The 72,089-nt window shown below is 35.9% G+C and overlaps 2 protein-coding genes and 1 pseudogene across 2 annotated transcripts in view; 1 reads left to right on the forward strand and 2 right to left on the reverse strand.

Annotated features, from left to right (window-relative positions):
* Positions 1 to 1,854: 1,854 nt before the first annotated feature.
* LOC149817158 (DEAD-box ATP-dependent RNA helicase 10-like) lies at positions 1,855 to 31,373 on the forward strand. Its single transcript, XM_089988020.1, has 14 exons — positions 1,855 to 2,040; positions 2,171 to 2,312; positions 2,760 to 2,892; positions 3,392 to 3,461; positions 10,121 to 10,183; positions 16,263 to 16,337; positions 20,076 to 20,195; positions 21,454 to 21,495; positions 21,589 to 21,663; positions 29,417 to 29,563; positions 29,648 to 29,785; positions 30,229 to 30,340; positions 30,438 to 30,526; positions 31,069 to 31,373. Exons 2-14 carry the CDS (start codon positions 2,180 to 2,182, stop codon positions 31,174 to 31,176), a joined length of 1,305 nt encoding a protein of 434 aa, XP_089844146.1. The 5' UTR covers positions 1,855 to 2,040; positions 2,171 to 2,179; the 3' UTR covers positions 31,177 to 31,373.
* Positions 31,374 to 31,748: 375 nt separating this feature from the next.
* Positions 31,749 to 46,522, reverse strand: LOC149817159 (beta-galactosidase 6-like; annotated as a pseudogene).
* Positions 46,523 to 51,970: 5,448 nt separating this feature from the next.
* Positions 51,971 to 72,089, reverse strand: part of LOC149817160 (3-phosphoinositide-dependent protein kinase 2-like) — a 22,647-nt gene continuing 2,528 nt past the window's right edge. The window contains exons 2-11 of the mRNA XM_089988022.1: positions 63,160 to 63,340; positions 62,833 to 62,885; positions 62,643 to 62,744; positions 62,462 to 62,570; positions 62,302 to 62,380; positions 62,047 to 62,212; positions 53,500 to 53,634; positions 52,897 to 53,066; positions 52,574 to 52,796; positions 51,971 to 52,472 (exon numbers count right to left, since the gene is read on the reverse strand). Of these exons, the coding sequence (XP_089844148.1) occupies positions 52,389 to 52,472; positions 52,574 to 52,796; positions 52,897 to 53,066; positions 53,500 to 53,634; positions 62,047 to 62,212; positions 62,302 to 62,380; positions 62,462 to 62,570; positions 62,643 to 62,744; positions 62,833 to 62,885; positions 63,160 to 63,340 (1,302 nt within the window). The 3' untranslated portion in view covers positions 51,971 to 52,388. The remainder of the gene's footprint in view (positions 52,473 to 52,573; positions 52,797 to 52,896; positions 53,067 to 53,499; positions 53,635 to 62,046; positions 62,213 to 62,301; positions 62,381 to 62,461; positions 62,571 to 62,642; positions 62,745 to 62,832; positions 62,886 to 63,159; positions 63,341 to 72,089) is intronic.

The raw sequence follows: 72,089 nt of genomic DNA on the forward strand, positions 1-72,089 counted from the left end.
TGTGAGGAAGTGTATTGTCCAAGACTGGGTATACCATCTAGGACGGTAATTCCTTGTGAGGTTATGCATTTTCCAGACCAGGTGATCCAACGTGAATCTTATTAATTATTAATTAATGAAGAGTTATGGTAAATTGGGAGAAATTGCTGAGATTGATTGATATAGCCTATTAGAGATCAATAGATTTGGCTTTAGTTATAGCAACACTGGATCGTTATTGATTTTAAATCTTGATATAAAGACATGTTTGTGTCTTTTGTGAATAGAAGAGACACTCTTTGAGAGATTCTAGACCTTGATTTGAGGATATGTTTGGGTCTTCTTGTGAAAAGATTATATCATTTTGAGAATAACATCTTGAGCGAGGTTACGACATGTGACAATTAGCCGCGCAAAACCTTGAGAAATAAGAATAAGTGGAGGTTATTCAGGATAAAAAGTCTGTTAGAAATAGCGAAGACAAAAACAACAACGTGATTATGATAAAATAAAGAAACTCCACCCAATAATGAAGAACAAGCTAAAGGAATAGCAGGTCGTGCCTATCATTCGGGACTAAACAAGTGAGAAGTAGTGAACATACACTCTAACTGTCTTAGGTTAAGACTTTTCCGTGATTTAGTATATTTTTTCCATCAAAGGAATCATGTATGAATTTTGTCGAGATCAAATTTTAGCTCCAAACTTCTCTTAGAAACTCATTGTGTGTTATTCTGATCCTGATATATATTGAGATATATGTTTGGAGCTCACAAAAATATGTGCATCCTTGTTACGGTCTCTACGAGAATCTTGCAATGAAATTTCAAGGACGAAATTCTTTTTAGGTGGAAAGGATGTAATACCCGTGAATTTTATCTGATAAATAAATTTGAAATTTATGTCCTTGAGCTGGTACAAAGATATTTTATTGTTTTAATTGTTTATTCGTAATTGGATATCAGATATTTTGTTTGGATCTTTAATATCGGATTCACAATATCATGTTTGGATTTTCAATGTTCCATTTGGATCTTAGATGTTGGATCACTAAATTTGATATTTAATAATGGATTTTGGTCAAATGGATTGGATCTCTGGTATTGGATCCTCATTATCAGGATCAAATTTGATATCGGATCCATAATGAATGAAGCGGATGAACGAAGTGTAAATCAAATTCTTAATAAGAAGAATTTCTATATCAGACCTATAACATTTTACAGGGATCTGAAGTAGCACAGGTGATGGTTGGATCCACATTTGGATCCTTGAGATTAAAGAGGTAAATAGGGTAGAATCCAATCAAAATTATGTGTGGATCCATACTAGCTTTGTCTGGATCCAAGTACCTTATTTCGAATCCATGGTGTGAATAAAACTCTGGATTTCATAAAGGGTTTCATGAGCAAGATGGATCTTGGATCCATAGTAGTTTATGGGAGATCCATAACAACGTCATTGCACCCAAATAAAATTTTAATTGGGGTTACATTCAAAAATTAAAAATATAATACTTTAACACTTAAGAAAGAAATCCGGATCCGGATAAGTCAAGTAAGGATCCACACACACACACACATATATATATATATATATATATATTATATAACTATAGAAAAAATATATATAATATAAAATAAATATAACGCGTGGATCCGTAGTTGGATCTATTTGGATCCGACCTTCGGATCCACTTTGCAAAGCTGTTACGGATCCATATAGTTTGAGAGACACCGATCCAACACGCGGTTGGATCCTGGGTTTCGGACCCGGTCCCAAGCTGCGCACCATGAGGCTGTGAAAAAAAAAAAAACCAACAACAACGATAAATCGCCCTAACACGTTAAGTGAAGGTTTTTGGGTGCGCATCCGCCGGGCGAAGGGAGGAAGGTAATCGCTTCCTTCCGTTTCGGGGCCACCCTCCTTATTTACTCCCCTCCCACACCTCTCTCTCTCTCTCGTTTTCTCGATCTCCCTCTCGACCCGTGCTCGACTGTGGCAAAATTGACGCCGGCGAAACCTCCCTCTCGCAGCATCAACCACCATCCTCGATTGAAGGTATCTCTCCCTCCTCGGCTGAAGGTGTGGCACCCATACCCGCACCCGCTCCTATGTGACTTAGCTTTCTAGCTATAAGATCTTATGTTTCCTTCACACTTGGTGAAATTAATCTGGAGTTTTGCTTTAGCATTTGGAAATGGAAGCTGAGAATGGGGAGTTGACATTTAAAGCATTAGGAGTGTGTGAAGAACTACTGGTTGCATGCGAAAATCTAGGGTGGAAAACCCCCACAAAGATTCAAGCACAGTCGATTCCTTATGCTCTTGAAGGTCTTTTTTCCTCTTTGCTTTTCTATTGCAAATGATAAAATATGAGATTGTTAATTCTATATGCATTTTCTTGATCTTTTCTGGTTTAAGTTTTAATCTATGCTTGTATGGGTTTTGTATCAGCTGGCTTAGAGGTATGAATATGTGCATAGGATGGTCTGAGTTACTAAATAGAAACAGTTTCCCATTGTAAAAGTTGTTTAGAACAATATGCTCTCACAATTCATTGGACATTGAAAATGGAATCTTTTATGTTTCCTATATGATTTTCTATTTAATTTTACTTTTTTACAAGCGGATATCATCCTTCTTGATTAAGATATCAAAGTAATGGAAATTATGGCCTCTTATCCAAATTAATAGTTAAAAATGCTATATACATGTGTTAACCATTCCTGATTAATGTATGATCTCTCCCTCTCTCTCACATTAATTTTATAACTGCAGGCAGAGACATTATTGGGCTTGCAGAAACAGGTTCTGGTAAAACGGGAGCTTTTGCTATTCCCATTCTGCAAGCACTTCTAGAACGCAAAGGGCAACCAGAAGCATTTTTTGCTTGCGTGCTTTCTCCGACAAGGTAATTTTTATAATGTCACTTGCTTTAAGTGTTGGGATTCACTTTGATTAGTTGATTCCATAGTTGCATGTGCAGGTTTGTCTATATATTGGCAAGGGATAATATGATAAATCTTGAAAAGAATTTCAGAAAAATATTAGTACCTAAAAACTTGAAAATATAGAAAAGAAAATGATAGGTTTTACTATTTTTAAGGCAAAGAAAGTGTATAAATATTCTTGATAAAAAAAGCTAAAAGAGAAATTATGTTTAAAAATATAAAAAAGAAATATGAATAAAAGTCTGAAAAAATCTCAATAATATTGGTCATGTAATCATGATAGCATTATGATATTGTGAAAATATTGTGATAATTTATCTATTTAATCTTTTATATTATTGATTTGTGACAATGTCACAATATTTTCAAAGAATCAGTGATATCTGTAACATTGGTTCTTTTATCACACAATTGGATTTTTTTTCATTTCTTTTAACATGTTATTTCTGCTTGTATTAGGGAATTGGCTATTCAAATTTCTGAACAATTTCAAGCTCTAGGATCTGGAATTGGACTAAGATGTATATCAGTAAGTTTCTTTAATCTCTAGTGGTTGCCTCACATGGATTTTAATAACGGGAGTCATATTTTGAATGCCATGTTTCTTAATGTATCTACACCTGTTAAAGTTGAGGCTGGGGTTACCTAGAGCAAATTCTAGTTGATTTATAAGAAATTAAAAACATGAAAATCTTTTCGATTATGATCTTTTTTTCTCTCTTTAGATTAGGAATATTTATGTGCATTTGGGAATGTGACACATGGGAATGTTGCACACATGTAGGTATTAAAGGTATTTTGTTCCCTTTTTCTAGTATAGACTGATTTCTTTAGTAAACTAAAAAAGTCAACTTCATAGTTCAGGTACAACTTCCCTAACATCCATATTGAAGTACTTGATCAATTTATCTTCTATTCATGAACATTTTTTTTTGCTCAGGCTTTTCCATTTCTGCATCCACGTGCGTTTCCACGTGGGTTCCACTAGTACCAACTAAAGGCGTATCAGTGGTTGGCAAATTTTTTTTGTGGAGGGTTGGGGGCATGTTGGCTAGGGCCCTATTTAGGTGTTCATAGTATAAAACTCCACGAATACTCTACCCCTGCTACTGGGGATAATTTTCCATTGACATCAACATTGCGGCAAAGGGTAATGTATAATAGAATGAAGTTAACTTTAGCTATGCATCATATATATATATATATATATATATATATATATAGATAGATAGATAGATAGATAGAGAGAGAGAGAGAGAGAGAGAGAGAGAGAGAGAGAGAGAGAGAGAGAGAGAGAGAGAGAGAGAGAGAGAGAGAGAGAGATGTTGAGAAACTCGGTTTTGATGTCACATAATATGATACACTGTCTCATTTGATTTTATATAATATGATAATATGTTATCTTGAAATAATGTTATATTATGACTGAATATGTTTTGCGTTAAATCTAACGAGTATTTGATGCAAGGATATCTCACCCAATAAGGATGGAGACTTTCTGTTCAAGTACAACTATGGTGCAATCATACTCCTTGAAGAAAAAGCTTGATGAGCCATGCTTTCCTAAAGTTCAAATGAAGAAATCGGCTACCTCAAGATGAAGATTTTTTTCTTCTTTAGAGTCATATGTAACAGAACCTTCAGGAACTTGCATATTGCATATTACATACTCATTCATAAAAACTATATCATAAAAGTATACGATAGTTTCAAAAAGCTCCTTTTTTGAAAACCAATAAGTGTACCTTCTTACAACCTTTTATGAAAGAGATATTTTGTCATATAATAATTGTACCTTCTTACAACCTTTATGAAAAAGACATTTTGTCATTGTACCTTACACTATATACAAGACAACATGAAAAAAAGGAATGTAGAAAAAAGACAAAAAACATAACATCGACTATATGGAGAAAACAAATAAAATAAGTTTTTGAAAAGACTCTAGTTTCCCTCTTTAAAGAAATATTGTTTAAGACAAAAACATAAAAACGACTACAAATAAAATATGTTTTTGAAAAGACTTTAGTTATCTTCTTTAAGGAAATGTTTCTTAATACAAGAAGAAGACAAAAAACATAAATCGGCTACACATAAGAAAAACAAATATTATATGTTTTAAAAGGACTCTAGTTACCTTTTTTCATAACCATAGAATGTCGACTTACTTGAAGTCATCATTCTCTCTACAAAGCATTAAATGCCTTCTGTAACAAATCCTTACTAAATATCCTTCCCAAAGAATGTCGACCTTCTTTTGGTCCTCATTCTCTCTGGAGACTTTGAAATACACAACATAAAGAAAACACTTGACATGACTATGTACAAATAAATATCTCAAAGCACTCATAGTACTTACACTCATTTAAAGTAAAGAAGTACTAATGTACCTCAAATCATTAATTAGAATAAAGACAAAACTACAACCCAACGTTCAATGTACTATTGTAAGAAATAGACTTTTTACATAAAATATGTATTACCTAAAAATAATACAACGACTAGTGTACCCTCTATTTCACCTTTATGGAAAAAGGCATTCTCGAACTTCTCTAAAAAATGTTTTTGAAATGACCTAACATTTCACATTTCAAAAAGTTACAATTCCAAAATGTAACGACTACTTTTTATAAGCTATATAAACACACACAAACAAACTATTCAAACCATGGAATGAAATAGACGTGTGAGCTTACAAAGAGAAAAATTTCTATTCGTGATTAGAAAAGAGAGCCTTGAAAAAGAAAGAGAAAAAGAAAAAGAAAGAAAAGAGAAAAAGTCAAGTCCAGCTCTTTGACAAAGAGTATCCTCTGAGTGACAAACAAAACATTCTTAGAATCCTTCATTCGTGCATTCATATCATTCTGAAGGTTCTATAGGAAGTATTGTAACTCTGTTGTTCACTGTATTCCTTCTTTGATTAAAGAAGTAGACCTCTGTGAAAGAGGGTGTTGTCCTTCTCTGTTTAGAGAAGAAGACCTTTTGGGAAGAGGGTGTGCCCCTTCTCTGTTGAGAGAAGAAGACCTCTTGGGAAGATGGTGTTGTGCTATTTATCCGGTGACTCGGATGTTATAGTGGAAATCTCAAGTGGTTTGCTTGGGGACTGGATGTAGGTCTGGATATTGACCGAACCAGTATAACTTCTGTGTTTTATGTGTTGTGCCTTATTGCTTAATTATTTTATTTTATCGATCATTACTATATTTCACTATTCACCCCCCCTCTAGTGGAATTTCAAGAGAGAGAGAGAGAGAGAGAGAGAGAGAGAGAGAGAGAGAGAGAGAGAGAGAGATGCCAGCAAGTTGGGTCACTAATGACCTGCAATTCAAAATTGTGTGATTTTTTTTGCAGTCAAGGCTGGCAAGGCCTGTGATCATGCTAGATAAATTTATAATTCTGAGCATCGTGGTATTCTTTCCCAGAAGCAGTCCTTTCCACTTAAGAAGAAAAGGATGGAAATTCTTGGGCATGTTTGCTATGCTGAAATTCTTGTCTTTCTTTTATGGTGATAGGAATGCATAGAATTGACTAATCTTATTTGTTAGCCCTACTTTGTATATGTTGATCTTTGAAAGAGGCTGATGGGCGAGTTCCGTGAAATTCAATCAAATGCTTGAGAGGGTTTTGTGCTATGTTGCGTTTACACTTCACTTACCTTGCATATCTCGTGTCAACATGACGACACTCGGATACACAGACACTTCTTAGACAGTCAAACCACTGGCAGATATAGCCAACATTATGTCACTAACTTTGTCTATTTTCTTTTATGATCTTGATTACTTGTTTTGTTTTCACTTGCCTTCTTTTTCTTTTAAAATATATGATCAATTAAGTTACATTTCAATTTCAATCAAGTTCTACTATTTTGATGTTCTCAATTATAGTGATTTAGAATTGTTATACACACATACACACACAAATCTGTGTGTCCTAAAGTTTGAGAACTGTCATATCATTCAAAACATATCTGTGTCGTCCGATTCCCGCATCCATATCCATGTTACAAATTTGTGTGGTGCTGCAACTGGATTGCCAACTTTATTAAATCTTTTACTTTTGGATAGGGGTCACACATGATGGAGAATCTCACTATTAATATGATTAGTTCCTCATTATATTTGCTTATTGGGCATGACAAAAGAGTGTGAAGGTTGTCCATAATTAGTAAGCACATTTTTATGTTCTGACTGCCAGTTAAATGTATTTGAAGGATTGCAATGGTTAATGCTAGAATCATCAGCCAAGGTCACGTTTTTTATACAAGCATTTTGGAGTATGACTGTTAATATGATCACTTTCCGAACTTTTTTCTTTCTTGTTACTGCAGAATGTTCAAAGATAAGAAAATCTAGGCATAATTATCACTGAATGCTCATGTTGAGGATTGCAAGATTTATGGTTGAACTTCTTTGGAACTTTGTCACATGGATACAGCTGTGGACATGGGGATACGACCCTTTTTAGGAAGTTTCAACTTGTATTAGGGGGATATGAAACGGGAGTCAAATTGGAGTATCCATGTGACATAGCTTTGGAGTTACTGACTTTATATATCTAACCTTTGAAGGAATATTTAAATGGGATTACTTTCCTTTGCTGAGGTGGATGTCATTTCTTCAAATGAATAGTCTTTTTTATAGGAACTATTTGTTCTAATTTATTTTGTATGTAATCAGTTGCTTTTTGCTCTCATGAAGTTTGATATTCCTGTAATTTGCTGAGAATGCTTTCATTATAGTTCACATGTACAAGTAGATGATTGGCTAAGTAATATTGGTTCAAGCCTTTGTAGTTAAATCCACACACTTTACGTGAAGTACTAGGACACTTGGTTGGGGACACAGACCTTTGTCCTGTAGGCTTTCGCCATCAAGTTAAATTCACACACTGCAGGTGAAGTACTAGATACTTGATTGGGGTTGTCATGTAGGCTTCACACCATCCTCTGGAACATCATCACTACTTTTTCTCCACATGTAGTTCTAAGGAAAAAATGATTACTTTTGAATATCATCGAAGAATTGCCTCTTTGAGAAATTGCTAGAACCAGTAGTGATTGTGGTACATATTTATAAAGTTAAGTTATTGTAGTATAATAGTATTAGTACAATGCCTTATTGTGCACAACTTATGTTTTCCTAATCCAGTCATTATAGTCTGGTTTTAACTAATTGAATATCAACTTGAGCTATTTGTCATGCGGTGAGTGAATAGATGGGTACAGGGTCATGGTAGCACAAATTGAACCAGTGTTTTTTTCTTTTTCATCTTAAAAATTCAGGCTGTTTGCATTATTGTGTTTTGACTGAACATATAGCTTATACACCCTCTTGAGCAATTTGAGGGGCTAGATCTTGCTTTCAACGATCAGCTTTACCCAAATCCGAGGCATGTGTGATACAATATCATGTACTATTAATGCTACAATAGATTAATCCTTGAGATAGATTAATTTTCTTGCTTTGTTAACTTCTGTTTGTAGTTTAATGATTTATCTTTACTTATGTTTCCCTTTTCCTGGAATGCTTGCTTGAAACGGTGTTTATGCTGTTAGTTGAATCTTTGCAAGTTTCCTGAACTTGATTAGTTAAGAGCACATTATCTTGTCATCAATAATTATGACATTCCAACATGAAATGTATTGTGCTAGAAATAAATGTGCATGTGCGTGCATGTATGCATGTGTGGGCATCTGTGCATGTGTGTCAACATGCAATATTTGTAGTGCAGATTGAACCCATATGGTGCAATTATCATGGTTCATTATTTCAATCTTGAGTGTTACATAGGTCCAATTTGGGTATGGTTGATTTTTGAAATTGCTATATATAAATATAAATATAAATATATATAATATATATATAGTTGAAATGAGGAAATATGAAACAAGTTGAAGTATTTCCTTCATTCCCCTACGGATACTGCTTTCACTATTCAGTTGTTTCTTACTGCTATATTTCCATTTCTTTTACTTTTATGTTCTGTATGGTACACCTTTTCTTCTTTGCACCTTTGCTCTTGCCCTTATTGAGGAATTAACCTCATATTAAACTGCATGAATGACTTACTTTCACATCATAGTTGTTTGAATTCTAAAGACATACTGGGGTAGTGCTATTTAAACTAACAAGGACTTTGGTGCACTGGGCATGGTGAAACTCAGTAACTACTGCGAGCTTAGTCCATTTTGATTAGTTGCCACTCAACAACCTCTCATGCATCTTGTCTAGCCTTCTACCTTGATAAACCCACAAAGTTTGTTATTCTTTTAAGGAAATGTTTGTAACATCTTATCCTTGCAAAGGTGATGAGTATGATTTCTTTCTGTTGTTCTTATGTTTTATACACTTGAATGGAAAATGGTGATGGTATGCTACTTAGCTGGCATATGTAGTTTAAATATATAATGTACACAGAGACATGTATTTGGGCCAACCTATCATTAGTTCCTTATCAAAAGTAATTTTGTTTATCTCGCTAACGTTACTAAACTGACATATATTGTATAAATATATAACTTATGCTTATTTATGTGTTTTGACTCAAATACGGTAGTAGTTTTGTTGTGGGGACAACACCTTCTATTAGCCTGAATTGGTATGAGAAAGTGATTGACACTTTCCTGGGGATCCTGCCAAAGTGACGTGTTTAGCTTAAGAGATTTCTTAGGTTGCAGAAAACCTTATAAATTCCTGGCATTTCCTGGTGTTGTCATGGATTTAGAAGGAGATCTATGGAGTACCACCTTAACAAGATTGTGGCCTTATAGGCATAAGAAACCATTGAATTGATTAGATGGACGTTGCTATGTTAGTCTAAAATGATTAATGCTACCTTAATCTTTTGTCTTTATGTAAGAAGTATTGCTATATGTAATACATCTGTATAACTGGATAGTTTTAATTGCATAGATTTATATAATTAATCATATGATTGCAATTTTCATGCTAACCTTGTGTGATTGCATAGGCCATGCCTTGTTTATTTGATAACGTTGCATAATTATGGCCGGAATACATATTATGGTTTGCCATGTAGAGTTTTTCTTTAGTCTCTAGACAGCAGTGGTCCCTCAAGGATTGATAGATTATGTCATTTCTCCATCACAATGGAATCAATTTCTTAACATTTTTAAGCTGACCTAGATTCCAATTCTTTCTGATTGTCAAATGCTTTTCTCTGCAGATTGTTGGAGGTATAGATATGAACGATCAAGCAATTTCACTTGGGAAAAGGCCTCATGTTTTGGTATTCTTTTTATCTATTTGATTATTGGGCATTTTTTATTGCTAAAATAATTGGGCCATGTAGATATCAGTTTGAAACATACCTGTGTTGCCACTCTTTGTGGAGTTTAATTTTATGAGCTAAAGTTGCTTGCATTTGCACATTGGATAGGTTGGTTGCATATACAACTTCCATTTAGTGTGCTTATAAATGCTTTGAGTGTAATGCCCCAAATTTTCAAACTTGCGAACCTTTTAGAAAACAGGCAAGAGACTAGAAGAAAATGTCTTTCCTTTCAGAGTTTATTTATGTAATCAGTGGAAGACTATTCTTTTGTTAAATTTAGAAAGACAAGTTGACAACTTTGGGCACGTTAGCTAAAAGAACAAAAAAGTACAACATTCAGATATCCAAAGGAAAACCCGTGACAAAACCAAAAAACGTCCAGGACACGAGCTAAGAGTAGAAAAAAGGAAATCTTGAAGCCATCTTGTCATCGCGCTATTGCCCGTGGTGTACCTAATCATCACCTGTACCCATAAAATGGGTTAGTTTTGCGAAAAACTAGTAGGTGCACAAGAGAGACTACAAGAAACTGGATTAAGAACATTTAATTCAGCATGCTACGCATTTTAAAGCAGATCAACAGTTAAACAATTTAGCAGTTCAAAGCAAGTAAGCAGTTCAAAGCAAGCAGCGCAACTGTCAAACGCAGCATGACGATTCATTTGATCGTAAGCTGTGAACTACCACACAACAAGCTTGTTCTCGTTCCTTGAGCGAGGGTCTCTGCACCATTATCAGGGCATCGTTTGTCGTTCTCACAATTTTTAACAAACTCTTTGTCCTGAGCAACCTTAATTTATTCTCATCTCTCAAGGCCTTACGCAGCCAACTGTCACCTGTTATGACTCACTTAAGACGTCATACTTTCTCAGAAAAGACCACCCTTCCATAAATGGTCCAAAATATGATCTAAAATCAATAAAGATCTGAGCATGTAATCATGCTAAAACAGAAAGCTAAAACTATAGATTCATAACTCGCTATCTTAATCAATCTCAGAAGATCATCACAGCTCACCATAACTTTTTATGGTAATCAGAATCACAAATTCTATGCCGGATCGCTAGGTCTGGGAAATGTACGACCTCACAAGGAATTACCGCCCTACATGATATACCTGGTCTTGGACCATACACTTCCTCACAAGAGTTCACTGTCTTTGCGGCTACCCGTTCGTGGACAATGCACATCCTCACAGAGAATCTACCACCATAGCTGGGTCACCTGATCTTGGAAATGTACAACCTCACAAGGAATTACCGCCCTAGATGGTATACCTCATCTTGGACCATACACTTCCTCTTGGAGTTCACCGTCTTTGTGGCTACCCAGTCGTGGATAATGTACATCCTCACAGAGATTCTACGGCTCTAGTTGGGTCACATGGTCTTGATCATACATACCCTCACAGAGAGTCCTTTGAGAACCCAATCCTCAACAAATGTCATATGCAATGAAAATTATTGCGATACACACATCAACACAAATGACTTAGGGTCGATAGCCAATATTATAATTAACAAGATCAAAGCCGGATCACCTCGTCTGGAAAATGTACAACCTCACACGAAATTACTGTCCTAGATGGTATACTTGGTCTTGGACCATAAACTTTCTCACAGGAGTTCACTGTCTTTGCGGTTACCCACTCTTGAACAGTGTACATCCTCACAAAGAATCTACCATCCTAGCCGGATCACCTGGTCTTGATCATACACACCCTCACAAATAATCCTTTGGAGATCAGGTCCTCAATAGATACCATACCCAGTGATACATGCATCAATACAATCGACTGCTCTGAACAATTGATCGCTCTTGGGGTCAGTAGCCACCAATATGGGCACACACATGAATACCAACAATATGCATCGTATCACTTCACATGGTAACACAAATCACAAGATCACACATATCTCCAATAAGGTTTCATGAACCATGAACATTTATAGCATGCTTTCAACATTTCTTATCACGTGACATTTTAATTACATCATATAGAAGCATATTACACCACACATCACATCATTGTCACAAGGAACATTGCATTCCTCAAATAGGACCTCAAAGCATGCAAAATCAAAGCATGAGTTCTATACATATGAGAACACACACATAATATATTATGAATCAACTAAACTTCAATATACGTAACTCCTACGTAGTTCAATAAATTCACATGGGATTTAAGTTATATATGCATGTAAGACAATTCAGATAATTGCATCATCATATGAATTTACAAATCTTATCTCAAAGCACATCGCATTCGACCTTTCTAGCGTGTAACTCATGCCCATATCTTCAAGACATTTCAATCAAATTCAAGATACTTAACAATCATGTTATAGAGGTATGTTATATTCACTTAGGCAATCACAACACAATTCTCTGCAATAAAACTATGTAGGCGTGATGTATTATTAACTTAAATAGCCTAAACTAATCATTTGTCGGTGCGATATGTCATCCACCTATATGCTAACATAAGCATCATAATCATAAGAATCTCGGGGACACACAAAGTCATACGTAATTTCATCGATAAGCTTTTACTTGACAAAAATACGTATCCAAAACACACGAAAGTCTTATGACTCATCAACCAGTGCGAACAGACTTATATTTCAATATTACTGGCCTGCGAGTACGCGCAAACAAAACGTAGAAACAACTGAGACTAATTCGAGCGTTTGTTATTCTATGTATTTTCAATAACCCGAATAGCCAGTTGAGTCCGCTCCTAAGGGGATGACTTTAGCCGAGAGATGATTCCCCAAAGGCAGGTAAGCAGTGTCACAGATGCATTCAGCTTCTACAGAATTGTTGAGCTAACTTTTGTAGCCCCTTTCCTCTAACTCCAATGATTGGGAAGGCTGGATCTTTGCTCGTGGGGTGGTTGTTAACAACCTGTCCATTGGAGTTTCGTACTGCTTTGTCCTCTCCCTTGACAGACAACAAGAAGCGAATGTGTGTGTTAGGTGTTGCTTAACTATCGACCCATTATATGGTGTGGTTTTTCAACCACTCGAGCATCTAGCCTGTGAAGGCGATCAATCACCATTTATGTGATTACAATATTATGCATTTAGCACTATTCGAGGTTGCACGACCGTCTCATCCGATCATCACAATACTACCGTGTAATGCACGACTACAAGTACTCTAAGATGAAAGGGGTGTAGTTCCTCAATAGGAACCTCAACAAAAGTGTTTCACAAAGATGTAATGTTTCTCAAACTTTGCTTTTGACATTCTTTATCTTTTGAAACAACCAACTGCTTGTGCCAACATTTCTCGAATCTCATCTGTTATCGTGGTATCTACATACCGCGCATGACTCAGTACTGGCCTCGATGAACGAGATACATGTTTCTCAACAGAACCCTCGCTAAGAAGTTCGCTCAAACTCCAATTCGGGGTTACTCAAGATATGCCGAATAGACAAACAGAACCACCTAAAACACATTCTTCCAAATACTTCGATTTGGACAGTCTTTGATGCTTTTGCGCAGCTCCCTAAAATCTCAAGTCTACTTTGCAGGACTGTATACTCGACAAGCCAAGATCCCTGATAAGGATCCCTCTCCTTAGACAATGATGTATCGCCAAGTTCTCGACTCAACTCTTGTTGCGAGAGAGAGAGAGAGAGAGAGAGAGAGAGAGAGAGAGAGAGAGAGAGAGAGGTAAATGCCTTCGCATTCCCCACGAGGATGCCCTTATAGCACATGCAATGAGCGAAAACCTAAGCGTCATCTGCAATAGCAAGACAGTAACAAAATATTTGCAAAAACAAGAGCTTGGGTGCAAAGCGCGACGACAAAGGACCGACATGACAAAAAGTAAAGTGCAAGGATCACGAAACAACGCCCTTGAGTTAAATGTGCACTCGTATAAATATATATGCATATATATTTATTTAATTGAACTCAATTCAATTGTCCAACTCCTCCGTGCAATCTTCCCTTACCTTGGGGAGTTGCAAGCTTGCTGGCGTCTGTAGGTGTAAACGATTGACGGTTCGCGTCGCGGAGCACGAGCGAGATCTATTGTACGAGCTGCAAAAGCGACAATCAACATGCTATCTTAGTCAGAAAGGTAGAGAGGACAGAGGCGTTGTCGCTGTACTGACGTGAAAGAAGCATAGGCAGGGGCAGCGTGCCCCTGGCGAACCTGCTTTACGAGCAAGAAACAGGGGTAGGAGCTGCGAGCCCCTGTTGACCTGCTGTCAACGAACTATGAGGCGGCAAGAGCCTCACTCATGTCGACAAAAAGCCACAGAGGCAGGGAGCATGAGATCCTTGCCGAACTTGCCTCAACAGGAAATAGGACAGGGGGCGCAACCCCCTGCTGGAAACGAGAAATGTCCCTGCCGGCAACAAGATCAAGGCAGGAGGGCGAAGCCCCCTGACAGAAAACAAATGAGATGCAGGGGGCTTCACCCCCTGCCCGGAATCAGGAAGAAGGCAGGGGAGGCTTCGCCCCCTGCTGGGAAACCAAAGGAGGCATGGGGAGTCTCACCTCCTGCTGGCAAAACATAGGAAAGCAGGGGGAGTTTCGCCCCCTATTGGGAAACACAAGGAGGAAGGAGCCTCGCCCTCTGTCGGAAAACACAAGGCAGAGGGGCGAAGCCCCCTACCAAAAAATACAAGGCAGAATGGGGGCATGGGGGGCAGAGCCCCCTGTCGAAAAATCACAGGAGGTAGGGGGCAAAACCCCCTGCCGAAAAAACAACAAAAGGCAGGGGTTTTGTCCCCTGTCGGAAAAACAAGAAAGAGGCAGGGGATCCGCCCCTTCTGGAAAATCCACAAGAGGCAGGGGGCGGAGCCCCTTGCCGGAAAGGCGAGCCGTCACAGGGAGCAACTCCCTGCCAGCCAAAGGAAAGAAAAAGGAGAAGGGGGGAGACAGAAGAGAAAGAAAAGAAAAGAAAAGGGGAAGAGAGGCGTACCGGTGTGTGTGTGTGTGTGTGTGTGTGTGTGTGTGTGTGTCTGTGTGTGTCGCCGGAGGAGCTCCAGGACTGTCGGCGGTCGGACGGGAGGTCGTAGATGGCGGTGGGTTGACCGGGGTCTCCGGACTGGCTTGCCGAAGAGGATCAGAACAAAAGGGAGGGGATGGCACTGGGGTTGCAGTTGCCCGCAAGGAGCCGTCGGTGTTCGGGGAAGGCCGGACGCGACAGCGACTCGGGCTTGCTCCGGCGAATCGAAGGAGAAGAGGGAGAGCGAGAGGGGAAGCGGCGATGGTCGACGCGTGGGGGAGGGGCTCATCGACTGTCCCTCCCCCTACGTGTTTTATCTTTAAAACACGCAGGCGGTAGGCAGTGAGGCGGTGCCCGACCGCCTCTCCTTTTGGATTCGGGTCGGGTCCAAATCTGGATCCGACCCGGGTCCAACAACATTTTTTTCCTCGAGGGTTTTACATTGCGAGTCACATGGAGACATAATTATTACATGTATTTTGGTTTGTTGATGATTTTGTCATATACTGAAATAATACATAATGGCATGTATAATCTGTCATATATCAAGACAGTCCTTGTTGGTTTGTTGATAATTTGATAGTATGATGCTCATTCATTTGTTAATAGCCATTTCTGTTTTGAATATACATACATACTTACTGAACTAGTCAGTTTATTAAAATTGATCACATTCTTCTTTGTTTCCATTATGTGATGGGAATAATTTGTACAAGATGATAGAAGCAGACATCTGTCTTCTGTGGAATGCCATCATGCTGATGCCCCATTCTGCAACTGCCAAGTTGTTATCTCTACAAGTTGTCCATCTATTTAAGAAAAATGTGCTTTAATGAAAATATTCTTCTGTTAACGAAAATTGGCTAATATCACTGCCACTTGATGTTTGCTTTGATTTTATTGGACTTGAAGATCCATAATGATAAATACTGCAAGATTCTGAAAAGACAAAAAGACAACATTTTAGCATTTACAAAAAGTTTTTGCCCATTGAAAAATTCTACATTAGTAAGCATTTGAATGTATGAAATCTTACATTTTGTTACTATGTCTGTATAGGTGGCCACTCCAGGTCGCTTGGTAGATCATCTTGAGAGTACAAAGGGTTTCAACCTTCGGTCACTGAAATATCTGGTATTCATTTATTCCCTTTTTTGTTAGGGAAGGACAAACCATCAGAATGGGAAGGTTCTATGCTTGTGTTATTTAACATTTGTTAATTATAAATTAAAGGGTGTTTTCTAACTCCAGTAAGTTTGGAGAGCTCATTTTGAGTGACGTACTTGGGTTTTTATCTTGTGTATAAAGTATTGAAATTTGTCTGCCTTTTTCATTTTTTTCTTTATTTTGCCTTCAACTGCAGATCGATCAATGCATATTGCACAGCCTTTGTTGGTTTAGTTTTAAACAAAAGTCCAAGATCTGTATTCTTATTCTACATAGCCTTGACATGATCTGCTGTTTTAACTATAACTTTGACATCTTTGATTGGTCAACTAAATGCCAGCACCAACTTGCTTTTGCAAGAAACACCTGGACATGATTTGACTAGCATTTCCTGCTCCTAAATCTTGATCTTAACCTTGGTGTAGATTCAACAGAGATTCAGGCTCGTAGTATTGGTGGGAATATTGCTTTGGAGTTTTCTTATACTTATTTATGAAACTTTCTGCAAAATCTGACATGATTGATGAAATTCATATTCTGAATTCCAAGAGGGGAATCCATCATTCAAGTGTAAGACTAAGTTGTAGCAATCTGATTCTCTCATCCAACTAAGAAATTACATTTTCATCTGCAAACCAAAGATTGATGCATTATGTCACATGGATGTTGTACTTAATGTTTGTGATTAGCGACACATAGTGTGGAAACAGCATCTGGAGACACCACAACATTTCATGGCCGTACCATGTCCTGACCCCATTCTTTGTTTTAGTTTTTTTACAATCTTGGTCCTTTATTTTGGTACTCTATAGATTTGTCATGGCTATGCACAATTCTTAACTTGGGTTTATTATTGAATGCTTAGTATCATTACGGCTTAAAATTCAAAAATTTTAATTTTTAACACGACATTCAGCTTGGTGTGAGAATGTGTCGTGGTGTATGTTGTTTGCTGATGATATTGTTTTGATTGATGAGTCTAGAGCTGGGGTTAATGCTAAGTTAGAATTATGGAGACAGACGTTGGAAGCAAGATGTTTTAAGTTGAGTAAGAGTAAAACAAAATATATGGAATGTCGGTTTAGTAAACAACGAAGTAGTGATGGGAGTGTAGTGAAGCTTGGTGAGCAAGAAATACCGGTGGATGATTGTTTCAAATATTTGGGATCTATCATTCAAAAGTATGGAGAAATTGATGGAGATGTAAATCATAGGATAAAGGTTGGGTGGATGAAATGGAAAAGTGCAACTGGAGTGTTGTGCGATCATAGAATGCTATTGCGGTTATCGTAGAATGCCATTGCGGTTGAAGGGAAAGTTTTATAGGACGACTATTAGGCCCACTTTACTATATGGTACAGAATGTTGGGCTCCCAAGAGACATCATATTCAAAAAATGAGTGTAGCTGAGATGCGTATGCTTAGATGGATGTGTGGAAATACAATAAAAGATAAGATTCTGAACGAGGAGATACGTAAGAAGGTAGACGTTGCACCCATTGAAAATAAGATGAGAGAGAATCGTTTACGGTGGTTTGGACATCTTCGGCGAAGGCCTAATGATGCTCCACTTAGAAGGATGGAGAAATGGAAAAATATATTAGTTAAAAGAGGTCGGGGTAGGCCTAAGAAAACTTGGATGGAGATGATAGGAAAGGATATGAATGCTTTGAACCTCACCGAGGACATGGCCTTGGATAGAAATGATTGAAGGAGAAGGATTCATGTGGAAGACCCAAAATGATTTTCTTTTTTGGTTCATATCGCCGACCCCAATTGTTTGGGACGAAGGCGTAGTTGTTGTTGTTGTATTCAGCTTGGTGTATTAGAGATATAGACGGCCATTACCTGTAGTCATAAAATTCTTTTTGGGTGCTCCTCCCTCCCTTTCTTACCTCCTTCTGAGAGCTACTTGCTTAGAAGCTAACAAGCAAAATAATATGTATTTTCTTCGTGTAAAATATTAATTAAATATATAAAAGGAACATGCCTTTAAAATTCGATTTGGAAACCAAACTCTTTTTGGTGCTCTAATCTGACTTGTTTAATCTTAGACAATATAGGGAGTTTTAGTAAGCCACAATATACAAGTGTGTTGAATATGATTTTTCTATGATTAATTATGTCAAAACATGTCATAGGGATTCGGCTAGCAGGGTGCTGCACCCGCGTCGACGCGACTCGATGCGGGTGGGGTCAACCCGACCTTGGGTGCGTTGACCGCACCCGGGCCATTTCGGTCCATTTTTTGGATTTTTTTTTTTTAAAAATTTTCCCTATGAATTGGGCTGCGGAATTTTAAAAAAAATCTATCTATCTATCTATCTATATACATATTTTTGCCCTAAAAATTTTTGCCCGCGCCGGGGAAAACCCCTGGACCCCCTTCTATATATATATATTTACATTTTTGCCCCCTGCCGCACCCCCCCACCCAAGGTTTTTGAAAGTGCCGCACCCCCGCACCCGCACCCATGTGACATATGTCAAAACACATAATTATCTAGATGTTATGTGAAAAACAACAAAGTCATTTCCTTAATGGTACATTCTTCAAGTATGCATGATTCTACTGCTAAAAATGGCGCTAATTATTCTAAAGTGGATCTGAATTATAAATGTCAGTACTGCTGGTTAAAGGTTAAAATAGTGCTTGAGATCTAGGAATCATGCCTTTTTTACCTAGTTTTCAGGAAGTACTTAAGGAAATGGAGTACCCAGAAGAATACTAAGCCTCTTTGGTATGTTGGCAAATCCAACATTGGGAAAAGGAAAAAGGGAAATTTTCTAAAACACACCTAACCTTTTGGCGATAATAAAAAGCACACCTGAGTTTTTATTGGTGTTAAAAATGCACCTAAACTTTTTCATGGTTAATTAGAAAAAGACAGGGTTTACTTCCATCAAAGATGCCTTTCAATGTATGCTGTAAATACCAAAACTTAGGCATGTTTTATATTATCACCACAGTCACAGATATCGGCGATATTTTCAAAATATCATGATACTATTGCTGTAAATTCAGCAAACGATAATATAGGTAAAATATCACGATATTTTGAAAATTGATATTATCACAATATTATCAATTAGTTTTAGTGTTTTTTATTTATTTTTTACATTTTAAATTTGTTTTTCTTCTTTCTTTTACATTTTTTACTTATTTATTTTATTATCTATGTATTTTTTGTCTAAACATGATATTTTCCTACTTATTTTTGTTATTTTTTATATTTTAAATTCCGAAGAATTTCCTAAGATTTATCACCAATCCTAAAATATCATGATAAATAGCCTTGCCTAGTTATAGCTGATATCGATATTTGTGACTATGATTATTACCAAATCTGTAGGTTTGTTTTGAAAAAAAAAATCTAAAAAAATTGTTGTTTTGAGGGCAAATCAGTAACTTTATCATATTAACTCAGCTTAGGTTAATGATAACCCTAGCCAAATTGACGTCAACGTGATTGTAACTAACGGAACATAAATTCAGATGTGTTTTTAACAATATCTAAATCTTAGGTGTGTGTTTTATTATTGCAGTGTGGTGTCATGTGTGTGTGTGTGTGTGTGTGTGTGTGTGTGTGTGTGTGTGTGTGCACGTCTGGCAGTGTGCGTGTTTATGTGTGTGCATAGTTTTGCATTCATGCATGTGTGTGTGTGTGCATGTGTGTAAACATAAACTGGTTATTTCTGTTACAGGTCTTGGACGAGGCTGATAGGTTGTTAAATATGGATTTTGAGAAGGAAATTGACGAAATCCTGAATAATATCCCCAAGGAGCGAAAAACATACTTATATTCAGCTACAATGACAAAAAAGGTTTCTACTTCTATCATCTACAACTTTTTTCCGTTCCTATGTATTAGTCTGATTTGGAGATTCTTAGTTTTTCTCTTTGTGGACAATTAATAACATGTTGACGTGTAGTTTTTGTCTTGACCAACATGACTTTTTCTCTTATGTATTCACACCATGATGTATCACACTTGCAGTTTTTTCTTCTTTTTTCTCATTTTCGTTCATATACTAGCAACTGTGCTTTTGATGATGATCATGTGTAATAAATTCAATTGGTGTTCGTAGTCTTTTCCTAGAATTCTAGATCTTTGGGTTGTCTAGGTTATTTTGTGCTATTTTGCTGCCTATTATTTTATGTATATGATTTTTTTCTTCTGCGGTTTGTTGGCAATAGCTTTTTGATTTTTCCTCCCTTCTGCATTCGCAATAGTTTGTGCCATCTTTGACATTTTACAATCTCTATAGCTTAGATGTTCTCTTCAGTCCCTTGTATTCTTAGTAATGTTCTCAATGGTAAGCATTTCTTTACAACTACCATCAGGTGGGGTGTTATCCCTTGCATTTTTTAAGTGAGAAAAATCTCATATGAAAAGAAATATTTTACATATGAGAAGTTCTTATGTGAAAATTTTTGTTTTGTTTGTGTGACATTTGAGAAGTTATCGTGTGACAAATTTTATGTATGAAATGTTTTGTTTTGTGTGTGACATTTGAATTTTTTTTGTTTTGTTTGTGTGACATTTGAGAAGTTCTCATATGAAAATTTTTATATACTACTTTTTGTTTTGTTTTGTGTGACATTTGAAAATCTAATTGAGAGAGGGGCTTGTACCATAGATAAAATATTTCATATGTAAAACTTAGGTTTTTGTAAAAGTCATGAAAATTCTCTCTTTTGGAACAATTGGAAAAATCATACCTTTTTCTTTTCCACTCACAGTTTTCCTACTTCCAAGCATGCCCTTAGGGATAGTACAATTTATTCATAGTAAAATCTCTTATTTGTTGAAGATGCTTTTGTATGCATTTCTCTTACATTTGCTTGCACACACTTTACATGCTTTTGGAATGCCTATGAGAAGTTGTTTGATGGCCTGGCTTGCACGTCTGAGTAGGCAATTCTTGTTTGCTTTTATTTGTTCGAATGCCTACCTGGACTATCAAATTGCTTGTAATAATGGTGTTTTGCAGATTTTGATTTTGTTATTATTATGGAAGTTTTGGAGGGTAAGTAAAATGGCTTACCTTTTAAATGAAAAAACTTGTTGCATCATTGTAGGTGAGCAAGCTTCAAAGGGCATGCTTAAAGAACCCTGTAAAGGTATGAATCTTTGTTGTCTAAATCACTGAAATCTTCTCATATTCAATTGCGCATTGCTGTTTGTCTTGAATTGTTTGTCCTTTTTTTTCTCAGGTTGAAGCATCTTCCAAATATTCTACTGTTGACACACTTAAGCAGCAATATCGCTTAGTTCCTGCAAAGTATAAGGTTTGCCCTAGTTTTATTTTGCTTTACAGTAATGAGGCCAATGGAACATTCTTATGGATCATCTATGTGATGAAACAACCTTTTAAAAGGCACAAGAGATCACAATAGGCACTTAGGGCCAAATGCAAGCCACTAAGGCAAAGTCTCAAGTCACCAATGGCAAATACAAAAGCACCAAGTCTCAAGCTCACAATATCATGAGGGAAGACATAAAGGATATTGATTGTATTAATAAAATGCTCTTGAGCAACCACATATTACAATAGGAGAGATGCCCATATATATAAAATCACTAGAATATGAGAACTGGAAATATGAGAACTAATGTGTGAACTGCTATTTGTAATGAAATATGCGGAAGCACAAAACACAAGCCACTAAGAGCTTACAAGATCATAATCATACAAGTGCACATGCACAAGTCCACTATGGGACATTACAAAAGCCTAACAAGGCAACACCAATAAGAATAAAATATAAAAATATAATTCTTTTATTGATCAAATGCTTAACACAAGCATCAAAGAAACAAGAGGGGTTCTACCCCTATTTATAATTTTATACACAAAACCTCCTTTAAAGAGGAGACCATTGGGAGCTCCAAAGAGCTGTTGGGAGCTCCAAAGAGCTGTTGGGAGCTCCCAACTGTCACAAATATGACCATTGGGCACCCTCCCAACAGACCAAAGAGCCCTTGGTCAAGGAAAAAAAGAGAAAATAAAAAATAAAAAAGGCTAAAGACAGTCACTAGTGGATATTTTATTGCAAGGGGAAATGACCAAAATACCCTTGACTCAAAAAGTAAATTACAGTGATATCCTTTATAATATATATAATATATGTACTATTTTAACACTATTTCTGTGAATTTTTTGTTCTTCTCTTGAATCTAACCGTATGGATGTAATCTACACGCTTGGATTTATAAGAACCCGTTCTTGAATCATCCGATTTTGATGCATAAATGTGATTTTTTTTATGGTTTTAAAATCAATGGCTCATAATCTTCATAAATATTCAATCATTCAAAAATCACATTTTTTCATCGAAAATACGTGATCCAATGGTTGATTCCTAGCAAATTCACCATGCCAAGCACATCCACATGGTTGGATTTGAAAAAAAATTGTTGGAAATTCTCATATTTCTAGTTCTCATATTCTAGTTACTCTCTCTCTCTATATATATATATACACACACACACAAAGGAGAGAGAACAAGAGACTCTACTAGCTGTTAGTCATGCATAATGGCTAGCTTAACAGCTAGTTCAAAAAAATAAAAACACTTTTCAATAACATATATAGAGTTTATGTTTGGTACAAACAATTGTACCTACAATCTAGTTTGAATCTCACTATACAAGTTGTTTTGACACAGTCTAACCTCATAGATGTGTTCAACATGCTCGATTTAGTTGGAATTGACTCTTGGATCATGTTTTTCGACGAAAAAACATGTTTTTATGAGTTAAAAAAATTGATGCCTTCATAGCCATTGATTTTTGGATCGCCAAAAAGACCTGTAAACAAGTGATATTCCAACAATCCCGAAGTCGGTTCCCACTAAGCAAAACTTGTAGATCACATCTATGGTGTTAGATGTGAGAAAAATCCAAACAAGGTGGTTTTGCCTATATATACACACACACACACATATATATATATGTAGTAAATATATAAGAGAGAGAAAGAGGTTGGTATTAATGAAGTTAAGGAATTGTTGAGCTAGGAATCATAGGTGCAAGTTGTATCAACTCAATCTAACCACATAGATGTTTTCAACATGGCTTGTTTGCTAAGGATCAATCCTTTGATTGTGCATTTCTGATGTAAAAAATGCAATTTTTTGATTTATAAAGTGTTGGCGCATTGTTGGCAGTTGATTTTTGAACCCCTTTAAAAACCAAATTACTTGTCATAATCACATGATTCAAAACAAATTTTCATGTAGATCACATCTCTAACATTTGATTTACAATTTTTTTTTTTGAAAAAGTGTGATTTCTAATTTTCTTCTCAATAGTTCTGTACCTTCATTAGTACAATATATATAATATTTAACAGTCTTTCTCAAACTTACAATGTGACCATCGAAAGTTTGTTAAGGAGAAAAAAATTGGCACCGAAGGCAAGACTTAGTAAAGAAGCCTGCAATTTGTTATTTTGAAGAAACGTAAAGTATTCTCAAACATAAAGAATCCATGTCTATGCTTTATATGCTCATGGAAGGTGTGATTGCTGGTAATATATATAGGATTCTTATTATTGTAGCACAACTTTGACGGTTCCGAGATATCAATTCTCATGTCTTCAAGGAGGGACTGCAACCAAACGATCTCTATAGTGGTGGTCATAACTCTATATTTAGCTTATGTAGATAACAAAGTTACCTTTTGTTGCTTCTTGCATCACTAAAAAATAATGTGATCACCTAAAAACACAAAGAAATTGGTAGTTGAGTGTCAGTTATTGGGATATTCTCCTCAATCAAAATCAATTATAAGCAATCAAATTTAAAAAAGATGAGAAGGATATGAAAACCCCTTTAGTAATGATATTTTTTATGTATCTAACAATCCTCAACACCACACTCATGTGAATTGTTGTTGGCACATGCTGAAATTGACTTGTGGTGTGTACCACATGAGCAATATTTGGTCGAGTAATGGACAAATAAGCCACAGAACCAATAAATTGTCTACATAAGGTTGGATCTTCTAATGGAATCCCATCTTTCAACTCTCATCTTTGTATTGATAACCTCTGGTGTGTAGACTCTTTCATCATTTGTGATTCCATAACGAGCAATGACATCAACTACCATCTTCATTTGAGATAAAATATATCCTCAGGAAATAAACAACTTCAGTACTTAAGAAATACCTTAGAAAACTAAGGTTAGATCCAGTGTTATCAAAAACGCGCCTTGAGGCACAAAAGGCGCGCCTCGCTTTGAGGTGCGGCCCTCTGTGCCTCAAGGCACATTTTTTTTACAACAAGATTTCTGAGGTATAATCTTCTTGAAACTGGTTATGGCCAAATGGGATTTGTATTTCTTTAGTTTTTATGAGTAATTATTGGTACTGTTCTTGTAAATGAAATGTTAGCTGCTTCGTTTATGAGTAGGGAATCTATCATGCTCCATTGGAATTAATTTCTTTTCATAGAGCCCAAAAACTGACATTGATTTTGATTTACAGTAGTTTGAATTATTTCTTATGAACCCAGTAGTTGACGATGATTTTCATTTCAACAGCTTGAACTATTTGCAGTTGAATTTTTTGTATTATTTATTTTATAAATCCTAGCATGTTAACGTTAATGTTAAATTTACAACATCTTGATTCTTATTCAGTTGGAATTTCTTTTCATAAAACCCAACATCTTAGTGCTAATGCTGTTTGTATTTTTCTTTTTCATACAGTTTGGATGGCTTGTCAAAAACCCCAGTAGTTAGCGTTAATGCTAGTTTTGATTTCAGCAGCTTGATGTCCTTTGTAAAATTGAATATATATAATATATATACAGTAGTTTTATCTTTATTTTATTTGTTGGTGTTGGTTTTAGTCATAACACAATATATAGATGTTTGCTATAAAAGTTATGTTGCTAGAATTTCTGTTGATAAATTCATTATCGATAAAGTGTATCTCTGCTGGAATTTATGTGGATATAAATCCCTATGGTTAACATGATTGTTGCTGGGATTTCGGTTGAGAAAATCTCTACTGTCAACGTGTGTTTTTGTTGAGATTTGCCTTGAAAAAGTCTCTATTATTTAAAGTATATTTCTGTTGAGATTTTTTGTTGAGATTTGCCTTGAAAAAAGTCTCTATTATTTAAAGTGTATCTCTGCTGGAATTTCTGTGGATATAAATCCCTATGGTTAACATGATTGTTGCTGGGATTTCGGTTGAGAAAATCTCTACTGTCAACGTGTGTTTTTGTTGAGATTTGCCTTGAAAAAGTCTCTATTATTTAAAGTGTATCTCTGCTGGAATTTCTGTTGATATAAATCCTTATGGTTAACATGATTGTTGCTGGGATTTCGGTTGAGAAAATCTCTATATATACAATAGTTTTATCTTTATTTTATTTGTTGGTGTTGGTTTTAATCATAACACAATATATAGATGTTTGCTATAAAAGTTATGTTGCTAGAATTTCTGTTGATAAATTCATTATCCATAAAGTGTCTGCTGGAATTTCTGTGGATATAAATCCCTATGGTTAACATGATTGTTGCTAGGATTTTGGTTGAGAAAATCTCTACTGTCAACGTGTGTTTTTGTTGAGATTTGCCTTGAAAAAGTCTCTATTATTTAAAGTATATTTCTGTTGAGATTTTTTGTTGAGAAATCCCTGCTATAACATAAATTACTGCTGAGATTTTTGGTTGAGAAAATCCCTATAGTCAATGTGAATTTCTGTGAGATTTATGTCGAGAAAACCTTAATCTCATGTATTTCCAGTTATTTCAGTTATGTAATCAGTTTCGTAGTATAATCTCATATATTTTAACTTTTGTAGGTTAATCTCATATATTTTTCAGTTATTTCAGATATGTAATCAGTTTCTTATTATATTTTAACTTTTTTTTGGTTAATCTCATATATTTTCCAGTTATGTAATCAGTTTTTAGTTACTTTTATATGTTAATCTCAAATTTTTGGTACTTATTTGAGATTTTCTATTTCTTATTGGCTGTTATTTCATCAATAAAACATTTCTTTATTTATTTGTATTTTTAGATATTTTTATAAATTTTTTAAGGTTTTCAAAAAAAAAAAAACGAGGCTTACGCTTTACGCCTCGCCTCGGTTTTTGGTGGAGCGCCTCTCTACGCCTCAACGCTTTTCACAACACTGGTTAGACCTATGTCACACTGACACTCCATTTTGCCCTTCGTACCCGTGTTGACGTGCATGTCCCCGTGTCGACATGCGTCAACACCTGGACACGCCATTTTACTCTCCGTATATACAAGTTTGTATTCAATTTATAATTTATAATTATATTTTTTAGTTTATAACTTTATATTTTTTTGTATATAATATATATATTTTAGATATGGCATATATATTTAGATTATATTGCGTTCATTTTGAATTTATTTTGTATTTATGTGATATATAGCCGTGTCCCCGTACCTGCATTGTTTGAAATTGCCGTGTCATACCCTATGTACCTGAACTCGCACCCATGTGACATTGGGTTAGACATATCAAAATTTTCTTTAAAAATTGTTTTAATTTACTCAACACCCAGTTTGTCATTTTCAATAGTGATCATATCATCCACATCTATCAATAAAATTCTAGAGCCTCTAGACCTCACAAAAAGGGCAATGTCAATATAACAAAACTTGAAACTAAGATTCAACATAATCTTTACTAAATCTATTATACCAAGCCTTTGTCGCTAGTTTAAGTGCAACCTTTTTCTTTCTGGACATTAAGACTAGGAGGAGGATCCATGTACTTCCCTTTATTCATGTTATTATTTAGAAAGACATTCTTAATATCTAGTTAGTAAATGAGCCATTTCTTGTGAAAGCTACGACGATTAGAATTAACACTAGTAATTTGGGCCACAAGTGTGATTGTTTTCTCATATTTATACCGTGTTATTGAAAATATTCCTTGACAATTAACTTGGCTATATACCTTTCTAATGACCCATTTTAGCCTTAATTTTAAATACCCACCTACATCTTATGCTCTTTTTTCCTTAGGCAAAGATTGAACATCCCAAGTCTTGGCTTTGTGAAGACTTCTAATTCTACATTTATAGCATCAACCCATTATGGCATATCTTGGGCTTCAATATAAGATGAGGGTTCATGACATGAATGAACAAATATAAGACACTCTATAGTTTTCTGAGAATGATTCATAGGAGACAAATCTACTTAGTGCTCTAGAGCAGAGTTACCAGTCAAGGAAGCGGGAACGGGAGTGGGAAGGGAGGCACTTTCAAAAATTTAGGAAGCGGAGAAGCGTGGGACCACTTAGAAGAAAATTACGAACCGTCTCGGAAGCGAACCAGAAGCGACCTAGGAAGCGAATCAGAAGCGAGGGGGAAGCGAAAAAAATGAAAAAATGGGGAAGCGTGCTTCCCATAAAAGGGAAGTGCGCTTCCCAAAAAGGGAGGCGCTTCCCCACGCATTTCGGAAGCGTGACGTTTCGCGCTTCCGAAGCGCGCTTTGGGGAAGCGCACTTCCCTTTTTTCCTAGGTGCTTCCGGTAACTCTAGTCTAGAGATACGCTCAAATATCCTAGTGTTAGATTCTTCTACCTCATGATTTTGTGTATATTTGTTGAGGGCATTTAGAGGATTTTCAACAATTCGTTGAAAATAATGTTGAAGGTCATGCGTAGGCTTATTCTCAACATTGTTGGATGAAACATCACTACTTTCAATATTTTCAAAATAATTTAAATTCACAATTTCATTTTCACAATATTTTGAGTTAGCAAATTCATCGCTATTCTTAGGCAACAAGGCAAATAGAAAAGCATACTCAACATCTTCTTAGATTCTTTTCCATCAAATCTTTTTCTCATTTTTAAGGAATGTGACATTTCTAGAGTCATAAAGTTTGTAATTTTTAAAGTTGAGCCTTTTTACTTAAGTTCGAGATGCGCCAATTCATCTCATACAGGAGATAGCACGCTATAATAGTCTCTCACACTCTTATCCCCTTGTTTTGTCGTGTAAATTTTATCTTGTAGGTGATATTTTCGTGCCAAGTCCTTTTGTACATACATTCCTTAAAAAAAAGACCCATGCATCACAAAAAATTTTGAATTTGACAATGTTGGCATCAATCTTGAGTTCCATGCCATTCATGAACCAAGATAATATTTGAGTGTCCTTTGACTCCCAATCCTCCATCTTGCATTGATATTCTTGAATGACCTTTTCCCTTTCATTATCATCAAGAGTTTTAACTTGATCTCTTTTTTGCTTTGTGAGCTTCAGGTGAGGTTTCATGATGGTACCACTAACATAACCTCAAGGTTTTTTGCCCTTGAGATGATTCTCTATGCCGGTGACCTACATTAGATAACTGGAGTCATTGAGCTTGGAGGAGATAACAGTCATGAATTTTTTCTCGGCCATGATGAAAAAGAAATTGTACCACGAACAAAGTGGACCCTTATCTACAATCACAAACCACGAACAAGGACACCAAGAGCAAGGAAGATAGCACCTCCACAAGTTGGTATTCTAAGAGCACAAAAGGATCAAAGAGCCTATAGCTTTGATACCATGTAATGAAACAACTTTTTAAAAGGCACAAGGGATCACAATAGGCACTAGGGCCAAATACAAGCCACTAAGGCAAAGTGTCAAGCCATTAAAGGCAAATGCAAAAGCACCAAGGCACAAGCTCACAACCACAAGAGAGAACACACATAAAAAATATTAATTTTATTAATAAATTCATTTTGAACAAGCGTCCATTACAATGGACAAGATGCGCATACACACACACACAAAGGAGAGATAACAAGAGAGACTAGCTGTTAGGCTTGCCAAATGGCTAGTTCAATATATATATATATATATATATATATATATATATATATATATATATAACAGTCTACAGTGCCCAAGGGTCTCTTTCTCTTTCTTGGATTCTGGACTCTGTCTCGATTTGTGAAGCATGCTAAACGGTTTCTGGTTATTTTCTTGAAACATGCTAAACGGTTTCTGGTTATTTTCTTGAAACAATGCTTGTGCCAGGATGCATATCTTGTGTATATTCTTACAGAGATGACTGGAAGCACATCTATGGTTTTTACTCGTACTTGTGAATCAACAAGGTTGTTGGCCTTGGTTCTGCGCAACCTTGGGTTAAAGGCCATCCCTATTAGTGGACAAATGAGCCAGGTTGGTTTTGTTTAATACCTCAATATTTGTTCATGCGATAGTTTGTATTTTCTTATAACATCAACTTTTGATATTTTTTGGCAGCCAAAACGATTGGGAGCTTTGAACAAATTTAAAGCAGGAGAATGTAACGTCCTTATTTGCACAGATGTTGCAAGCCGAGGTCTTGATATTCCTTCGGTTGATATGGTGATCAATTATAACATTCCATCCAACTCTAAGGTTAGTTTGGTTAAAATTTGATATTTTGATGGTGGAAACTGATTGTGGTATTTCTTCATAAATGACTCTAAAATATTCAAGTAGATTTTTGTTACATTTGTGTGGCTAACTTCTAAATGTTTAAATGCTGTTAAAATCAAGGCCTAAGTTTTCGGTTTGCAAGCAATTCTTTATGCTGTTTCATCGTAAACATCTCTAGAATATTCAACTGAATTCTTTCTTTCTTACATTAATCAGACTATTGTTTGATTTCAAAATGTTTAAATGTTTATGAACTCCTCTATCCGAGCAGTATTCTTTGTTATGGGTTCTATTTCATTAAATACCTCTTTTCCATATTGATTTATGTTTCCCGCCCACCCTTTTCAGCCTTTGTATATATGCTTTTATTTCTGCCTTTCTTCATGGTTGATGCTTGCTGATTGGTTATATGAAATATTCAGGATTATATTCATCGAGTAGGAAGAACAGCACGTGCTGGTAGATCCGGAGTTGCTATTTCACTAGTGGATCAGTATGAAGTGGAGTGGTATTTGCAGATTGAAAAGCTTATTGGTACGACTGTCTTTTGCCTCAATGTTGAGAAAAGTGTGCAATATGATCACCCCTTCATTTTTTTTCCTTTTTTGGTTTCTTTTGTTCTCTTCTACAGACAAGAAACTGCCCGAGTATCCCTCTGAAGAGGAAGAAGTCTTGCTACTACTGGAGCGTGTTACAGAGGCTAAACGGATTTCTCACATGGTATTTGTTATGTCACTTATGATCATTATTTGAATGTTTTTTTCAACTACCCCAGCTGTGAAGGCTTATTCATCAGTGAAATGAATGGATACTTGTCAGAAAAATTATTTGTAGTAGCCTAGTAGGGCTTTAGGGTCTTAATGTTAGATAAGGTCACAAAAGTAGTAAAAACATTTTAGTGTCATGTCTGAATGAGTTAGCATTGTGATACCATGCTGCCAATCTGGATTGCCAAGTTTGACCTAATCGATAATCAAAGTTCCACTTGCTAGCTGTGGTCTGATGACTACCTTCTCATTATTTTCATCGATATTTGATGGTATTCTTGAATGGATATGTATGTTAGTATTAAGATCAATTCTCAAACATTGCTGTTTTAATGTCTATAAAATATAAAAAATTTATTTTCCGGGAAGATGATGTACTGAAAATTTTCATTTATTCTGAAATTATGGGCTGCCTTTCTAAACAAACAATAATCAAGAGAATGCATTCCCAGTTTTTCAGCAACACCTTAATTTTATCCCTTGTGGATGGTGCAGAAAATCAAAGAAACAGCTGGAAGGAAGAGAAGAAATGGGGGAGATGAAGAAGAGGAAGACAAGCATCTTGCTTCTGTCAAGAAATCTATGAAATTTAAGAGGCGCTGAGTGTCCCACAACCATAGCGTTTCAATCTACTCTGTAAAGATGTAAAAAGTAGAAGTTTTGTTTTGCTTTTCTTCAGATACACAAGTGAACAATTTTGTTAGTAGTTTGCTCAACTTTTTCTTATCATTCACGCCATCTGTCACCACTTGGCTTAGTTTTTTATTGCATGCAACATATATGGTATTTATGAAAATCAGAACTTGTAAGACTGGAGCTCATATGCGTGTTCTTCCCCCGATGCAAACTGGGAAATGACCTTCGTAGGAAAACCTTCCAGTGATGGTGATTCAGCAACTTTTGGTGTTTCTCATTTCTGGTGCATTGAGAAAGATTTCATGCGGTTAAATAGCAATCTTTTAGTACTTAGAGGCGCTTGTTAAAATGCATGCTACTTATAGAGGCCAGTGTCAGTGTCTTCCTGTATCTTTACTCTCTAGTAGAGTGGGATTGAAAGTAGAGCTCAGGCAAAATTTGATGATCCTAAAGGGAATGATCCTGTTGCTCTAAATCTTAGCAGTATGGCACCGAACATTCAGTGGAATCATTGTCCTCTACCAAAAATTTATGATCTATTACTTAATCACTGAAGTGTAGTGCACTGGTTGGGATTGCTCAATATACTTCTTTAACTTAATCTGAGTGCATATACACTACAATAATTCACAATGAAGTCATAAATGTGTTGTCTATTACCTTATACCAGATAAGGGGCTGTTGCATAGGGCTCTCAGTAGTTTCCCACTTTAACTTATTAGAAGTTGCTTTCTTATATATCTTCATTTTTTCACCTAATAGGCCAACCTAAAACAATTGATGTAGCCGCTGCCTCAACAGTTCAGGATAGGTAATTATTGAGTGGTTCATCATGCTTAACTAAATGTATATGTCCATGTCAATGTACATGGATTTTTGACATCACATATATTCCAATGCATTCAAAACCAAAATGAATTTAATGGACATAAAGAAGACAAAGAAGGAAAAAGACATTACCTGATATCCCCATGGATGGTTTGAGAAGTCTTGAGAGGCATTATTTGTCCCCTGAATTCTTACCATATGTATACCAGCAGTTCTCTTTTCAAGATGTGCTCCTGAGTCCTTCACAAGGTAATTACAGAAAACATTGGTTCCATTTCCAATTAATGTCTCCATGTTGCCTATAAACAATATAATGACATCTTTACTTGCAAATTCACAATGGAAGGTGATTTAGATAATGATGACTCCTTACTGGTAATCCAACCATGGCACTTAATAAAGCAACTTGATTTGCCCCATCCTTCAATGATACTGACTTCTCAAACAGTACACCTTGTGATTGGAAATTTCCATGTTCACTTCCTGAAAGAAAATGAAAAAAGAGAAGTTTGTTTTAGTTAATGCATGTTCATATACATTTCATAAAGCTTTTATAATATAAAGACCTTTGTGGTGTTTAGCCGTTTCTCATCAAGGACTTAATTTTCAACCAAACCATGATGAGTCTAATTATAATTCACATATTAATTGTGACATTTACAATATATGGGTTAAGCTTAATTGTAAATAGACAATATATTCTGTTAAGACTTTAAATATAGGTACTAATTGACTAATATAGATGGAAATGAGAAAAACGAGATGTACCTAAAAAAATGCCATTTACAAAAGCATACACTACATGGGCTGTAGATTCTATGTGAAGAACAGGTTGAAGGAATTGCCCATCATAATTAACGCTGCAACAAGTTATTCCAAGAAAGAATAAATAAATACAACTGACTGAGGAAATAACATAACAAAATTCTTAGTTGTGAGGATATTAGAAGCTAAGTGCTGCTTTTTACTACAATACAATGAACTATTCATCTTAAGATGGAGATGGTAGTGTTAGATATGTAGTGCCCGTCGAGTATATTCACTGTTGTACATATGCACTTTATTTGGAATTAATTGAAATGTTATTTTATTAAATTAATATGAGCTAGCTTTTGTCCGGGAATTGCTGGATATTATAAGTCGAGTGTTTATTTGATAAACACAAAAATATTTGACTTATAATTCAATTTAAAATTTAATCAACGATCGGTAAATAAAGTTGAACATTTTATTTTGTAAGATCGTCTTGATTTTATTAAAGTCCATCTTTGACTTGGTAATAAAATTAAGAATATATATTTGATATATTGGATAGACCACGTGAAATTTAATTTTTCGTTTTGACTAGACGAATATAATTTCACAAGATTATCGTACGTGACACCTTAATCCTGAGCTATTAATGGACTTTGATTACTAACTCGAAGTTTTTTGATGTACCAATGAGTGAGATTAAATTGCTAATCAATATCTCGGTGCTTTGGGAATTAAAGTGAAATAACGGGGAACATATATTCGCAAGATGGAATCCGTCACCTAATTTTAGGCATGGTCATGACCTTATAAGTTATCCTAAATAAACGGTTTAAATCTGAGCTCAGTAATTCGACTGAAACTGTTGAATTAATGATGTGATGAGATCACATGGTACCGTCAAGTGAAAAAAAAATTGAGGAATTATAAATATTTGGAAAAATAATTGTTCTAGAAAAACTATGTTTTCTGAATATTTTAGTTGACCAATGGGGGTGACATGTAAGATCGATACATCGGAGGATTTAATTATTGGCTTTAGTATTTCTATTAGATTGAGAGTGCAATCATAATTTTTATAGTGGTATAAAGTATGATTAATAAATTATTTTAATTAGTCAAGAGTTGACTGAATTAATATTAATTTATTGGAGCTTAATCTAATTGGGTCCGACCAGGTCCTTTTTGGTGGCTCCAATCAATGAACCGGAATAAAATATAAGTGTTATATTTTATTAGAATATTTGTAGTCAGATTATTCAAATTGTGAAAATTTTCATTTCATGTGGGAAGTTTTTTGAAATTATAAGATTAGTGGGTAGTTATGAGATAACTACCACAAATGATAGGATTAGTGGGTAGTTATGAGATAACTATCACTATCCCACACTTGAGTATATCTTGTGAAAGATATGCAGAATTTTCGACGTCTTCGTCTCTTTTAGAAACACATGAAAAGAAATTTCCTCTTTTCAAAATTTTAGAGAGTCAATTTGAGTGATCAATTTCATAGTTTTCTTGTGATCACACACAAGAGTTGAAATTGATACTACATTTGGTAAAGAACTGGGGGTCTTAGCCAAAGGAGAGCGAAAGGAATCCAATCGTACCATTGTTAATCAATCCGGAAAAGCGGGAAGGTAATTTTTCATGTATTGCATTAATTAATTTCGAAATTAATTATTTAATCTGTCGGTCAATTAAATAGCAAAGATCCTACCGTGATTTTTGTTATAAAATCTAGATCATATTCCAACAGGTAGTGCAATCATCTTTCCTATTGTTCTCTTCTGTCCATTCATCTTGTGATGGAACATTATTTTTTGTTACTACATCTGGAAAACGATATTAAAAAAAAAGGTTTTTCTAGATGAAATCTTTTGCCTGACCAACGTTGGACATGGCTCGCACTTAGTAGGTCATTCTCCTAATTAGACTTGACCAAGTTAACAAACATGACAGCCAATGCCTAGGCAACCTGAACCAAGTCGGATGTCATTTTAGCTATGCCCCATTGAGCCATTAAGTAGAACCATGACTTGGATTAGCTTTAACTTCAGTTTTCTTTGAATGACTAAGTGGCACAGTGAGCTTCTAAACTTAAAGTTCAATAATAAAAATGAAAGAAGAGCTTTTACCCGTTACCTAAATGTGTACCAGAGGTAATCTGATACATCTTTTGTTGTGTTCATTTGCTCCAATAAGTAGTTTGCTCTTAGAGAAGTCCGATCACAATTAGGGATTGGCTCTGGGATCCCTTCCCACATGCCATTAGCAAGTTTTCCTGAGCTTACATGAGACCTTATGCTATATTGTGCAGTCACCTGGTGTAACAAAATAAGAAGCATTGTTATTTTGCATTCTTTAAAATAACTATACAAAAACTAATCCATGTATGCATGAAAAAGGCTGAAAGTGTGCTGTAGCTTGGGGTTCACTTTGCTGAAGTTAAGTCACATGCTTGTGCTCATGTTCTTCAAATTTGGTTATACACTGAAAAAATATAAAAAATGAACCAAAAAATTTGCTAGGGTTGGAAGCAGAATTTGTAAGGTTGGTCTTATCCTACTGGGTACCTATTTTGTTTTGGTTTCTAATGTTATATCATTGATGAAAGTGGGTTTAGACCAAGTCCTTTGTAATTTCATTGCCACAAGATACCCAGAATTTCCCACATTTTGGTGTTTTTTCATAAATAGGGTATCAAAAAGTCCAAGAATAAAAAATTCACAATTCAAGCTGATCTAGCTCTCAACTAACATAACCATTTCAGAGTTTCACTATTTTTGTGGGTTCAAGTCTTCAAGATAACTTGGCAAATGCTCAGAGGTAATTATACATTCATAAATAAATACATATACAAGACAATGGAAACTCTCTCTCTCTCTCACACACACACACACACACACACACACACACATACACACACACACAGATGACATACATGAATCTTAAGAGGCCATATAACTTTTGCAGTATTAAAGATCTCTTTTCTACAATCACCTACAATGCTAATCGTGTGCTCTGGTAGGTCATAATTAGATCCCTGGAATTGCATAGCAGCCTTATTTTCCTTGTCTGTGTTTACAAGAAATGCTACACACCCTTCATTGCGCCCTTGGAAAACATAGACCTGTAGACCAATTGAATGTCATGCAGTGAAATCATTTGGTTATTTATAGTAGCTTTTTCTAGAGTGGTTCATAAGGAGTTGGAAGTAATGCTTTAGGACCAAGTATTTAACTTACCAGTCAACCTAACTCCAAATGGATCTAGTGTATCTAAAGTTGACAAAAAGAAAACCAAGCTGTAAAAGATGGAAGCAGTAGAACTTGCCTTTTGAAGTTCCCCCAGGGAAGAATAACATAGATTTCCATGCAGTAGTGGTGTGGCGTATAGTTTTATTGCAGCATGCAGTTCTTTGAGATGACCCCATTCAGGTTGCCTTATTAACCCTTCCAACACATACCATAGATCATCAATAACTCAAAAGGGTCAATGCTTCAAGAAAATCCTTAAATTAATGTCTCTTAATCTACTGAATGACAGTATCAAGCACCAAATACAATGAATTGTAGAAAGGCCTCACTTATGAATGACAAACTAGAACTAGTTCAAATTTACAAGTTCTAACCATATTCATCAAGGGGAGCTTGATCATAATAGCTTGTTGTGACATAGGCAGCCCCTGTCCTTCCAAAATTTGTTCCTCCATGGTACTGCACAAGCATGGTTGAGCAGGTCTAGGCACCATGAGAATGAAAAGTGGTTAAGGGTCAGTAGCTTCATACCATGTAATAGTTCACAAAGCTTTCATTCTTCATTGCAATGAAAAGTGCAACAGCGTAAGCGATGTCCTCAACACTCCTTGGGTATGGCTCACCCCCAAACACTTGAAACCTTACATGCAGAACATGTGATACTTATTTCCAATTCATTAGATTTCAGAACTCTATGTTGCATGTAAACATATATATCTTGGGGGCATGAGTGAGATAGTGGGACCCACTTTTCTCAAAGTACTTGGTAGCCCAAGACTCACCTTGGGCAGTGCATTTTTTTAAATATTTATTGAGCGAAAATCTTGAAATCAAACCAATAAAGAATAAAACAAGTGAAAACCGTTTAAAATGATTTTGACATGTTGCACGAAAACCACTTACAACACAAAGGTATACAAGTAGGAGCTAAAAAAAGAACAATACCACTAAAGACTTGGAAGAAGGCATTTAGAGGTGACATCAAAGATGGTAAAATGACTAAAGTTTTAGTTTTAGATATACAGGATTTAAGAAATATGACTCTTAAAACTGACTCCATGTAGTTGGGATAAGGCTTGACGATGATGATGATTTATTGAGCGAAAATCTTGGAGCAGGTGATGGGGTTTGAGAGAGATTGACACTGTTGCATAGCTTAACCCCAAGCGGTTAAAACCCCTCAGTCACTGCCCTTGCCCCACCAGGGAGCCTGTTGCTCCATTCATAAGGCAAAGGATGCACACCCCAAGTAACCAACTCATGAGATCCTTCAACTTGAATGCCTTAAGGCAAACCGCCTAGCCAGACATGTGGAGTCCTTGTAGGCCACCTTGCCCAGTGCTTGCATTTTACGGAAGAAAAAGGATGTGTGGGTATCTTTTTTTTTTTTTTTTTCTTGAAAGGCAAGCCGGGTTAGGCTTGGTATGGGTGTCCTTTTTCTCATGCACTGATTTTTGAGATTCTTGTAATAGTAGTCATAAACATGTATAGAAAGGGCAAGGTTATCTACTAGTCGTAGAAGAAACTTACTGAGATGTCCAATTCTCTGTCCACAAAGACGGTTTTGTAGGTGAGTTTGGTCCAGTAAACGTCTCAGTCCATTGCATGTATTTATCTGCACTACATGTATATTTCAATAATGAGTTAATATATAGTGAACATTCTTGAGTTGGTAGACATGCAGAAGAGATGCTGTTAGATATATATAACTTCCAATTGTCCTTTTGTTCAAATAAGTTGGGAAAGGAAAGGGGTTGGTTGGTGACTGACCAGTGGGTCGGGTGCGTCATATTGCTTGCACATCATCCAGGGCACGCCTGTGCCCAGACCCACTGCCATTTGGGCTGCCCACTTCACGTAAGCAATGCCGGCCTCATGGTCTCCCCTTTCGTAGGTGCCGTACTCGTTTTCTATCTGTAAGTCATTGACAATATAATCATATACGGTGCAGTCCCCTGCCAATCTCTCGGGACACGGTTGGGTGATCGGGGCACACAAAGTACAAAAAATCACTAACACGTGTAGCCATTTTATGTGTAAAACACAAATTCACAAATCATAGAAAATCAGTATTGGATCTATATCCTTTCTCTCTCTCTCTCTATATATATATATATATGTATATATATAGGGTAAATGAGAAAAATATGTAAACTGGTTTGCACCAAGATTTTTATAGGTATTTTTTTTCTAAAATTTTATTGTAAGGATGCAATCTAGATGCTTGGTTTTATAAAAAAAGACTCTTAGATCATCGGATTACAATGTATAAGAAGGATCTTTAAAGGCTTGAAAAGCAATGGCTCAAAATTTTTATAAATATTCAAGCATGCAAAATCACATTTCTTGATCCCATTATGATTATCTAACAGCTGATTCCAAGCAAATGGATCACACCGAATGCATCTTTAAGGTTAGATTTACAAAAAACGCTATGAAAATCTCAGTTTATACTAGTTTACATATTTTGCTGGTTTACATATATATATATATATATATATATATATATATATATATATATATATATATATATATATATATATATATATATATATGATGCAGTTAAGGCTGTCAACAAGTCCGGTATCCGACCTATAAGGGTGTACTCGAACCCGCCCAAATAACAAACTGCCAGGTTCAGGTTTTCTCGGATCATGAAAATAGAATCTCAGACCCGGAACCATATAATTTCAAAAATTTATTTATATTAAAAATAAATATAAAATACTCAGATCGGGTGGGCACTGGCAAAAGAACTGGGTTGGGTCGCGTCGAGTACCCAACAAAAATCATGACCAAAACCTGGCCTGCATATTGCTCTGGGCGGGTTCAGGTTGGAGTTTTTTCATGCCCATACCCAGTTTTTCAGGTTTGGGTCGGGTTGAGTACCCGATACAAACCCAACCTGTTGACAGCCCTAGATGCAATAATCCATTATATAGATCACTTAAGCGACAGAAATTCATCACATGAGTTAAAAAATTGATTGGAAGATAGGACACAAGGATCTGGTTTGCATCTATTTGGCATCCTACCTGGATCCGGGTGAGTCTGATATGACCTAACAATTTAGACCCATCACCAAAAATTATCCCACGTACCCTACTACTTGCTCCATGTCCAAACAGTACAGGGTTCAACTCAGTGTACATACATTGCTGCTAAAAAAGTATGAAAAATAAACAAACAAATAAATCATGTTTTTTTTTTCTTTTGTTTGGTATTGAATGTTAATTACCTGAGAGATTATGATGGGACCTCCCTGAGAAGCATACAGGTTATGAGACTTCATCAGTTCAACAATCGTAGTGGTGAAGTTTTGCATGAAGAACTGCATCCACCAACACAAAGCCAACCAACCTTTCTGTTTTCAGTACACCAAAATCAATGACTTGCTTATGGACTGAAAATGTCCACTCCTAGGGCGTATCTTAAGGGATGTCATCGGATCGGATATATTCAAAATCTCATGCTATTCCAAATCTGATTAGTCGGAAACTGTTAAGAAAACTGAATCCCATTAGTAATCAGATTCGGTTTAGGATTTATGAACGAATCCGATGGATATCCTATTTAGACGGGGTTCCAAATGTTGGGCGTAAGAGGAGGAGAAGAGGGAATTCAAATAATGGAAAACAATGGGGACCACTCATTTTTTGAGTATGTTTGGACTTGATGATGTGGTGGGCTTTATAACCTACATGGAAGCTCTTACACTTGTTCTAAAGAACAAGGGAGTGGGATGACTGCCACACACACGCGCCTATGTGTTGCGTTGCGCCAGTTGAGGTTCAAGCCCTTTAGGGCCATATCCATTCAGAGTCTAATGCTCTTTTTGCCCTGTTTTTCTGTTTTTATTTGGATTAGATAATGGGTTAAGAGAATGACTAACGGATAGATCCGTTATCGGGTCACGACCCCTCGTATTCCGTAACAGGTCTCTTTCACATTTTTGTAACCGTTCGTGGGTTATAAAAACGTGGTTAGGGCTGGGGTTACGAACACAAAGGGTGACTCGTTTGAGGCCAAGAAGCACACAATAGCTTGTATATTAGTAATTATATAACATTAAAAGATTGTTAGGTTATTTATATAATTGTAAATGCATTATATATATATATATATATATATATATATATATATATATATATATATATATATATATATATATATATATATATATATATATATATTGATGAGATGCCATAGGAGCTGCTATATGACCCGATTAACATTGATAATGTGGACATAATAGATGAACTGGTGTAAGAAGAGCTGAGCATCCTCGATGATGCTAACTAGAGGCAACTGAAAGCCAATTTGTAGGCCGAGTTTGAGGAGGAAGAAAATGATTATGAGCTGCAGAAGAAGGAGGGAGAAAATGATTTTCAAGGAAGATCCTTTATTTTTTATTGTTTTCATTATGATTGAAATTTTTTAGGTAGAGTTACATGTTTTTGTTTTTTTGTTATTGGAGTGATTAATCGGTGAATTCATGGGTTGTTTAGTGTTGTTGATGTATACACAATTTAGCCTAGTTGTTTCTGACTTAATGTGATTGTTCTCGTAATTATTTAGTGTAACATTCACAAATTTTCTGATTTTTTTTTTTTAGCCTAGCAATTTAGATGTTGAGGGGGTTCGGCATCTTTAATTCATGTTACCTCACACTAAGTTTTAACTCTATTAATCACCGTCACTTCTTTTTTTTTGGGCTAGGCTAAGGGAAAACCCCTTATCACCAACTCCACATTGACAAGCTTCCTGTTAGTAAAACCTTCAAAGTCCCTCTGCCCACCTAAGTGTGCACCAACTTCAACCTTGGGCAAGGGAAGCCCCACATGGGTTTTGAACTTGTGACGTCCTGCCACCACGGTGGTAGTTACCCTTGTGGTCAGCGGGGTCTTGTGTCAAGCTGAAGACCCATGATCGAATCCCACTGCCACATAGAGGCTGCCGTTGCTTTAACACAGTTGGAGTATGTAAGGTTGGGTGATCATGTCTTCAACAAGGAGTTTTACTTCACAGGCTAGCGGTTCCATTGAGTGACCCAGTTCTCGGTGAGGGTTGTCATAAAAAAAAAACTTGTAATATCCAGACAACTTGGTGACGCCCACACCAGATGACCAGAGCTTTTGTGGATTAGGTTATTACTGAGAAATATCAAATTTTGTAGATTCATGGTTTATGGGACATCAAGTGAAAATGTGACCATGTCATTAACTAATAGAAATAATGCAACTCCAATAATTTTCTTACATCATGCCAAAAGTGCTAGGATCCTTAATAATCTTTCCTGGCTTTTGTGGTTTGGACTTGAGAGCATTTAACAGTTACAAAGAAATAAATAAATAAAAATCAATACCTTGTAAGCCAGAATGGCTTGTTCACCACCGTTCATCCCAAGGGATAGGTTACTTGAAGCATAGTGAGAAACATTTAAAATGCAACTAAAGGGTTGTGAAAATATACATCCGGTTTTTATTAACAATTATTGGAAAAGTCTTTGCAAAGTCAATAAACTAAGCAATATAAAAATATATAAAAAAAGAACAACTTATTAAATAATATGCAAAAAAATAGCTTATTTTGAGTATGTAACGTGTCTGGCAATAATGCAACTGCAATTATCATGATTTTTCACGATATTTTAAACATATTTCCAATATTTGTCAGGGGGAAGATAAGGGCTATTCAACCAGTACTTGAGAACTGAGTAGAAGTGGCCCCTGCGATAGGCCATTTTCACGACATTCTCTCAGCAAAATTTGATGCCAGAGTACCATATTCTGGATAATGAGTTATGTTTTTTTGTATGGTAAGGCAATCCAATTTGAATTATGGCCTTTTGCGCTTAGGGTCATTTAGGTTATTTAGCTAAAGACAGTTGATAATATTATGGGGCATTTGATTGCCTTAGATCTCATATCCTAGGTGATATAGGATCTTAGGATCTCATATGCACTGAGGGCATTTTTGCAGTGTCGTCTGATTCTTGGATTTTCTTAAGATGCTGTGATTGTAAATCACAATGACAACACTTTCTGCATGTCAGTGAAACATGAGAAAGGTACAAAATATGATTGTGATTGTCAGATGTGACTGTTTTTGCCTTGAATCTTGTCAACTATCACAATTTCTATTTTCTCATACCGAAGCAAGTGTTTGATTCCTGCGGATTTCATGGTTGAGATCCTTGAATCTCATATTCAGGATTCTGCTCTCATTTCCCTTTCTATAAGGGATCCCATATCCTCGATCTATGATGTCTCATTTGATAAGCCATGGATCTTGGTGTGGGGCTCGTGTCACATGGATCTGGAGCAATTGAATGCACCCTTAACCTTTGTGTGAGCCATGTTGTCATCACTATCCTCACTCAAGAACAAAAAAATTGATAATGGCAATCGTTTAGGCATGATGTACGGAGTTGAGTCATGACTTTGAAGGGCTCATTGTTAGTTTGGAATACTATGCCTGGAACATCATGCAACCAAAATGGAAGTCCTCTGCAAATAAAAATAATCAATTATTATGATTTTATTACATATACATCAACAGGTAAAGGAAATAAAAAAGAATATTTTATTAATTAATGACAAAGGTTCATACACATATTTCCATTCAGACTCGACGTAGGGACCAATCCTTAGGCTAACATAGAGGCCTTGAGCTTGAACTTGCTTCAAAAATGCCACCAAGTCATATCTTCCTTTAAAATTATACTGAAACAGAAAAAGAAGTTTCAAGAGGAACTTTCAACTAAGTTCTTCATCAAACTCCAAGACAGAACATGGCATATCAGCATACAATAATTTCAGACCATGTTTGGCAACAAATGAGATGTGACCAAGTTCCTGAATTCCAACATCTTTGCCACCATTAGAAAACAAAAATGCTGTTTATACAAACAATTGAAAAAATAATGCCTAGAAAAAAAAAACATAATGCCATCAATAAAGGAAATAAAGGACATTGTGGTGCTCTTGGTATGATATGACACAAGGAGCCCTTGAACTCCAATTTTCCATTTTTTTTTTCAAAAACTTGAACTTCAATGTTCTCTTGAACACATCCAAAACCATGTAAACTATGTAACATAGACTTTTCTAACAGGGCACCACACTCGCCTCGCACCCGCACCCAGGCGGGTGTGACACTTGGACACAGATTCCTTTGCGTTAGGTGAAGTTAACCATATTGAGGTCCATTTCTATCCAAAAGTAGATTCAATTAACAAGTCTATTTTTATCTAATATTATATAGATTTTGGCTGAAAAAACTCATAATTATTTATTAAATGTGTTCACCTGTCCATGCTTGGGCTCATGCGGGTTCCAGAACACATAAGTCTGGATTACATCCAATCCGCCCTGCTTTGCATTTGCAATCAAACACAGCCACATCTGCAAAAGGCAAAAACTGAAAAATGTCAATAAAATGAATTTTTTGATATATATATATATATATATATATATCAGAAAGTGCAGCTACCACTTTCTGTGTTTGAGGAAGTGGACCGGGGAACTAAAAGTCAAAAGGACCTTCAAAAGTGCCCCTAAAGGCCCTTTAACGAGAGCGCTTGTGCTGAGCGTCCACTGAAATCTAGCCAGTTGGGTGGTAAGCAGCTACCACCCACTCATCTCTCTCTCTCTCTCTCTCTCTATATATATATATATATATATATATATATATATATATATATATATATATAGAGAGAGAGAGAGAGAGAGAGAGGAAAGAAGATCAACATTAATACTCATGAAGATCAACAAAATGTTGAACCCATGAACCGAACAAAATAGAAAACAAAACTAAAATATAGAAAAAACAAAAGCTAAAGAAAAAGAAACTACAAACAGCTAGCAACAAACAACAAAGCCAGCTCAATCAGGATCCGCTAGATTAGAAGAAACCACCGTTGAGTGAACGTTGTTCAGATGAAAGGAGAGGTCTCTAAGATGCATACGTAAAATCGCATATACGTCAACCATGATTTTATGGACAAGATGATTAAGGATGATCGAAATTTGATGAAAAGTAGCATCATTGCGTGCCATCCAAACAAACCACCAAGTAGTAAGCAACCATGTCTTCCAGATCAGTCTCCACAGCTTGCATCGTCTAACTTCAATAGGGCCCAAAAGCAGATCAAGCGCAAAAGACTCCTCTTTGACAATTATGTTCGGAGATCTCCACGTCCTATTAAATAGGGCCACAAAGATGGGGCAGGACCAAAATAAATGAAAAATAGTTTCTTCAACAGCTTGACACAACACACACCAACTTGGAAACTAAAAACCCAACTTCTTTAAATAACTGTGAGTCTGAACCCTATCATGCAAAATTAACCAAGCCAAGACCCGAGATCATGGAGAAGGGCCCTTACCCCATAACACACACTCAGGAAACCAATCTGCCCCTGGGGGGAGCAACGATCTATACACTTTGTGGGTGTGGAATGCACCATTTGGTGTAATCGCCCATTGCAACCACTGATCATAATTTTCAGCATCCCCAGTTTGACCTCTGAAGGACAATAAGGCTCTCAGCCACATGCTTCGCAAGTGCGAGATCGCCACCCCCCGGGTTTCATGGCAAAAATGAGATAAATCAGGAGCACCATATTTAGCATGAAGCAAGCGAGCACATGAAGACCCTGGTTGATGGGCCATCCAACATTGCTTGGCCACAAGAGCAATACTCCTCTGTCTTGAAGCAAAAACACCTAAGCCGACCATACGCCTAGGTAGCACCACCATTCGCCAACCAACCAAATGACGCTTACTCTTAAGCTGACACCCAGACCAAAGAAAATCCGTCATTAAACGAAAAATTTGTTTCTCCACGCCCACAGGCATCACAGACATTGACATGAAGAATTCAGGGATAGAAGAAAGAACATGTTTGATTAAACTCAGACGACCAACAATAGAGAGATAAAACGCCTGCCACGAAAAAAGCTTGCTTTTCACCTTTTGAATAGTTGGAGCCCAAGCAATGGAAGACAGGCGCTTCACATGTAACGACATACCCAAATACGTCATCAACAACTCAGAGATTGCACAATTAAAAATATGTTGACCCACTGCAAGCATAGAAGACTGAACATTGAACATAGTAAGAGAGCATTTGCTATCATTTAGGAAAAGCCCAGAAAGAGAAAGAAAGAACTGGAGAATAAACTTAAATCTAAGCATCTGCTGCACGTTTTCTCGCTCAAAAATAATCATATCATCATCATAAATAAGAATATGGTCCAAAAAATCTGGAACATCTAGAGGATCTATCAGACGCTTCTCCGCAACACGCTTGAGCAACACCACGAAACCCTCAGCAATGGCATTGAACAACAAAGGCGAGAGAGGGTAGCCTTGCCTTAATCCATGCCCCAACTTGATCCGGCCACCTCTAGTGCCGTTAATCTTAATCATGGCACGAGCATTAGAGACCAATTTTCTCACCCACCCAGAAAAACGACGACCAATGCCAAAATTGGATAACATTTGAAATAAGAAGGGCCAATGCACAGAATCAAAGGCTTTATAAAAATCTAATTTAAGAGAAAAATAGGGCTGGCCACTAAGATGTAAGGAGTGAATGACTTCAGAGGCCAAGATGAATGAATGGTGAATCCTCTTATTGTGGATAAAGGCGAACTGAGAGTTTGAAAAAATTTGGTGAGCTACGACCTTTAACCTATTAGCCAATACCTTAGCAATCATCCGATAAAGGGCACTCATAACAAAAATCGGGCGAAACCTAGAAATATCAGTGGCAGCATCCTTTTTCGGAATTAAAGAAATAATTGCCAAGTGGGTTTGAATAGGCAATTTGGAGTTGCGATAGAACTCATCAAACATGTTAATAACATCAGGCTTCACACAAGACCAAATTTTTTTGAAGAAATCCACATGAAACCCATCAGAACCTAAAACTTTCCACCTCGACAAACCTTTGATGGCCCTAAAAATCTAATCTTCAGAGAACTTCATTTGCATAATTCTGGCTTGATCTTGCCGAATCGAACCGATAGAAATAGGACCAATGACACCCTTCGCAGTAAGTGAAACAAAATATAAATCTTTAAAATACTGAGTGACAACTGAAATAACGTGTTGATTAAGGTACAAAAGAAGCAAACAGAAAAGATGGGAAGAAATGGAGGAACAAGTGGGGAGGTCAATTTAGAAAAATCGGAATCCTTTTGTTTGTTTAGATTATCATTTGGATCACAAACAAACAAGGACAAAACGAGAAATAGAAAGCATATACAAGGTGGAAATTCATGCCTGTGGTGTGCTTCGAGGGTAATGGATGGAACCAGAGAACAACATCCTTCTCTGGCCATTGATTATGAGAGACCTCCCATCATAGGTCACCCCAAGGCACTCCACATGTGCTGCCACTAACATAACCAGTGCCCACAAAGCCTTTCTCTGAAAGCAGGTGCCCTTCCAAAAGCCTTCCATGTCCCTCCAGAGGTTCACAGATGATGGTTAGGAGCATATGTTGTTATTACAGGAGAAGACCACTCATTTGAGTTACTATGGTCTGTCTAGAACGCATTACTACATAAAGGTTTGAGTATCAACATGTGCACATAATTAGGGTAGGTTATGAGCGGAAGTTTGGGTGTTGGTACGCAAGGAAGACATAAATTTACAAATAGCTGCCTAATTTATCAGCTATTTGCAGAAAGTCTTATAACATTTTGACAATTGCATTTAGTTGCCTTTTTTTTTTTGGGATAGTCTAAGAGAAACCCTCCCATCACAGCCCTAAGGGGGTTTGGCGTAGTGGGGTGGGGGCTTGGCTGCTAGACAAGCAGTCAAGGTTCAATTTTCATAGGCATCACCACTCTGCACAAGTCAATGCGTAGCATAGGCCCCGAGAGCAGGAGTCATAGCTTCAGAGTTTTACAATGTCGGCACGACGGTCATAGGTATGATAGGCTGAGCCAACGCGACCAGGTATTTGAGTGCAGTTTCTTCGGGTTGTGAATCCAGAAAAAAAACTCTCATCCCCGACCACATATTGGCTGACCTCTAACTATTAAAACCCTTGAGGACCCCCTGCCCACCCGGGAGTGCACCCAACTTCGACCTTGTAGTAAGGGACGCCAGCTTTGGGTTTTTAACTTCCCATCAACTTGGTGACATTCACAAGTCCGCCCTTCCTAATGAGCAGACTTGTGAATTCCATGGTTGTTGATTTCTTGAACAAATGACTACAAGATGAGGTAAGGGTAAGAATATCATTTTATACCTCAGGCAGGTATTTCAAATGCACTCAGATGAAATAGGCAGTTAAATGAAATAACTTAATTTTTAGGCAGTTTTTTGTAAATAGCTAATAGGTTAAGCTGTTCTTTTGTAAATGACTCAAACTTTTTGGAATTATATATATATATATATATACACACACACACATCAGTCTCCTATTGTTGTTGCTATATTTGCATGAATCAATCACATGGGGGCCCTGTAAAGTGGCACTCTAACAGAAAAATATTATCATGTCATTTTCAAAAATACACAAAGCAAATCAAATTTGTAATCAGACTAACCCCCTCTTTCAACTTCATTAAGTGCCAAAGCTAAATATATAATCCATGTGTTTCCTAAAGTTTCAATGAATATTAATCCACACATATAGTAGGGTGACTTTTAAACATCACCAAGCTGACAGGACGTCACTAGTTCGAAACCCAAGCTTGAAGGTGGGTGTACTCCCTAATGGGCAAGTAGGAGCTAGGATTTTACAATAATGAACCCAGTGATTGTGGCTGTTTCCCCTAGTAATCTTAAAAAAAAAACAGGTTTATTAACTATCCCCAATGTCAGACTGAAGGGGTTTGGCTTGGTGGGATAGGGCCTAGAAGGTTTGTTGGGCAGCCTAGGTTCAAATCCCATGGGCATCATTGTGTGAGCCAAAGCTTGGCAACTCGCTGGGGTCGAGGGGTAAGCCCTTGGAGTTTTACACCGACAGGACAACAACTGTAAGTATGGCAGGCTGCGCCAGTGCGGTTAGGTCACTGCGCCTTGGGCGGTTTCTCTGAGTAAAAATCAAAAGGAAAAACAATCCCCAATGTCATTTTAGTAGGGATCTAGACTTTGTTCTACATGCACCTGGCCTTGCTTTATACTTAAAATTTTCAAATAGGTCCAGGCTAGGTTGATGCGTACAGAATATGCCTTAGTAATACTTATTTACAGCCTAAAAAGAGAACTTTGATTTTTGATTTGTGACAATCACAGGTGTTCACTAGTTTTCTTCTCTAGTTAAAGTGTACCTAACTTCTTTTTAGGAACAAGAGGCATATTTACCTTTTCTTAATCTAATCTCAAGGGCATTCATGCTTCTAACAAAAAAATAAAATAAAAATAAATCTGTTGGTAAGAGATTGAGTTGCCTTTTTTTTGGGTACATGATTAGAGTTTTCATAATGGAATATCTTCTATAAATTTGCATTGCAACTCAATTATAATATTTTGCAAAATCATGATCAAACTAATCCATATCTTCAATTTAATTCTTTTTGACTTGTTTGGTTTGTAAACCTCTGTTAGTAGGGTTTGTTTGGCTCCTTTTTTTTTTAGATGATGAAGAACCCACAGGATCTAGCCCTAATTGGTCCCAAGCTATAGTGATAAATCCAGAGAGTGAACCAGCACCATAGTGCTGCTCAGTGGCGTAGCTAGGATTCATGTGAGGGGGGGGGGGGGGGGGTGCAAACAGGGGTGTTGGAAAAAAAACTGGTTCGGTAGTCGGGGGTTCGGGGGCAGCGGCCCCGATTTTTTTTTTTGAGATAAAATAAAAAATGGCTACAATTATTAATAAAAATCTATTTCATATGGACAAATCAAACTATTTGCTGCAGTCAGGGATGGGCTAGGACTGGGGTGGGTTAGGACTGGGCTAAAAAAATGGATAAAAATCTATTTCATATGGAATCAGGGCGGTTTGTTATGGATGCTTCACTCTTGCTTCTTTTAAACCAAACAATGAATGTGGTAGGAACCTGTAAAACTGTTGAGTTTTTTTTTTTTTTTGAATTTATAACCTGGAAAAACTTCACCCAGCATGAAGACCTGGTCGCGCTGGCTCAGCCTGCCATGCCTACAGTCGTCGTGCCGGCAGTGTAAAACTCTGAGGAGTTGAATTGAAAAGCAAATAAATGAGATTTATGGCGTTGAAATGAAAACATAAATGATGAGAGAGAGAGAGAGTTTTTAATTGATTACTGTTAATAAATAATGCTTATACAATAGCAATAGTAATTGTAATATTAATAGCAATAGTAATAACAACAGTATTAATCCCTACTGAGGTGATGTACACGGTTTGGCTAACAGAGAATAAGTTTTGAATCATATGATTGTGACATGTGAGCAGGTTTGTTAAAGGATTCAAAAATCAATGACCAACCCACAGTGAACCAAAATTTTGGAAACTCATAAAAACCATATTTTTACATTGAAAAAAAAAAACTATGTTGAGCATATTCAGCGGTAAGATTGAGTAGATACACTCTAACCTATGGTTTTTAGTACCTTCATTAATCAAAAAATGGTCCTACTTTATGGATAATTATAATTTGATGTATTTTTTAATAATTCTATAATTTTCAATATTCTTTTTATGTCCAAAATCACAAATAGTCAACGATGAAGACTTTCACTTAAAATATATAGGACTTAAGGAAGTCTGCATAAAATATATGCAAATTTTCTCAAGTCTATATGAGATATATAATGATCACATAAAACATGTGTAGATTTCCTCATTTTATTCAAATTTAAAAAGAAGTTCACATATAATTTTATACAAACTTTGTGAAGTTCACAAAAAAAAAAAATGCAGACTTCATTTTAAATGGGCGTATGCGGCACTTGAAAAGTGAACTGATATATCATAAAAACTTCATCAGTTCTGCTTATGCGAAGGGTAAAAAGGATATTTCAATGCTGGCTATTTACAATTTTGGACATGGAGAAAATATCATAAATCAGCGTTTTTTAAAAAAATATATCAAATTACCCATACAATATGATCATTTTTCATTCATTAATATCAAATATAAACCATATTATTAGCATCATCATTATTATTTATTTTATCAGTATCATTATTATTTCTGGGATTACTGAAGAAAACCACCTCACTCAGCTGTGACCTCATTGGTGTAAACATCCAATGTCTCCATTTCTACTCACGTAATGAAGGGTAATATACTTGCTTTTGAAAGTAAATTGCAGGCCTACCAAGTAAAGTTCCATTCCTCCCAAACAACAATAAAATTGGGTAACCCCAAAGGAGTTTGGCGCAGTGGGATAGGGCCCAAGCCGCTAAATGGGTGGTCTGGGTTCAAATCCCACGGTCAGCAGCCCCTTACACATTAAGCCAAAGCAAGGCGACTCCCGAGAGGCGATGGGTACGCTATGGTTTTATGCCACCGGAGAAGCGACCATGGGTTTGGCAGGCATAAGCCAAGCCTGGACAGGTCTCTTACTCCAGGGGTGGTTTCTCCAACCTTTCAAGGAAAAAGCATTAAAGTTAGGTGACGACTTGAATAAAATAGTTTCAACTTATAGTTGATAGCATAAATACTGGCTATTTTAACTTAGATAGGCAATCACTATTTAAAATTAAGGGAAGACTCCACAAAGACACGAAAGGCATCTGGACATCCATGTGTTAGGTTTGGCACTTTGAAGCCCTAACCCAACGCATTATAGTTTTCAAAATCATAACTTTGCTAATCATTATCTTTTTTATCAATATTTTCAAGTAAATAATTCTTTTCTAGAGAGTTTGAAGAAATCATATGTTCTTAACCATCCAAAGATATTCATGGTGACAAGTTTAATAGCTTAATATCATGAAATGAGTTCAATACACGTTTCTAGAGGAATAAACAAAGAAAGTGACTGAAGCCAATCAGTTACCTTACCTTTATTTGATGTATAAATAAAACAGACCTTTTCCCTCAGCAATAGCTGATATAGACATAAACTATCATGATAAAGTTGTGTGACATTTTTATTTTAATGATAATATTGCAATCTTTTGAGAATAAACAAATAAAGTGAGTGAAGCCAATCAACTACCTTGACTTTATTTGATGTATAAATAAAATAGACCTTTTCCCTTAGTAATATAGCTCATATAAACATAAACTATCATGATAAAATCTTGACATTTTTATTTTAATGATAATATTGCAATTTTTTTAGAATAATAACATGGTATTTTGATTGTTTAAAATGGTTACCAAAATATCACTTTTTCATATTATTTTCAAAATATCACCCACCATGAGTAGCATCCAGCATTACCAATGAGAAGACTGCAATGACCTTCTATGGAATTCAACAAAACCCTACGCTAATCAGCGGTTCCAAACCAACACTTTTAATCAGAAATTCCAAAGTCTGATAGAAGAATATATATATATATATATATATATATATATATATATATATATATATATATATATATATATATATATATATTTGCTATTGTCTACTGTATGTACAATCATAGTGACAAAAGTTAAAAACGGCAAAATATCAGCGGTAAAAAAATTCACAAGAAACGTTCAGCATGGTTTGTTTGCTAGGCTTACACTTTGGATCATCTTTTTTCGATTGTAAAAATATAATTTTTGAGTCATGAAATTTTGGTACATTGTAGGCCGCTGAATTTTTAACCCCTTGGAAACCAACTTACATGTTGCAAAAACATGATCCAATTTACTTGTGTTAAATAAACTATGCAGATCACATTTATAAAGTTAGATTTACAAAAAAGTGGGAAAAATAAGAAAAGAAGTGTTCTACTAGATTGTGTGTACACACGACTGTAGCAAATTTATATCCCTGATAGAATGATGATCTAAAATGCAACAATTCATGCACGAAAAAAAACTCAACAAAGAGATCATTCCCTACCTTAAAGTGCATGTTAGTCATTCACAATGATGGATGGCAACAAAGAATCCACCCATCAGGTCAACATAGCATCCAATTACTAAAATTACAATGATTCTTAGTACAATATAGTGAACATGACTCGACCTCAGCTCAAAGGCTTACTAGGACTCTCTAAAATGTTTATACAGAAAGGAATAAGAGTTCTTCTTTACATTCATTTCATGGCTGGAAGTAAAAGTATGGTGTAATACATCGAAAAACACCAGGAAAAAATATTTTCTTCTCTAGTAGAAGTGCAATTGGAAGCATGCCACGTTTTCACATCATTCGTGTGGGAAAAAGGAAGAACAAAAAGAGATGCCTAAAAGAAAGAATGGAAGTAATCCTGAAACGAAAAGCATCAACGGTTCTGAAGGGTCTCAATAGCCTTCTTCCACTGCCATGCTCGCTGCTTTGCATCTTCAAAAGAGACCAACTTTTTTGGCTGAAGAGAGAAAAGCAGATGAGTCAACAAGTGAAAAGCTAAATTTCAATTATGAGATGGAATTAAAGTCAGGAGGTAGGACCATTAATGGCAAAACATACAGTGCAGATCTTGAAATGTGACGAGTTTGCAACTTGGATGCTGAGATCTTTGGGATCATTTGACCAGATGAGATTTCCCTTCACCATCAGCTTTGAAGGGTCAACATATATCAGCTTGGGTTTATCAGTGAGGATTAGTTGCACCTTCTTGTTGGTCAGTTTCTGTACTTTCTTCACCATGGAGATCATAATCACAGATTCCCCTGGATCCAAGAATTGTTGCCTGTTGATGAAATAAGGTCGTGAGGGAACAGTCCCAAATTCAGTTCGTGGTCTAAAAATGCAAAAACACAGCATACAAGTAAAAATTTAAAAAGACAAACCATTTAGAATCAAAAGAATCAATTGACGCAAGTCTTGCCATGTTTGGAGCTGCCTTGGAAGATGATGGGGTACCACTGTTGCCATCATGAGCTACACAGCCTTGAGAAGAGCCATCTCCAACATGTGAAGACCCACACTCAGAATCTTGAACTTCATTTGTTTCACTAACCTGAAACCCATATCAGTATAAGATGCTTGAACTGGACATTCTTTGTGAAAACAGCATGTGGACAGAACTTCACAAGTGCAAACATTGACAACATCCTTAAATTAGATCACATTCTTTAAGCTGACTAAAGCAGTATGAAGGAACTCATGACTTGGGCAGTTGGGCCACATGAGTAAAGTCACCATACAAAATTGTCAAATCGGCCAGGGACTGGCTATCAGTTCACAATTCAAACAAGCTCCTAGCTATGTCAAGTTAGATGCATAGATTACTCCATATGGGCCTGCTTGGGCTTGTGCTGCTCAGCTTTAATCAACTAACAAGAGTCTTAATTCCCAAATCAAGTTATTTCTTACAAAAACTTGCATCGACTTACAATTTCTATAGTAGGGAAATTTAAACATATAAACAATAAAGAAAAGAAAAAATATACTCGCAACTCTGGAGCCAGCTCTGGAGCAGATGTTCTCCTAATATTTCCCCAGTCAACTCCCTTAAAGAAAGGATGTATCTTGAGAACTGCATATCCATCAGGTCCAGCACCTGGCCTTTTGGAGGGATCTGTATCCTGAGCAAAACAACAACATGAGCATCCAGTTTTCAAAGATGAATAACCACATAGATGTTAATATACATTTAAGATGTAGCCGTTGAGAATCAGAAGGGCAGGAAAGCCAAATTATGATATAAAAGAAGCAGCTTCAACATGCTCATGTATACGACATAGTACTGAAAGAAGTAACCCACCCCCTCATCACCAAGCAATATGTTACGTTGCAACCTAAATCTAGTACCTAGGGATGCAAACGGTTCAGATTTCAGATCAGAAAATACATTGAGTTGGATCCGGTCGGATCTGGAACAGCCAAAATTTGCAAAAGCCCCACCCTGAATCTGAATCATTTACCTGCATCTATACTTTTGTTCATTACCTAATTTTCAATTAAAATCCCTGTAATTCTCAAAATTATTAAGTAAACTAAACTGAGAGCTACCCACTATCAGAGGATCCCATGGAAAGAGCAACTAAAATTTACAAATATCAGCAGCAGTTGCATCAGACTAGCTAAAAGTGAGAGGCTGTCAAGATGCTTTTCAACCCACAAAAGATAAAAGAAAACTAAAGAAAAAATGGAAAATTTTCTCAACAAATGAATGCAAAGGGTGTGCAGCTGATTGATTGTCTAAAACCCATTTTCCCACTTTCTTAGCGGGTTAAAGAAAAAACACAGTAGGATTTTGGGTTACATAACACCACAAAAGATGGAGAAGGTGCATTGATAATTGAATACATTGACCAGTACAAGAGGTTTCCTCTCCCTCTGCAATCCACAAGAAGCTCCCTATGACACAACAGTGACTGTTAAGCCCAACAGAGCAATCCATAAAAGAAGCAAGGCAAATTGACAGCTGTTTAAGAAAATAAATTTGACACAGGTAGATTACCAGGAAAAACCTAGAAAACAATGTCACACTTTTTCCAAAAAATTACCTAGCTAAATATAAAATTCAAATTAAGCAACTATATCATAATCAGAAATAATTAATTTTTTTTTGTCACTGACCGCAAAAAAGACAAGCTGACCTGAGGTTTGGATGTTTGAGCTTGGCTCGTCAAGGTTCAAAGAGTGTTCAAAGTCGAGCTTACAAACAACATAATGCACATCTATCCTAGGCTTGGTAACTGGAGTGTTGTGCGATCGTAGAATGCCATTGCGCTTGAAGAGAAAGTTTTATAGGACGACTATTAGGCCCGCTTTACTATATGGTACGGAATGTTGGGCTGCCAAGAGACATCATATTCAAAAAATGAGTGTAGCTGAGATGCATATGCTTAGATGGATGTGTGGAAATACAATAAAAGATAAGATTCGGAACAAGGATATACGTAAGAAGGTAGGTGTTGCACCCATTGAAAATAAGATGAGAGAGAATTGTTTACGGTGGTTTGGACATATTCGGCGAAGGCCTAACGATGCTCCAGTTAGAAGGATGGAGAAATGGAAAAATATATTAGTTAAAAGAGGTTGGGGTAGGCCTAGGAAGATTTGGATGGAGATGATAGGAAAGGATATGAATGCTTTGAACCTCACCGAGGACATGGCATTGAATAGAAATGATTGGAGGAGAGAGAAGGATTCATGTGGAAGACCCAGAATGATTTTCTTTTTTGGTTTATATCGCCGACCCCAATTATTTTGGGATGAAGGCGTAGTTGTTGTTGTATCCTAGGCTTGGTACATGTATTAACAGTCACCACTAACATATACACTCTTTGCTGCTTTGCATATGCAATCACATATCTTGTTCAAGGGATTGTTAATTAGTACAGCTGCCCTCATGCACCACAGATATGATCTTGCTTTGCGTAAATAAATATTGGCAGATTATGAAGATGATTCAAGCACTGCTCTTTCTACATCAATACCACAAGACTTTTTAGTTGAGGTTGATCTTACTGCTGTTAACCACATCAACAGTATAACCACCATGTGTGCAGTAATATTGTTCTACAGTTTTTCTTGAGCATTTCACCTGATTCCTTTCAATCAGCTATTCATATTATGGCTTTCTTTATTACTCTATAGGAAATATGTTCCACAAAATGTTCATATTAAAGCCATGGTAAGTTGCAGGATTATTTGGGGGTCGTTTGTTGCATTCCCACCAATAAGAAAAGACTCCATGGGAAAGACATCCCATGATGGGAAGACCATCCCATGTGTGAAAAAATGCAAACGTAAACCCATTCATGGGGAAGTGGTGTGTATGGATTTACATAGTAAACGCATGGTCAACGTGAAAAGAACCTAATGATGACTGTGGGCCCCACAGGAAAATGGAGTTGGCACATTTGTTTCACCTGCATATGAAAATGAGGGCACATTTGTTTCACCTGCATACGAAAATGGAGGGTTTCATATGTAAACCCCCATTTTCATGTGTAAATTGGGTGAAACAAACGACCCCTTAGTCAATCATAGATGTGTTTTCCATGGTAAGTTTAGTAAGAGACATGCTTTGGATCTATAACTGTATTCATGTAAAAACTGATTCTTTTTTGGTCCTGGAGTTTTGTTGCAATATAGGCAACAGGGCAATCTATTTTGGGTTTCTTTAAATACCTATTTACACATCAAAATCTCTTAACTCAATGTATGTTTATAACTTTATGGAGAACACATCTGTTTGGTCAGATCCACCAAATATTCATTGAGAAATTTGAAAACCAATGGGGTTACTAGAAAGCCTGGTACCCTCTTGTTAAGATGAATGTAATATTCTACTTGTTGTATATACCTAAGTATACCTAGGTATACTTTTTAGGTATTTCTTTTTTGTATTCCTATTCTTTTGTACTTAAGATATGCTTTTGGTATACCTATTTTTTTGTCGTTAATAGTGTAGGTAGATTTAATAAGGGTAGAATATGAATTTCTCATTTGTATTTTTTAATCATTATTTAAATGACTCATCTTTTTTTCTTTGCCATTAGGACTGTGCCTAACGGCTAGTTGAAGGAGGTCCAACTAGCCATTAGACTAGTCCCTCCCCTTCTTGTATATATAAATGTGTGCGCAAGTGAAAAGTGAGAGAGTGATGGATAGTTTAGATGTGTGTTTATAGTAAGGATTAAATGTATTCTTGTATATTTTTTATAAATAAAATTATTTATTTTTTTACTCTTGATTCCTACTTTTGTCTATGTGATGTTATATCCAAATGCATCGTGCTATGACATTTGGATTTCATTTGTCTAATAGGATTTAGTATAATTTTTTACTTTTTTTGTATCTTGGGTTTTGTGCCACTTCGTGACATGGTATCAGAGCCAATAAATTTGTTCTTGGTATCTTGTTTGAGTTCATGCTTTGTGAAGAAGATTTGATCGATATATGGAATAGACTTAAGGTTCTCATGTTTTGCTATGTATCCTATTTTTGATCTATCCTTTAAGATGTATTTATGGTATTTTTTCAAATCCTTTTATAGTATTGTGGTTATTTCTTGTATCATGCATTGGGCATGAAAATTTTTATGGATCTTTGAAAAATGTGTTAAAATTGGCTGTGTTTTCAAACTATTTTTAAAAGTTTTCTTTAAATCATGTTCTTTGAAGTCATTGGAGTATTCGTCTATTGGAATAATATTTTATGGATGTTCTTGCTCAGTTATTGGCATTGATATATTATTTTATCAATTATTTTGTATATATTATACAAAATATCTTTAATGGTGTATAATAGTGTCATGTGCTGTTTATATGTGTACCCTTATGAGTATCGTATTTGAACTCTCTTTTAGTGGCTTTTGTATGAGAAATGTGTATTTATTATTGTTTTGGGTATTTTAGTACCTTATTTGAAGCTTTTTATGAACCTTTGTGAGTGTTAGTAACCTTGTGAACGTATGTGTCAAAGCATGACCTTTGAGTATATTGTCTTCAAAAATTTGTGAATCTTATGTAAAACTTGTTGGCTCCTTGTGATTCCTTACAAGTTGCTATATATGGATATGTTACTTCATAGGATGTGGTCTTTTGTGAATTTTAAAATATTATATTTGTATGTTTTTCATGCTTTGTGTCATTATGACCATAAGTTAGGTACATAGTAATACCAAGGATGTTCATCAAAGTAAAGTTCTTTCATGCATTATGAATTATGTGTTCTTCATTATCTAACTTGCTCTTATGCATGCATTTCTTGTGTTAGAACTCTTGGAAGTTCTTAGAAATTCATCTTTTTCTTATGTATATGGCTGCATTCTCTTGATGAATCCTACATGTGATTGTTCTATAGGCATATCACTTACATATTTATGTGTTGTACACATGCACCCATTTGTGTATGTTTTTTATGATGATGGAGTATTCATGCAAGTCTCTCTTTATGCGTATTTTTGTGCCATTAATGACTTTTCATAGCTTTTGTGTGGTTTATGTTTTTGCCTTAGTGGCCTTAAGCTATTGCGCTCTTAAAGATTATTTCATTGCGTATGCAAATTTATACTGTATGGATTATTTATGATCTTTCTTTTGTGAGCATCCTTGATTAATAAAACAACTTTAGACTTGGATGGTTGTACTTGTGTATGCTCTTGAATTATTATATTTTCCTCTAATGGCTTACATGTATTGCCCATGCACATTCTTCCTTGTCATTGGTGTGTTTTTGGCCTAGTGGTATTGTGAGTACTCCTCTCTTGTCTATATCCATCTTGTTGCCTTTGCTTGCATAAGGTTTGTATGTCTTGTTTATGGTCTCTCATGTTTAGTTGTCAAAAGCGCCAATCGAAGCCTAGGCGAACGTCCCAAAAAAGAACAAATCGGCCTAGGTGGGGACCAAGAAAACAAAAAATCAAGAAAAGCATAACCATTACAATAAATAGTTAAATTTAGTAACAAAAATATGATTATAATTATAAATTACGCATAGGCGTGTAATTTAATGTAAAATATCATAAAATTGCATAGCATTGAACATATATATATAACAGATACACAACACCCCCCAACACGTGATAAAAAACACGTGTGTGAGAGAAAAACAAGGGCATACATGTAAAGAACAAAATAAAACAGAAGGAAAAATGAAAGTAAAGGACAAAAAAAAAAAAGGGAAAAAGATGAAAGAAGAAAAAAATCAAAAGAGAAAAAAGAAGGAAAAAAGGAAAAAGAGAGGGAAAATGAAGAAAAAGGCAAAGGAGAGGAAGAGGTGGAAAAAGTGAAGAAGGTGGAGGGGCAAAAGGAGGAGGAGGAAGAAAACGATAAGATAAAAAGAAAAAAAAGAAGGTAAAAAGGAAAAAGGAAAGAAGAAGAAAAAGAAACAAAAAGAAAAAATAGAACAAAAGGATAATGGCAATCATGTCTCCACGCCCTAGGCAGAAAACAAGGCCTTACCGCCTAGACCCATAAGCGTATGTTACCAACTAGGCAGCACATAGGCACCACTTTTGACAACTAAGCTCGCATTAGAATTTAAGTGATTTGCACCGTATTCATTCAAAGTTCTCCACACCCATCACAATGTTTTCTATGATGCATCATTTCTTTTGGCCTTTTGAGGTGAGTTTGTTGGGGTGAGTTGTATGCACCTTGGTATTTTGTCAGTTTAGATTGCCGGTTTATGAGTGTAGTATTAGTGCTTGTTTTGGCTCTAACTGACGAATGTTTGATCTCTGATTCTATGAGTGAGTTGTAGCACTCATTTGCTTATTTGGACTTTGTAGCTAAACTATTATTTGCTTATGGCCATATGGTTTCTATGTATTAATATTGCAAAATTTATTATTCGTGCCTTGATTTGAATATTATTTTAAATAATCTTTCTTATCTTCTTGATGACATTAGTTTGTTTTCATTACAAGCTCTCTTATACCTCTCGTGTTTTCCACTTTCCCCTCATATTTGAATGATTTTTCTTTGAGCAAGGATATTTTTTTATCAGTTTACAATCACGTGTGTGGTGAGTTATGTGCACCCGTTGTAACTGATGGTATTGTTTACAGTTTTACAACCATTTGTAAGGTGAGGTGTGTGCACCTCTTGTAGTTGTAGTTGGTGTTTATTGTCAATTTAGATAGCCAGTATTTTTTTATGCAAGGTCATGGTATGGTTATTGCTGACATTTGTTTTTGAGCTCTTGTCCTATGTGCTGATACACTCGGATTTTGAGGTTGCGTTAAGTTGGAGGTCAACAAGATGATAGATTGTGGTGACCAAACTATTGTTGATATTTATAAATATCATGTCTCTTCTTGTGATGCTAAAATTTTATTGTATGTATGGCTTTCCTAATATTTTTCGCTGCCCTTTTGTATCTTTATGGGAAATGGTTATTTTTTGAAGACTCCATTAGCATGATAAAATGCCTTGGTTGCATAGGTTGAGATATATTAAATGTATTGTTATTGTTGTAATTCTTTTGAGCTTTTGCATTTCTTTGAAATATTGAAGTATTGATCTTATACATATGATATTTGCTTATTGGCAATTTGATATAATTGTTTAAAATTATTGATGATTTATACCTTTGTATGAAATGTCTATTCTAAGTCATTGATATATTGTTTGAGCATGTTTGCCTCTAGATAGTCTATATTGATAGGTGATTATATTTTTGGGTCTTTGGTAGTTTAGTATTTTGTGTTTACCTTTTGAGATATGTTGATTTTGCAAATATGGATGTTCAATTTATTGGATATTTTGAGAAATGGTTTCAAAATCATCTTAATATTTCTAGTTATTGTTTAATGGATTATCGTATCTCTTAATTATTTAAAAAAAAATTGAATTGAATTTTCCAGTGTCTTTTTCTTTAATTTCATGATTTAAATGATTGTTATTAACTCTTGTCTCAATGGTTATAAAAAATGTCTTTGATATATTTCTAAATAATTTTTCTCATGGTTATTTAAATGATTGTTATATTTTCTAGTGTTTTTGGTGTGCTTGACCATCCTCTCTCCATATATATATATATAATCTATTTTGTTATAATCCCTTTACTGTAGTTGCTACTTTGTGTTGCTTCCTCATTGCAGGAACTAAGGAAAGTTGTGGATTAAGCCAAAGCACTATGGGGATTTGAAGATTAAAGTGCTTGGAATTCTAATGATGATTGAAGATTACTTTTGGGTTTTGCAATACAATACATATGTGTGTCCCGTATTGGGTGTATCGTACGATACACCCCTGTATTGTGTTGTCTCGTATGATACACCTTCAACAATTACTTTTTTTCATTTTGGGTCTTAAATACCTTTTGAAGGCCGACTTCTCCATTTGTCTAGAGGCCATTAAAAGTGCATTTCCACCGTTTTTTCAACTAAATAAGTGGGTTAAGGTAAAAAAAGTACATTTTCACCATTTTTTCACTTAAGAAAATGGGTTAAGGCAGAAAAATCTTTATTATGAGTAAAATTACAAAGCTACTCTCAAATTTTTTTTGCCTCGGGGGCCATTGTCCCCTTACAACCTGCGCCAACTTACCGTGAAGTTGGATCCACGAAAATTAAAGATTGATATCAAGATAGAAATCAAGCTCCACACTCCTCCAACAAAGATGACATAAGATGATCTGGCATAGCAATGGGGCACTCAAGTAATGAGTGAAAACCGATTGAAAACCGAGTGCAACTATTGTCATAATATTTTTGTTTATAAAATATGAAAGTATGTGTGTTATGACATGTTCTCAATTGCAAGATATTTAATATTTTGCATTGTTCTTGTGAGATATGCATGCAATATTATCTATGATTCTATATTAGTTGATGTTTGACGATGTCATATGCGGCTCATAGAGACATAAATGCTTCATATGTGATTTTATGGTTGTATTTTGTACAATTCATCATTGTTTCATGTGATATAATTTTTTTAGATTTTTTGATATTTTTTCTGTTTTTTCTTGATTTTTTGGAATTTTTTATTAAAAATTTATGATAGATATGATACGGTGTTACTTTGGGTCTGACCAATACAGGTAACGATACGATACTTACAACCTTGGATTATATATATTTTTGTATATATTTTTTATTAATAAAATTATATAATTTTTACTCTTGATTCCTACTTTTGCCTATGTGATGTTTATATCCAAATGCATCGTGCTATGGCATTTGGATTTCATTTGTCTAATAGGATTTAGTATAATTTTTTACTTCTTTTTGTATCTTGGGTTTTGCGCCACTCTGACATTCTCCGTGGTACCAAATATAAGTCCATAGCATGTGCCATGTCTGCATCCATACAATAGACCAAGAATACAAAAAGAAAAGGGTTAAAGTTAATATGCTACAACTAGCACACAAACACAACCAGAGAGATGTGGTGACTAAATATTTACTCAGTCACTTGAGATACTGAAGAACGAGAGAAACTTTGAAACTTAATTAAGATATCAAATGTTGAAACTACAAGTCATTCATACAAATTGAATCAAAATGGAATTGAGATAGCCACTAATCTCACCAATAACTTATCAATAAGGTCTCTTGCATCCGATGAGAAGTAATCTGGAAACTTGAGGTCCCTTGCTATTATCCTCTGAAAAATAAGCCATTCACTTGCATCTTTAAAGGGAGAAGCTCCTGAAAGCATCTGATATAAGGTGCAACCAAGTGCCCAGAGATCGTTTCTGCTCCAAAATACATGAACAGATTAGCGGAAGCAAGATATAGGACTTGAACTTCTTTATATATAAAAATGATAACACTTTGTGTCTACCCAAAAGATGCAGGAGAAGAATTGAGGACTTCTGGGGGCACGTACGCAGCTGTTCCCACAAAACTGCAAGCCTTTTCATCTGCAAAAAGCAATAACTAAATAAAAAATGCAATATGCAATACTTTACTTAATTTTCTAATGGCCAAGTGAAAAGCCTTACTCCCAGAAGTTGTTGGAAGGACTGTAATCTGGCAATTATTCATAGGCTTAACACTACCAAAATCAGCTATTTTTATATGACCATCTGCAGTAAGCAGCAAGTTTTCTGGCTGGCAGTAGAAAAAATGATTAGTAGTCGTCTTAATACTAGAAGTGTAAGATGTCAATCTCATGACACATACCTTAATGTCTCGATGAATTAACCCCATGCCATGTAGGTACTCCAGAGCATCAATAACTTCTGCTGCATAATATCGAGCCTCATCTTCAGACAGACGACCTTTCTGACCTCCAAAGAAAAGGGGAACAATCCTTAAGTATGACTGCTACACAACATTATCTATCACCTTCTTTTGAGGGTAGAAAACCTACTCTGGTTATTTGGTCGAAAAGTTCACCTCCATCACAAGATTCAAGCGCCATATCTGCAGTATCATTGAAGAGAATAAAGCACTGACGAACCAAGATATCAAGTTAAATATGCTATAATGTTTACATGAATGAAAACTATAACATGAAAAGTAAAAGTAGATAATGTAGCAAGAAGAGGCTTTCCTTGCTTGCATGCTGTGGGAAATAAAATAACTTCTGTTGAGATACTGAGTTTCTACATACCCATGTAATAGATAACCCATGATGTGAAGAATGAGGCAAAAACAGGGGGAAAAAATGACATAAAGTAAAGTTGGGGGTACATACATAAAGAATATGTATCTTGGAATGTGAAAAACAGCCGTATGATGCCAGGATGATCCAACTGATCAAGAACAATACGTTCCATCTTCACATATGAGATTTTATTTTCTTTAGTGATGAATTTTTTGTCCATGATCTTCAAAGCATACATATTCCCTGTGTCTTTCTTCTTTGCCTTGACCACCTAATGAGATGAAACATTCATCAGGCTAGCTTATAACGAAAAACATAGGCAGCATATAAGAAATTGTTCATAAAAAAATTTGTCGATGATAAGCACCTTATATACTGGGGAGAGCAACAGTAAGTGATATGCTTGCCTTGCTTTAGAGATTTTGCAACGGATTAATAAGGCCTTAAAGTCAATTTTCAAATATAGAATAAAAAACTTTTTAATTTTGGGGTAAATAAGAAACTCTGACTACAAAACTGACTTGAACTTTAATGTCAAAAGTTATCTTTTCAACTGAAAGGACATATAGGTACATACATAATGTTGTGCATATAAATAACCTTGTTTTTTTTTCCAATAAATAAAACCTTGTTAAGTTATGATCCAGACTTGAAGAAAATGAAATTGACTAGTCAACTATGTTGTCACAATCCCTTGTCTACCAAACAAAGATGAAGAGACTTCATACACAAGCAGGTGCATGTACACACGTAAGCGTGCACGCGCACACACACACACACAAATGGTTACTAGATTTCTGCAAACCAGTGTCACCAATATCGAAGATATTTTGAAAATATCACTTTAATATCATCCATTTCAAGATAGCCAATATTAAAGGTAATATCTCGCAATATTTTCAAAATATCGCCAGAATTAAAACTATCGTGATAATATCACAATATGTTTGAGAAAAAACTTTTTTTATATTTTAAGTTTGCATTTCCTATTTTTCTGTTTCTTTTATATTTGTTTTCCTTCTCTTTCCTTCCAAATTCTTGTACTAATGATGATTATTTCTTCATATGAGTAAAATAATACAGTCATTTGTTTGTTTCCAAACGTGTTCCCAATCTATGACCAACCACCAATGCCAAACATGCTTACACTTCTTATTTTTCAACAGATTGAGACATGCTAAGGTATAAAACGAATGAAGCAAGAACCATCACACATCCACATCCATGATTTCCAAGCAGACACTGAACAGAAAAAAGAAAAGACAAGCATCAATTGTTCCACTCATGCACCTCCTGTATCAGTTCACCTTTGAAAAATTTCTTTGCAGATATTCAATAGTCAAAGTGGAAATCTCCAGAAACAAGACTCAAAACAAAGTGATGCATCACAAATAAGGTGGCCACCACACCTTTCATCCAACCAAAAGTAATGTTACCTTTACTGAGCCTAATTTGAAGATTAAGGACCAATAAATTTCCCCTCTCCATTTCTATAGGCTGAGCCACTATGTCACAGGGACTTGGCCAACTAGGTGCCGCACCCGCGTCGACGCGATGCGGGTGCGGCACCCGGTGTGGTCAACCTGACCCTGGGTGCGGTCAACGCACCCAGGGTCATTTATGTCCAACTTTTGGACTTTATATATATATATATATATATATATATATATATATATATATATATATATATATAATTTTTTATATTTTTGCCGCGCCCCCGCACCCAAGTTTTTTGAAAGTGCCGCACCCCCGCACCCGCACCCATGTGACATAGCTGAGCCATGAAGTCTTCTAACATTAAGATTTTACAGACTAATCAAACTTGAATAAGGACACCCATTTCATTTAAAAAAAATAAAGTTAGAACCTTTTTTTTTGTTCCAAATAGGTCTCACGTTTACAATTCTAATGGGAAGGATGTTTCACACTTGGAAAATGTGCTTCCCATAGTATAGGAAGAATGATTCCTCTGCACTTCCCTTTCAAAATAGTGCTTTACAATGACAGATAGTGCTTGCAATCTTCCAGTAACCCTGATCTTTGCCTAAATTTAACAAGCTCTTAGCTCCATAACTTGCACCTACAAAGTGAATCACTAGATCCTGGCATGGGAATAGAAGTGTGGGAGCAATGCGGATTAAGGTATTGAAGTCTAGGCTCCATATTTCTAAGATTCTAGGAGCAACATGCAGTTTCACTGCAGATGCCAAAATAATGGAAGGTGACAATCATCACCATCCTGTGGCCACCCTCCAAAATCAACACCACCAGTCAGAGCTCATTCCTTCAGAAGATTTATTTGCCAAGTAGCACTGTTCTTGACACTTTAACCTCTTCCCACATAGATTTAGTTGATGAGCAAGATGTTTATATAGTACAATTCCCAACCATGCAACTTCACTAAAGCAGCCTTATGTTCTTCCCTTTCCTTGAGAATCATGCACATAGATTGATCACATCGAACATCTATGCCCATTTAGATGGAGTTATTGGCATGAATCGAGTCTAAAAGCCAAGAAGTCATACCTGAAAGAGAGGAAGAGGAGACAGCGGCACCGGTCACAGATTGTCCATTGAGTAGAGGTTGCAAAGCCTCCACGAGTTGAGAAAGAAACATGTTCGAAATTGATTTACTTGAAGAATCTTGGTCAACTTGTGAAGTACCAACCAAAACAACTTTCTTTTAATCTTTGTTCTTGAATTCTGAACAAAATGATTTAATATGTCCCGGTTCCCCACAATTATGGCAAAAAATACCTCTTCTTTTCCTTCCATCTCCTTTTCCTTAATACAAATGATTCTTCCCATAGTTATTGTTCTTATAAAAGTGTGGGGGTTTGTACGTATAAGTGTTGACACCCAGTTTTGAAACAGCCAACTGTAATGAAGTATGCAGAAGAATCAAGAATGCAAATGCATTCACAATGTTCAACAATGGACTTAGTACAAAGGCACAAAGAAGAAATCAACTAAGAAATAATACGAAAGGCCTTATAACAAGGCTACACACATAAAATAAATACTCTTTTTATTAAAGAGGAGCTCACAAAAGCTTAAAAGAACACAAGAGGGAGTACCCCTATTTATACACTCAAGGGACCACTTGGGGGCTCCCAATAGAGTCGTTGGGAGCCCCCAACGGTCACAATTGTGACCGTTGGGGGCCCCAACGACTCTATGGTGGGGCCCCTTAAGTGGCTTAAAAAAAATTTAAATTTTAAAAATAAAAAAATAAAAAAAAAATACAGAAAATAAAAAAAAGAAGAAAAATAAGTACCCCTATTAAGTAATATGGTGTATTTGAAAAAATACATATATATATATATATGTATTGATACATATATTTTAACACCCCCTCAAACTTTACGGGGAGATGACCAAAAGTTTGCCAAGGAGAAACAAGAAGCGAGGAGCAGGAAGTGCTTTAGTAAAAAAGTTTGCGAGCTGATATTCGGATGTGACGTATGGCAGTGTAACTGCCCCACAGAGATACTCGTCACGAACATAGTGACAGTCCATTTCTATATGTTTGGTCCGCACATGGAAGGTGTCATTGCTGGCAATATAGATGACACTTTTGTTGTCACAACAAAGCTTCGAGGCATCGAAAATTTCAACTCCCATATCTTGAAGAAGACTTTGAAGCCACACAAGTTCCATTGTAGTAGTTTCCATAGCCCGGTACTCAGCCTCAATAGATGATAAGGAGACTTTCTGTTGTTTCTTGCATCTCCAAGCAATGAGCGAATCTCCTAAAAAGACACAAAAACTAGTAGTTGAGATTCTATCATTTGGGTTTCCTCCCCAGTCAGTATCAGTATGGGCAAACAAATTCAATGAAGAGAGTGAGGATAGAAATAACCCTTTAGTTAGAGTGTTTTTGATGTAGCGAATAATCCAAAGCATGACACTCATATGCAAAGTTGTAGGAGCATGCTGGAATTGGCTGGCAGAGTGAACAATGTGAGCGATGTCTGGCCTGGTGATGGTCAGATAGGTGAGAGATCCAATGAGTTGTCTGTAGGGTGTAGGATCATCCAGTAGAACCCCATCCTCCAACGTAGTTTAGCGTTGATAACCTCTGGAGTCTCTACCTTTTTGTCATCTGAAATTCCAAATTTGGAACATATATCTGCAACAAGCTTCATCTGTGATAATATATACCCTCGAAGAGAGTATGCAACTTCAATGCCAAAAAAATATCTGAGAAAACCTAAATCAGACATATCAAAGTTATCTTTTAACATATTTTTAACATCAATAATACCACTTTCATCGTTGCCTGTGATGATCATATTATCAACATAAAGCACAAGAATAACAATACTATTACCTGCACTTTTAACAAAGAGAGCAGTGTCAGTATAACAAGAACGAAATCTCAACTTGATTGTGATAGCACTAAATCTATCATACGAAGCCTTAGGGGCTTGTTTAAGACCATATAAAGCTTTTAATAATTTAAGGGTTTGACCTTGTTCAAGAGTAATTCCTGACGGAGGGTCCATATATACTTTTTCATTTAATTGACCATTAAGAAAAACATTTTTAACATCTAATTGAAATATATGTCATTTCTTAGATGATGCTACATGAATTAGGGTTCAGACACTAGTCATTCGAGTAACAAGAGCAAAAGTCTCCTCATAGTCAATGTCGTATTCTTGTGAGTATCCCTTAGCCACTAATCTTGCTTTATATCGTTCTAAGGAACCATCACTTTTTGTCTTAACTTTGTAAACCCAACGACATCCAATAGCTTTTTTATTTGGAGGAAGTTGAACTAATTCCCAAGTTTTAGCCTTCTTTAAGGCATCTAGTTCTACCCTCATTGCTTCAATCCAATGCGATATATTTTTTGCTTGATTATAATGAGAAGACTCATAGTATGAATGTAAGGCTATTAGACAAGCTCTATAATTAGGTGAGAGAGATTCATATGAAACAAACCTATTAGGTGAAATTGATTTTCTAGAGGAGCGCCTAAGGAAAGTTTCTTCTAGAGGTTCATTAAGCCACAAGAATTTTTCTAAAGAACTAATAGGTTTCTCTTGCTTACGCCGGGTGTAGACATGTAGATTCTCACCATTAGTTGGTGATATTTCAATGTTATGTGTCTTCACTTTTATGTGTGTTTCCTAATATTTCTGAATGACTTAAAGATTCATCATTTGTATCTTCTAAAAGATCATTTAAAAACATATATTCAATTTCATTTTGTTTGTCTAATATTTCAAATCCGTTCTCATCTTCTAAAAAAGTCACATCTTTTGAGACATATAACTTATTGTTTTTATAATAAAAACATCTATAGCACTTTTGATTTTCACCATATCCCAAAAATACACATTTAATTGCCTTTGGTGATAATTTATCTCTTTTATGTAAAATAACAAAGCATTTACATCAAAAAATACAAAGACGATTGAAATCAGGTGTAATTTTAAAAAGTTTTTCATAAGGAGAGATATTATTTAATTTTGAGGGCGATATTCGATTGATTAAGTGAAGGTTAACACGACTTCAGCCAAAAAATTTTTAGGAAAATTTTTAGAAATACGTAATAATCTAGTGGTTTCTAAGATATGCCTATATTTTCTTTCCGTTAAACCGTTTTGTTGTGGAGTTCTTGGACATGTTCTTTGATGACAAATGCCATGTTGTTTTAAATATGTTTGAAATTCATTTGATAGGTATTCTCCTCCGGAGTCGGATCTAAGAATAGATATGTGACTTTGAAATTGATTTTGAATTTTTTCACAAAATTCTTTAAAAAAGGTAAAGACTTCCGATTTAAGGTTAAGAAAATAAATTCATACATATCTAGTATAATCATCAATAAAGGTCACATAATATGAATAACCACCTTTAGATAGAACCGGAGATGGTCCCCACACATCAGAATGCATCAATTCAAAAGGTCTAGTTGAAATAAAGGTTCTTGTAGGAAATGGAATAGACTTCATTTTTCCAAAAATGCAATCTTTGCAATTAATATATTTTTCTTTACAAAACTTGTTTTCAAAAGAAAAAAGATACATTTTAGAATAACTTGGATGTCCAAGTCTTTTATGCCAAGTTTCGATACTTTTATCTTGGAATAAGCACAAAAAGAGTTTGTAGGGAGTGTCAAGTGATGCATATACTAAAGATCTCCCTTTCTATGACCTTGCCCAATCCGCTTCCCGGACTAGAGATCCTGCACAAAGCACCCTTGAGATGAGAAAGATATTTCACATACATGGTCGACAATTTAGAAAATGGAAAAATGATTGAGATTTAGTTTAGGAACTATTCTTACTTTTGGAACAAAAAAGTTTTGAAATTTTTTAGGATCTAGAGTTCAATGCCATTTATTTTGAGAAAAAGTTCGATTGACCGTAGAGACACAAGATATTTTTGAATTGGTGCATACGTTGGTTAAAGTATTTTCATGGGGAGTCATGTGAAAAGAAACTTCAGAATCTAAAATCCAAGAATACGTACCAGGAGGTGACGAAGAGGCAATGGCGGCACCGGAGGTGAAGAAAATAACCTTTAAGATTTGTTGGAGAGCCATGGATATTTGACCAAGAGTGTCCTTGAGATCCCCGTTTTTTCCTTCATCTTTTTTAGTGGAGGATTCCTCAACGAAAGCCACCTTAGGCTTGAAAGTCCCATTTAATTTTGGGCAAGCGGGTTTGATATGTCTCGGCTCATAACAATGATGACATATAATCATCTTCCTTCCACAATTCCCTTGTTTTCCAAAATAAGGCGGCTTGTATATTTTAACATGATTGTCAAGTTTAGATACGACAAGAACTTCATCCATGCTTTTACTCATGCCATGCAGAGTTTCTTCTTGAGTAATTTCGGCAATGCCATTCTCTAATGGAGGAAGAGTGGATCTATGAAGGAGTGAGGATCTCACTTGTTCGAATTTGGGACGAAGCCCAAATAAAAATTGAAACAATCTATCTTGTTCCATTTGTTTTTGTCTAAGCTCAACATCCTCCATAGCCACCCATTTAGGCTCTAAAAGAGTCAATTCATCCCACAAAGGATTTAGAGCACTATAGTAATCTTGGATACTCATATCCCTTTGTTTTGTAGTTCTAACTTTCTCTTGCAAAAAATACGCTCTTGCAAGATATTTTTGGGTATACATACCCTTCATAAAAAAACAAGCTTCATTGGCTCAGCGAAATTTTGCAATAATTGCACATACCTTAAGTTCAACATTATTCATAAACCATGCTAGGATTTTTGCATTGTTGCTCTCCCAATCTTCCACTTTACGTTGATGGTCTTCTATTTCTTTGAGACGAGCATCTCCCTCAAAGAGCTTTTTCTTGACCTCCTTCCATCTTTGTGAGCTTAAGTTGAGGTTCCGAAACGATCCCCATTACATAACCCCAAAACTTATTTCCTTTGAGATTATTTTCCATTGCGGATGCCATATCATGTAAGAAGGTAGGCGTTGCACCCATTGAAAATAAGATGAGAGAGAATCGTTTACGATGGTTTGGACATATTCGGCGAAGGCCTAACGATGCTCCAGTTAGAAGGATGGAGAAATGTGAAAATATATTAGTTAAAAGAGGTCGGGGTAGGCCTAGGAAGACTTGGATGGAGATGATAGGAAAGGATATGAATGCTTTGAACCTCACGGAGGACATGGCATTGGATAGAAATGATTGGAGGAGAAGGATTCATGTGGAAGACCCAGAATGATTTTCTTTGTTGGTTCATATCGCCGACCCCAATTGTTTTGGGATGAAGGCGTAGTTGTTGTTGTTGAGCTTGAATGATAGGTCGATCTTGGTCTCCATTGCTTCAATAAGAGAATATATAAAAGAAGTGGAGAGAGAGACAAGATTTCACCTTGGAAGAATCGGATGGCTTTGATACCATGTAATGTGGAAAAATCAAGAATGCAAATGCATTCACAATGTCCAACAATGGACTTAACACAAAGAAGAAATCAACTAAAGAATAATACGAAAGGCCTTATAACAAAGCTACACACATAAAATAAATATTCTTTTTATTAAAGAGGAGCTCACAAAAGCTTAAAAGAACACAAGAGTGAGTACCCCTATTTATACACTCAAGGGACCACTTGGGGGCTCCCAATAGAGTCATTGGGAGCCCCCAACGACTCTATAGTGGGGCCCCTTAAGTGGCTTAAAAGAAAGAAAATAAAAAAATAAAATAAATACAGAAAATAAAAAAAGAAGAAAACAAGTACCCCTATCGGGTATTGTGTGAAATAACCATAATACCCTTATCGAGTATTATGGTGTATTTGAAGAAATACATATATATATATATATATTTTAACACCAACACATTGTCCTTATCTTCTTTTGAGACCCTAATATAGTTTCTTCGATGCATACTTAGCTAAAACCTCTTGAATAAGAGAAAGCTTATCTTGTCTTCTATGTATGATGTTGCTTCTCATTTGTTCAAACTCGGGTCGCAACACTCTCATAAATTGAAAGAATTGCTCACTGTTTATTTGCTTCTTTCTAGTTTGAGCATCATTGGGAGTTTCTCAAACGAGCTCTAACTTAGCCATTTGATCCAACAACTTCTTTAATGAGCCAAAGTACTCCTTGATACTATTGTCACCTTGTCTACAACTTGAAGCTCCCATCGAAATGCAATATTGCATTGAGTATATGCTTGTTTAATGAAGAGTCATGCTTCATTGGCTCTTTCAAACTCCAAAATAGTTTTACATGTATCTTCATTCATACTTCACATAAATAAAGAAAGTACCTTGTCATAGGCAATTTCCCATTCCTTCAAGGCTTTCTTATAGCCTACAAGAGCCTTTTCCTTTTTCTCCTTTAAGAACCTCCTCTTTAATGGTTTCCTCCTTTTCTTTAATGAATTTTGTGAGAGTGAGTTGTGGTTCTATTGCAGAACCATCAACATACTCTTACAATCCTTTACCAATAATGATTCTTTTGATGGCATGGCAGCCTATAAATTATAGTTATTTTGCTTAAATTTTATTAGAACTACTG

The sequence above is a fragment of the Nuphar pumila genome, chromosome 14, assembly GCF_984573655.1.
Source record: "Nuphar pumila chromosome 14, dmNupPumi1.hap1.1, whole genome shotgun sequence".
Classification (NCBI taxonomy): domain Eukaryota; kingdom Viridiplantae; phylum Streptophyta; class Magnoliopsida; order Nymphaeales; family Nymphaeaceae; genus Nuphar; species Nuphar pumila.

Excerpts from the sequence above, each read along its gene's own strand:
- LOC149817158 (XM_089988020.1), top strand. The coding sequence starts at position 2,180 with ATGGAAGCTGAGAATGGGGAGTTGACATTTAAAGCATTAGGAGTGTGT. Across the intron at positions 3,462-10,120 it reads TTGGACTAAGATGTATATCA|ATTGTTGGAGGTATAGATAT; the intron begins GTAAGTTTCTTT and ends TTTTCTCTGCAG. Across the intron at positions 30,341-30,437 it reads GCAGATTGAAAAGCTTATTG|ACAAGAAACTGCCCGAGTAT; the intron begins GTACGACTGTCT and ends TCTCTTCTACAG.